Consider the following 67,397-nt stretch of genomic DNA (forward strand, 5'->3'; position numbering starts at 1 on the left):
CACTAATTACTGAGCTGATGGCATCCGCTGCCAGGGCACTGCAGGAAAGGGACAGTGACAGGGGAAGGTGGCAGCAGTGGCATTTCTCACCCAGAGATGCCAAACTGCATCAAGGGAGCGCTGGCAGGGAGCCAGGACCCGGGAGGAGCACAGGGGGAACACGTGGAATGGGAACCACGGGGAGAATCGCCCCAAAATCCTGCCCAGGCACAAGGGAATGAACCAGGAGAAGGGTTGGGATCCAGGCTGGCTCCTTTTAAACCTGCCCTTGGGCACCTGCACTCTGCCCCCAAACCTGCTGCTCCCAGCGTGGGCAGGGACCTGGTGCTCACCGCCGGGGTCAGAGACCAAACCCAGGGCTCTGAGGGTCCCCACCGGGGTTAAAACCAAACCCAGGTCTCTGATGTGCCAGAAAAGAGCTGAGGAGCTTGTCCCTAACCAGGCAAAAGTCCCTGAAGGGTTAAAGTCCCTCCAAGCCCCTCGAGTGCCAGTGCAGAGCAGAGCCTGCCCTGCAAACAGGGTCACCAAGAGCTCCTGTCACTAATTCCACGTTTAAAACACAGCTTCCCAGCCAAAGGCGTGTTATTCCCCACAAAGCAGCTTAAATTGTCCCTCAGATTTCAGCGCAGCCTGCTGTGTAAAACATCTTTGTTCTCCATTTCTGGTCGGGCTGAGAAGTGCTCCCCTCACACAGCCCTCAGCAGCACCCCGAGCTTCCCACAGCCCTGCAGCGCTTCCCTCTGGGAAGGAAAAGCCCCCAAAGGCACCTTTGTCGTTGTTCTTTTTTCTGGAGAGGGAGCCTGGGGAGCCCTGGGACCAGCACCCTGCCAATTCCAGCTGGGTGGGGGTGCCAGGCTTGGGGAAAGGGGTGGGAGAGGGGAAATTTGGCTTCTCCTGCAGCCCGAGGGAGAAATCCCCGTGCTGTGCCTGGTGTGAGCGGGCAGGAACTGAGCCCTGGCGAGGTCAGGCTTTCCCCAGGGATGCTCTCAGCACCAGTTTGATACTGGGAGGAACCAGTCCAGCCCCAGTTTCCCATCCCAGGCGTGGCACAGGAGCCTCAGATCCCCTCCCTGGGGCTCTGCCAGGGCTGTGGTGCTTATCCAGAACAAACGTGGGGCTCCTTCCCACAAGGGGCACAAAGTTCTGAGGAGGAGAATGGTTTGTGACTCTTCTCAAGAGGAATCAGAGGTAGAAATCAGACAAATTCTATCAATTTTTACAAGGAGAGCGGGATGGAAGCAGCGTTGCCTCGCTGTGAGTGTGCTGCTGTGGATTTGGGGGAAGCTGGGCCCTTTTGGCTGGTGCAGGTGAACTCCAGGGATGACAAATGAGGCTCCTCAGAGTTTTGTCTTCTCCATCTGCCACGTGAAGAGGACAAGACAAACGAGCTGGGGGAGAGCTCTGTGTGAAAGAGACATTCTGTGGTTAATTCGAGTTCAGGGGACAACTCTCAGGATGTTTCTGTCCGGCCACAGCTCCCTCCAGGTCAGGAGCAAGCCCCAAACCCCAAACCCCGGCAGATCCGGGCTAGAACTGGCTCCTGGTGTGGATAATCCATGAATCCAGGCTGGCTCTGGGCACAGCCAGCAGCCAGGAGCAGGGAGCAAAGGCTGCCCAGGCTGTCCCAAAGTGCTCCCTGCTGGCACAGCCACCCTGGGACCCGGGGCTGGGCTCCTCAGCAGCTGCTGGGCAGGAGGTGGGAGGGGTAGGAAACACCAAAATGCTTTTTAAACTCAAATAAAAGGAGGTGGTTTTTAAAAAAAAGACAAAATAACCCCCTGCCCCCCCAACCAAACAAACACAAACCTCGCCTTGTCACTGTTAAGAATTCCCTCAGAAGCACGGTGGGAAATGTGGTTTTTCTGCTGGGAAGTGCCAGAGCTCCCACCTTGCCCTCAGCTGCTGGACCCTGTTTTGGCCTGGAACAAACCCTCTCTAGCCCAGAAGAAGAACCAAGGTTCACTTTTGCCTTCAGTTTCCTGATTAAAATGCTTTTTCTCATTATTAACTCCATTTAAGTGCCTATTTTTCAAACACACAGCAGGCTGCAGCTTTCCTTGGGAGTCCAAGGGAGATTTTAAGGCCAGCCATGAATGCTGGAGTTGCCCCTCTCCAGGTTTGGGTGGCACAATTCCCTTTTTGCTTGGGGCTACAGCTGATTTTTCCTTTAGATTCACCAGCCCCATCCCTAAAACCACAATTGCCAGGGCAAGGCAGGCACCAAAAAGTCCATTAAAATAAAGGGGTTAAAAGGTCACCTTTGCCTGGCACCGATGACTGAAAGGGGCAGGCAGAACTCCAGGCATTTATTATTGGAGCTTTCCCCTGCTCTCCAATAATTTCAATTTTTGCATTCATTAACGCAGCATTACCAATTCCCAGCGTTCCTGCTCGCCTATTCCCTCTCCCGGACAGGATCTCGATTTATTCCAGCCAAATCCTCTGAGGCAGCTTCTGTGCCCCCTCTTTAATGTTCAGCTCTCCTCCCAAGGCTCAGGGGTCACCAGAGTGGCTGCCCTGGGCATCCCCAGCCCTGCACGGGGAAGGAACAGCCCCATTCCCAAATCCAATCCTGGATTTGCCTCCTGGACTGGCTCCACCTGCAGCCCCCTCTGCCCTCTCCCCCTGACTCAGGCACGAAGCTGTCACGAGGGGACACCAAGTTTGCCACAGCCCATTGTTTAATTTTTTTTTTTTTAAATTTATTTTTCCATTGTCTATTTCAAAAAAGAAGGGGAATTGTTTTGGGAACATCGAAAGCATCTTAAAACCGAGGTGACATTGTCACTGCTGGTGCTTCCATGGCAACCTGCGTTTGTTTCTCGGAGCTGTTCCATGATAATTAATAAAAACCTCCCCTGCACGTGGGCCCTGCTCCGAGCACTGGCACAGCTTCCCTGGGTCACGTGGAATTTTCACACTAAGGAACCAGAAAATGGAAGTTTTCCGGCCCGTTCTGGTCACTGGGACCAGGCAGGGCCACCTGATGATGCTCCGGGAAAATCCTTGGGCAGGGAATAACTCTCCCATCCCGGATTCCCTGCCTGCTGCAGGCTCTGGGGGGGTCAGGAATGGGGTCACCCAGCAGAGCAGAGCCTGCAGATGTGGGGACTCTGATCCTGCCAGAGTATTCCACACGGGAAGAAGAGCAGCCTCTCAGCATCTGGATAGGGATGGCCAAGGAAAATTCAGGTGCAGCAAGCCGTGCCTTGGGAATTCAGAGGGGTTTCTCCACAGTTTCAGCTCCAGCCAGAAGCCAGTGGGGGGGTTTGCTGCTCCAGCCTTTCAGGGGATCCATAAAACCAAGTGCTGGGACCCAATAGAGCCATCAAACATCCAGTGGCACTTCCCCAGGAGGAGGAGGAGGAGCAGGGCTGAGCCCCGGGGTCCTGGCTGAGCTCCAGCTGCGGTAATTCTGTTCTGCCAAGCTCCATTTCTCCCTGCAGCTCCAATTGGACACGGGGCTTGGAGGTTTTTTCTGTGAGATGCATTTCTGGCCCTTTTTCCTGCTGACCGGACTCTTCAAACAAAATAAAGAAAACCCCACAAAATCCCAATTTCTCCCACCTCCCTGCTAAGTCTGGGAGGAATCAGCCACCCCAGGCTCTGCCAGGTGAGCTCAGTGCCACTCCCTGTCCCCAGTGGGGAATACCCAGAGATCATCAAGGAGTGTGAATGAGGGCTCTGAAAGGGAGAGACCCCGGCTGGAGCTGTGCCCTGGTGGCATTCGAGGGGCTGGAGAGACTGAATGGTGGCTCTGGCAGGGCACAGCCACATCTGCGGGCAGGAACTGCCCCAGCCACGCACCCAGGGATGGCTGGAACGTTCCCACATCCCTGGGAATTCCCGTGAAAAGGGGGCTGCTGAGTCCCAGCTGGCTGAGCTCAGCTCAGGGTGGGTCTGTGGTGTCAGAGCCCATCAGGAGCTTTCCCTGTGGTTCCCCACCCTGGCAGCGCCTGCGGCTTGGACTGGGCTCAATCCCCTCTCACCAGCTCAGAGCTGCAAAGCCGGGAGCCAAAATCCCAGCAGCCAAAACCCCAGGGGCCAGAGCTGCTCCTCGGAGCCTGCCTGGGAGCATCAGAGGGCGATGAGGAGACCCCTAGGCTGCACCAATTGCCCACGGAGTGCCAGAGCTTCCCTGTGCCAAAGGGTCGGGATCATCCCGGTTCTCTCCCCGTGATGATCCCTCCCGAGCCTTCCTCCCCTGCCAGGGCTGCTGCTGCTGCTGGGGAGCAGAGCTGTCAGATCAGGCACTTGCAGAGCCTTTGTCAGCTCGGAGATGGAGCAGCAGCGTTTATCTCCGTGGCAGAGCCCCGCTCTGCTCCCTGCCAGGATCCCTCCACCGTGTGCCGGCTCTCCTCGGCTGCAGCCGCTTTTGGCTGCTCCCTCCTTTTCATTGCTGGTGTCACCTCATGCTTTTCCCTCTCTCCTGAAGAACACCCCAGTCTCATCCCCCTGATGAGGACAGAGCCCATGGAGTGTCTGCAGGGCCTTGCAGCGTTTATTGGAGCCCAGACCCAGTAAGGCCTGGCTCAAAGGGTTTTGTTTCAATCTGTGCAGTTCAACATCCGCTCCTCTAACACCTGCAGGGCGTGCCACATCTGGGACAGCGCCTTTCCTGCCGGGCTCTCGAGGCTTTTTCTCAAAGTCGTGGCTTACCATTCTCGTTTTGAAGGGGAAAAAAAAAAACCCCAACAACTTCAAAGCACAGACAGGTTAAATGTTCTGCCTGAAACCACAGCGAGGGTGAGCGGCGGGGCTGGGAGAGCTCAGGGTCTCTTCCCACCCTCAGTACAACCAATCATCCTCGCAGGAGGGTCACAACGTTAAGAGAGATTCCTGATGCCCTTCCCGATTACCTCTCAGCAGAGGGAAACGGTGAAAATGCAGGATTCAGCATGGAAAACACCCCCACAGGCTCTGGCTTGCCTGCAGTGAGCTTGTCCCTGCACAGCTGGGACAGGAAGGCTCAGCAGCATCCCTTGGGCCTGGAATGAGGAGGGAAACTCTTGCTGGGATGCCCAGGGAAGGTCCCTGTCCCTGCTGCTGCCATTCACCTGAGGATTGTCCCTGGGTGGGCACAGGCAGAGGATTTGGGGTGACACCTCCCAGCCCAGGCAGGGCGTTGCAGCACAGATTATTGTGAGGCATTTCTGCCATCATTTCAGCACAGACTGTGGGCATAAAGCAGCGTCCCCTGCTTCCCCCTGCACCTCTGGAATGTGATCGTTCAGCCTGTGACCTGTGGGCCTGCAGCTGTCCCGTGGCAGAGCAGTTCCTCCTCCAGCCTCCTCCAGGCTCCTCCGGGCTCTTTGGGATGCTCAGGAGAGAGCAGTGGGGAGCTCCAGGGCTGATCCTGAGGAGAAGTGAATGAATTGTGCCTTCAGCTGCTCTTACACGGCCAGGTTTCCCCCCCAGGCTTTGCAGATGACCTTCCCCAATCAAACATTAACTCTGCAGCAAACAATCATTAGGCAGCATTTGCTGCCTTTATTAATTAAGGCTTTTATTAATCCACTGGCTCCACTTCAAGCAACAGGTGTCTCCAGAATTAATTCTGTTGCCATTTAGGGGAGGAATAAATGAATACCATTGCAAGGCAGAGAGGGAGGAAGGTGCTCAGATTCCACTGCACCTTCTGAAGGCATTGGCTCTGCTGCTAGAACTGTAATTATGCAGATTATTAACTGCCAAACACATGGCTCAGTCATTTCCAGAGAGAGAGAGATTGTGTTCCTGGCAGCCCTGCAATCCAAAATGCAATCAAGACAGACTCTGAACTTGCAGCAGGCTGGAACTCCATCAGCTGCAAAACCAGGGGAGACGAGAGGTCCAGCCAGGTGAACAAACTCCTCTGGAATGAGGGAGAGGAGGGAGCTGCTGCTGCTTGGAGCTGAGCTGCACAGAGCCCACCTGGGAGGGAACAGCTCCCACCTGTCAGGCCGGATCGCTCAGCCCAGGGATGGTTTTGGCTTGGGGACTGTGCAGTTGTGCTCAGAGCCCCAGGAATTCAGAAAGAATTAAAAAACCCAGTGCCAGGGGGAGCCCAAAGCATTCTGCCAGGCAGGAGTGGCAATCCCTGGCCAGTTGCTCTTCTAAGAGCCGTGACAGAACAGATGAAGTCATTACAGAGTCACCCAGAGCGGCTCTTCCAGCTGGGATCAGCTCCGGGGAGTTTCTTCCCCGCTCTTTTTTCTGCTTCCTTGACTCCTCAGCTGGTTCAGGGCAGGGCAGGCACGGCCAAGGCAGCTGAAACACAGAAACTGCAAAGCAAACTCAGCTCAGGGCAGGGGGGATCGATAATGTTGGTTTATGTAACTGCTGGTAAACATCAATGCTGGAAAAAACGAGCAGGAAATGTTCCCGTTTCATCAGGAACCAATTATAAAGCCAAGGACCAGAAGATAGCAGACTATTTGATTTAAAATAGGCATCATTTAAGTCTTCCTTTTGTAGTTACTGAAATTTTGCTGCTGTGGGTAAGGTAAGACACAGGAGGAGGCCAAGTACTGCACAAAATATCTGCCAGAGAAATTCCTCCCCCTGAACCTGTCCTGGAAGCTGAGGCCCAGTGAAGTCCCCTCGGAATGACTGAATTTCCATAAGGCTCCAAACTTCTAAAGCAGAGGCAAACACGGAGGAAGCATTCAAATATTTCCCTGAGAAGGCAGGAAACAAAAATCCCATTTTCCAAGTGGGTGAGCCAGCAGGGAGAAGGGCAGTGCCCATCCCCAGGGAGGTGGCATTAAAGCCACAACTTCTGCTTTCAAAACTGGCCCCGACCCTCTGCAGCCCCACATCCAAAATTAAATTTTTGTAGCAAACCGGAGCAGATTCTGTGCCTCAAAAGCAGAGCACACAAGGCAGAGCTGCTGCCTGAGAAGGAATAAAGTTAATTTGTTGTTGTTTGTTTTAAAGAGGCTTTAACACAGTAATTGCACGAACAGCCTCACCTGCAGCATCCCCGGCATCTCCTGCTGGAAGCTGCTCCTGCAGCACCTGAGGGTGTCCCCTCCCTCCTCTGTCACCTCCCCCTGTCCCCAGGGGCTGCAGGAGCTTGAGTTCCCTCAGCATCACTGCTCTGCTGCCCGTTTTAATTGAAATATCAGACTGGATTAAAAGTGAAGCTGCAGCAGACAGACCAACAGCCAGACACTCACTGAAGCTTCCCTCTGTAGACCACATGAAAGAGAAGAGGCAAATACACTTCCAAACCTCAGCGACACAAAATTCAGAGTATCAGGCTTTAGCAATCCTCAGTAACAAAAATCTGCGAGGCACAGTTGCTGCCACTCCCATCTACACCTTAAGCCAGGTGAGTGAAACCCACCCAAATCCAGCAAATCCAAACCAGCCCCTGGGAAAAACCATCCCTGTGATGCTTTAAAGGGATGATTTTTGCCTGAAAATCCCAGCTGGGAAGAGCCCCGAGGTCTCATTTTGCTGCAAGTTATGCCAAAGCCATGGGAAAGTGCCCTCAGGAAAGGGCAGCTCCCTTTTCATCCCCGGATCCATGGAATCCCCGGAGCCTGGACACGAATCCAGCCGGGCTTTTGGGGTTTTATTCCTGGGGAAGCTCAAGGAGGGGAGGCAGAATTTGGGATCTGGGAACAGGGGAACGCTGCTGGGGGATGGGGCTCTCCCTCTCCGGGGCGAAAACTTGAGCACAAATCCAAGGATTTCTGAGCTCCCCGGGCTTCCCAGATAAATTCCCTGTTCCTTCACACAAGAAGACCACGAAGTGACGTTCAAATGTCACGGTTAGGGGAAAAAAAAGGAACTTTTCCCATCCTGTGGGGCTGGGGAAGGCTCAGGATTTGCTCTCCAGGCTCATCCAAGGCGTCCTGGGCCCTCTCGTGGCTGTTGGGGCCAGGGCACGGAGGAATTTCCCTTGGATTTTCTATCAGGCGCCCGTTCCGTGTTATTGGAAGGAGATTCTTGGGTTCTGGAGTGCAGAAAATCCATCTGCTGCGCCCAAATGTGCTCGATAATAAAATGTTTGGAGCAGCTCCTGGGCACGGGAGTGGCAGCAGCAGGAAATGCCGAAAGGAACCTTTTTTCGGCTTGTCTTGGAGTCAGTTTTTCCAAGGAGCAATTGCAGAGTGCAATTCCAGGGTGCTGGAGGCAAGGTGGGGGTAGGTAAACAACTTTCAAACGTGAGTTAAAAGGGAAAAAAGGGGGGAAAAACGGGGGGAAAAAGAAAAAAAAAATAAAAAAAGGAGGGGGAAAGGGGGGGGGAAAAAAGAAAAAAAGGAAAAAAAAGGGAAAACAAGTCCCGAGTTTGATCCGAGGTGAGAGGGCTTTGGAGGAGACAGCTCTGGAATGAATCCTCCGGCTGAAGGAGCTTTCTGTGAAATATTAAAAGCAGAACCACCACGGCTTTCTGCTCCACTTGCAGCGAGGAGAAACCCAGAGATACCGAATCCATCACGCACAAATCCTGCTGGAAAAACTTCTGGGTGCCTCGGTTTCCCTCTGGAGCTCTCCCCAGAGCGTTCATCCCGCAGCAACATCCCAGAACTGACTGGGCAACTCCCCAGAGCCCCGGGGCGACCCCGCTGCAGACCTGAACTCCCCCGCCAGGCAGAATTTCTGATGAGTCATTAAGAGATTTTCCATTCCAGACATTTAAATATTTCAGGATCCAGGGCTTGGCTGGGAGATTTGATGCTTGAATGAGCTCCTTCCACTTGTGCTGGTGCCTGCACGGATTCCCACCTTTCCTGAAGGAGTAATTCCATTGGACCTGGGTGGGAGATGCAAGGGGATGTGTAAAAAAATTCCGAATTTATCCAGGATGAGGTTTGATTGGCAATAATCTGTGTGTGAGTACCTCACAGTGGTGGTGGCATAATAATAAAAAATAGTAAAAAATAAAATAATAATATAAAATAAATACTAAAAAAATTTTAAAACTAAAAATAAATTGAAAATAAAAATAATTTTAGTAATAGAATAATTTAATAATAATAATAATTCTTCCTCAGGGAAGCCCTGGCAGTGCCTCCAGCAGGATCCTGGGTAGAGGAGGTTGGAATTTCCTGGTTCCTGAAGGATTTTACCTGGAGGCCAAATGCAGCCCAGGAGCCAAAGCCAGGAGGGAAAATCCAGGTCATTCACCCCACATCCAACTGCAGGATTGCCAGGAAAAGATTTTACAACACAGAGAACCAGGGAGAAGCTGCTCCTTCTTTGTCTGGAAAGGGACAGTGCTTTTGCAGGAAGAACGGAAAGGGCAGAGGCCAAACTTACAGAGTTCTGCAGTTCTCAAGGAATTTAAATTTACCTGTTTTCCTCTTCTTTTAGAGCCCACAGACAGGGGAAGTTGCTAATTTTATAAAGGAACCCAAAAAGCAGCTGCTCTTCCTCCTGTTTCGTTGCTGCAAAAGGAAAAACTTACCTGGAGTAACAACCCAAACGTGGCCTTGGTGCTTCTAAGGCAGGGCAGTTAAAAAGGAAAAAAAAAAAAAAATTAAAATGATTTCTTTTTATCTGCAAGAAAATGTTTATTCTTTGTAAACCCCACAGGGAAAAAAAGGATTTGCAGCCAAGACCAAGTCGTGAACGGAAACGGTGCCCGAGGGGCAGCAAAACAGGGGAACCTCAACACAAAACCCAGGGACAACATTCCATGTTCTGCACAAGGATGGGAACCCCCGACACTTGAGAGCAACACTTCCATGGTGACAATTACCCAGGGTGATTCCAAAATGCACATGACAGCAACACCTGGGCCCCAGGGGAAGCTCTGGGACTGAAAGGATTGGAATTTTTCTACTGAAAAAAGGAGTCTCCTACTCCTTTGTTGTTGGTGTTGTTCCATGAGGCAATGTGCCAATTAACACCATCATTAAAAAAGAAAAAAGAAATTATTTTCTTTTCAGAACTGCCAGAGTCTGCTGCATCTTTGCAAAATCCTAAAGCTGGGGTTGGATTTTCTCTTGGCTTCCCAGCCCTCCCAAATCCCCTCCCGAACTCTGACCCCCTGCAGAAGCTGCCAGTGCAAAGCCCCTTTTTTCCATGGATGTAAATTCACATTTCTAACTTTGTGCAATTTGTGAGTTTCCTTGAAAACTCATTAATAAACCCCCAAACTCCTTGGCAGCGGGGCTGGAAACCATTCAGACAGAAGGGGAGATAAAGTGTGAATCACAGCTGAATAAAATAAAAAAACCCCAGAACTGCAGCTTTTATTAGCCAGCTTTACAGTCTCTCGTGTACAGAACATTGCACAGCTCCACCTTCACTCTCCTGGAGGGATCTGGTGCCTTCCAGTGCAGAACCACCGAGTTACAGAACACTGCTGAGTTTGGACCAAAATAAACAGAAGATGGAAGCCTGGTTCCCGCTGAACACCCAAATTCCCAAGTGCAGGTTGCAGTAGGCTCTGTAATGAGCTTTGATACAGAAGCTGGATGACAGTGAAGGGGGAAAAAAAATAGTTTAAACCATCAAGTTTCCTCTTGAAATGTCTTTTCCCAAGGCACTGTGAACAAGACTGTTGAGCAATTCTCAGTGACTAAAAAACACCAATGGGGATATAAATATTTCACACAACAACCACCATCACGTCATCAGCTATTCTTTATTCCTTCCCTTAAACAACGCCCCTGGAATTTGTTTGGTCCTTTGAGGGGGGGGAAATCAAATTATCTTCTGCAACATCCACGTGTTTGTATTTAATACATCTATAAATCAAAGCTTTGTTGGATTGTTTAACCCTTTCACTGGGAAAACTGAAGGGTTTCCCTCACTGTTTCTGGATGAAATCTGCAAATCCAATTTGAGCATTAAATAAAAAACCAAGGAGAAAGGGTTCAAAATCAAGCAAAGCCCTGTGTTTTTGTTTTTTTTTTCAAGAGGAAACCATGCAAGAGTACATAAAAAGGCAAAATTGGCTACTTGAAAACCAAGAATTGTTTTTTAATGCGTTGGCCAAGGAAAATAAATCGCAAAGTTCTGTGAGGTTTTCTAAAAATTTACAAGAAAAACTGATGGGCAGTTCTAGTCAATGCAGATGCTCTTTTCTCCTGTTGGAAATGACAACAAACACAGTCCCACACAAAACAATTTCATCTTGACCTCAAGAGACTCCCGGGGGGGGGGGGCTCCTGCAGCCCCCAGGGCACAGAGAACCTTGGCATTCATTTCTTCAGGGGCTGATAGACAGAGGCATTGGGGTCGAGTCCAGAGGGGCTGGGCTCCACAAATTTGGAAGAGTAATGTGGGGAAACAGGACTCAGAGTGCTGGTGGCTGCAGTGTACGTGATGCTGGGCATGACTGCCATCACCTCTGCAATCTTCTGTTTGAGGTCCTTGATTTCCTGATCTTTCTGGATGATTTGCCCTGCAAACAGCAAATCACAGCACTCAGAACCAGTGGGTTTTGCACCCTCCACCAGCTCTCCAGGAGCTCAAATCCTTCCCTTCTCCAGCCTGACAGCCCTGAAATCACCACCTGTGCCACTCCTGTTCTGTGCTCAGAGCTCTGTTTAATTATCTCTAATTACCACAGAACAAAGCTGAACACTCCCATTTTAATTTTGCATCATTTGGATTCACAGCTGCACCTCCCCCAAAGATTATTTCTATTTAATCTCATTTTTCTGCCATTTTTTCTGCCTTTTTCCATTCCCCTTCTCCAAACTCCTCATAAAAGCACAAGTGTTTGTTTATAAAGCCTGTTAATTTTCCAAACTGTCCCATTCCCATCATTTTTCTCTGTGCTTTCACAACCCCACTACAGCAATTCCTGAAACCAGGTGAAGAAAAAACCCACTGCTGAAACAAAACAAAACAATTTCTCCCTCTAATTAAATTTTCCTGCAGTCAAACAGCCTTCTGCAGGGAAATTAAACTGGTGTTAAATGCAAAGGTTATTTAATTTTGCTCCATGGTTTGCACAGCTGCACAAAGGCTGGGCTGGGTTTTATGTTGGTTTTCTGCTCCCTCTGGTGGCATCACCAGCAGTGCTCACACTCCCCTCACCTGCTGAGGGTTTAAAACAGGTTGGGCTCTTCCCAAATTCAGGTTTTATTTACTTGAGGAGTAATAAAATATTTTTTTTTAGGATGAAAGGACAGCAACTTAATTTAATTAATTAATCTCTTTTAAAGAAAGAGTTTTTTCAGAGCTTTAAAAGATCTCCAGCTCCTTATAATGATTTATAAAATGCAGAAAATAATAATTCATTCACTTAAACCCCCATTTTTAATGTTTGTTGTCAGTTTGATGGGCTGGAGAGGTGAGCTCAGATGGTTTAGGCTCCACATTCCCCAAGCTGGGAATGCCAAACGCCCTCTGAGGGCTGAAATGCTGCGTGGGGGGGGCCACAAAATTCCATGATTTTCCCCCCAGTCTGTGTGGGATGAAAACCCTGTTACCTTGGGCAATCTCGAGCTGCCTTTTTGCATCTCCCAGAGCAGAGAACAGGTCCAGCTTGATCCTGGTCTCTGCACTCAGGCTGTTCTCCAGGTGCTGGGTCTTGTCCTGCATGGCTGAGAGCGCTGACATCAACACCTCCGTGTCCTTCTCGTTCTCCTTGTACTTCCTCAGCTCCTGCAGCGAAAAATCGGGACAAGAAGGCCAAAAATGTCACCCTTGGGGCCACAAATGCCATCCTGGGGGGCCACAAATGCCATCCTGGGGGGCTTTACACAGCAGAGAGGCTCAGGAGTCTTTCCTCTTCCCCACATTGGGCCTGGTGTTAGTGCTGGCAAATTAAAATGCTGGTTAATTAAGGCCTCCAGTATCACCTCCAGTAATTACATGGGGCCACCCTACAAGTGATGAAAGCCCTCATTACAGCACCATTTGCTCTGGGCCTCAGCCCTCCACCCAAAAAGCCCCAAAATTCCCTTCCAAGAGGGGCCACAAAGCACCCTCAGCCAGGCTGGAATCACCCAACTGTTCATGTTGGGAGAGGCCTTTGAGAGCATCAAATCCACCATTAAAATACATCCCCAAGTGCCACACCCATGTTGGTTTTGGACACTTCCAGGGATGTGGATTCCACCACTGGGCAGCCCCTTCCAATGCTTTCCACCCCTTTCCATGGAAAAACTTCCCTAAAATCCAATCTAAGATGTTTTAAATGGATAATTAAAGGGATTATTTTTATCTCATGTTAAACCTCACTGTGCTGCAAAGCCAGAAATTAAGGAAAGTGAAAAACAGGGAGCAATTATCCTGGATATAAAAGCCAGGCAACCTGTGGCTGGGGAAAAAAATAAATACACAAAAATATTCTGTACCTTCAAGTGGAGGAACAATAGTGCAAAGGGGAAAATATTAATGCCTGCAACAAAAAGCTTCTCTAACAGTTTGAAGATGCTCATAAAATTAGAAAGCTTAATTAGAGCTGGGTTTAATTATTTGAAAGCCATGCTCAAACACTCCATGGATAAACCACACTTGTTGTCAAGGGTCTGGTAAATCCAGGGACAACAAGGCTGCACACAGGACTGGGAAAAAAGTCCACAGCAGCACCAGGTGGGTTTTGAAGAGGCATTAAAAATCCATCTTCATGCAGATTGTCAGGCTGAGCACATCTTTAGGACAGGAATAAGGGCACACATCTGAGCTCTTTAGCTGTAACAAGCCCCAACACTGTTTGCTGCACATCTACCACCCAGTATTTTAAAAAAAAGCCTGGCCACTGCTCCAGAGTGCCCTTAATCAGCAGCCTCTAGTGACATTTATAATGATTTATTCTAATGAGACTGGCCACAGGCTCCTTGCATGAGGTGAAAAATGCTGTTGAGGGGATTCTACCCTCAGCCTACACAGACCACTGGGTTTGGGGGAAAAAAATCCCCATTTAAGCAATGGAAAGGAGTGGATTAGTGCAGCTCTGGACCCTCCTTTCAGCAATGGAAAGGAGTGGATTGGTGCAGCTCTGGACCCTCCTTTCAGCAATGCAAAGGAGTGGATTAATGCACCTCTGGAGCCTCCTCCTGCCCACACCCTGCCCAGCCTGGGGCAGGATGTGCAGGAGGCACCTGAGGAGCTGCACTCCCGAACGTGGGGATGGCTCTTTTGCTGTCTGGGGAGGCTGAGAGCTCTCCCTGGGATGCTGCCCCGAGCCCCTGGTGCTCTGGCATTACCTGAACTTTCATTTCCAGCTCTCTGATCTGATCCTCTTTCAGCTTGATGTCGATTGTTAACTTCTTGCACTCTGTCTCCAGCTCCCGGATGCGGTTCCGTAAGGTTTCGGTACATTCCCCTCTGCAGGGAAACAGCACAGGAGAAGGAGATGAAATAACAATGAGGCTGTCATTCCTCAGCTGCTTGCAACATGGAAATTAAAATAAAAACTGAAGCATGACAAGAGGAAGCCAAATTTGGTCTTCTCAGCAAAATAATTCCCCTCATGGCAACAGCGCAGAAAGTTACTCAATGTTACACCTCAAGTATTGGGAAATTTGGAATATTGATGAAATGTGGAGAGCAGAAAAGCAGGAAAAATTCTTTTTAGACACTTGGAGAGCTGCAGGTGAAAGTGCCCCCACTTGTGCTGTGCTCCTGTGACTGCAGCAACCCCCCTGTGCTGAGCACTGGGAGCCACTGCCCAGAGCAGGGAAATTCCAGCATTGTGGCCAATGTCACTGCACAAATCCTTGACTCCCAGTGCCCACACGAAAGGAGATGCTCCTTTGAGCAGGACACAGCATCTCTGAGAGCACAGTCCAGGAACAGCAGGTAATTTAGAGCACAGTCATCCTTTACATGTGTAAATGTCATGTAGGCACTGAGGCTCAGCTTCGGGGGAAGACATCTCCCAGTCCTCCCTTGTTTTAACTCAAATAAGCCTCTCAACACAAATAAAGCTTTTTGTTTTTTAAATAAAAGACCAAACACAGGCTCCTCCTTCCTGCCCAAAGCCTCCCCGAGGGCAGAGCACCTCGTAGCAGCAGCAAAGGCGACAGCTCGTGCAGCAGTTGCTTCTTCCAACTTCTTCCTTTTCTTTTCTTCCATTAATTGCTTTTCTACAAAGGTTCGTGCCTCCTGCTCTGCCTTTAGCTTCTTCTCCAGCTGGCTGATCATTTGTTTGTCTTTTTGTTTCATCTGTACAGCGTTGTGCAATCTGCAGGGGGACAGGGATGGGAGTGAGCGCAGGGTCTGATTAATTAAAATTAAACTGCCGCCAACGGTGCCCAGCGACTCTGGGTGTGGATTTGCCTCACATTTGAGGAGGTTTCAATGGAATCATCCCCCTTTGCAGCCCCCAGCCCTGCCCAGGTGGCCCAGGCAGTGGCCCCAGGGTAAGTGGCACGTACTTGTTCTGCAGCAGCTCGTTCTCCTGGCGGAGCTGGCCCATCTCGGCGCGGGTGCCGCGCTCGGCGGAGCTCAGCGAGCTGACCTGGCTGCGCAGCTCCTGCTCCACCTGCCTGCTGGCCTGCAGGTCGGCCTTTAGCTTCTTGATGTCCTGTTCCAACCTAGCAAAGACAATTTCAAAGGACAATTTCAGCTTCCTGGCCCCCTCAGCCAAAGGTTCAAGCGTGTTCTATAAACACAGCAGAACAAACCTCGCACCATCTGCCCAACCCTCAAACCTTCAGCCTGCAAACAATCAACTCTCACAATTCTGTGACTGGGTCCTTGCTAAATAATCAGCTTTTACATAACTCTGCATATAGAGCTCCATACACCTCACAGCCTCCCACAGGAATTCGCTTCCATGCACTGTAAAGTTGAAAAACAAATCCGATGGAATTACATTTTCTCTGAATTCGGAGAAGTTCTAAACCAGGACAGAGCCCCACACGAACAAATTCCACTTCTGTCTACAAACGCTGAGTTTGATTTATTACCCAGAGCCGAGCTGTGGGCCAGGCTGCTGAATTGTCACCTCAACATGTTGGTATTTTCTTGCAGCACATGATGTGCATGCTGAGTAACGAGGATGTGTTAAGTCATCCCCAGTTCAGGAGTCAGTAAATTTAGTTTTAATTGCTCTTGAACAGAGACCATCTGCTCTACACTTGAAACTGTAGCTTTGGAAAGTTCTTGAAGATTCATGTAATCTTATTAATTAAAATATTTTCAACAAAACCCAGTGAAATAAAACACATGTTTCTGAAGAGAGGCACTCAGCTCACTTGGATTTTTCCCCCACAAATAAGGTTACTGATTCTTAGAATAAAAACACATCACAGGTGAATAATCAACCTTTTTGAACTCTGTTAACACACTTATTTAAAGCAAATACACCCCAGCCATTCTCACATAATCCTCCTCTGCTCTGCCAGGTATTGATTTGACAGTTTTTAAGTGTCCATAAAGAAGATGAAGGTGGTTGCATTTCCTAGGGTTCCATTCTGAATTAGAGGCAGTGAGACATTAAGATGAGGAGAAAATCACAAAAGCCAGAAAGAGCTGCCCTTGGTGACACTCAGCAGTGCAGATGAATGGCTGGAGCTTTTTGCCTCCCTAATGAAACATTTTTGGGCTTCAGTGCAGGGAAATCTCAGCCTTAAAGGCACTGGGAGACGAGCAGTGAGAGCATCCTGTGCCAGTGAATCCAGAGGGTCAGCGTGGAATCATCAAAGCTACAGAAATCCATAAAAGTGGGTTTGTAACAGCTAAAACAGCCCCAAAGAGATGAGAGGGTGAATGAAGAGCTGGGAGCAGCCTCTAAGGGAGCATGGCTGGGCTGGGCCACCTCAGACCAGTCAGATCTCAGCCCCCTCCTGCTCCCAGCTGCACTCAGCTGCCTCTCCAGTTCTATGGAAGTGCCCTCGTGGGAAGATGGATTCCTTCAGTGAAGAATAAATGGTCAAAAGCACCCTTAAACAGAGAAAAAAGATCAACATACAGGCAAATAGTAACGGCACAAAGCAAACACCCACCTCAAAGGGAAGGGCACAAATCATGTCCACACCTGGTGCTCTGCTGTGTGAGGGGAATAATCTGCACACCTGACCAAATATTCCAAGCACAGCCCTCAGCCCCAAAATGGACACACCAGCAGCTGGTGAGTGTTGCCACCCTGCTCAGTGTTAAATGATGGACTGGGCAGTTGCTGGGCAAAGAACTCTGAGCTTCATTTCATCTGCCAACAAGCAGCAGCCCAGTGTTTTAGAGAGAGCAAATGGTTTAATTAAAGACAGTAAGAAGCTGTAGGAACCACTACCAGACTGGTGTGTGCCAACAGCTGATTGGTTTTCATCCAGGTTTTTCTAAGTAGGTGGAAAAATGCTTGGTAGGACAACGTAGAGGAACACACCTAAATCCCACTTTACACTGAGCCATAAATAATTGCAATACCCATGCCTACAATGAAGTGATAACAGAAGATAAGAGCTGTAAATAGCTTTTACCTATAGCTCAGGCTATGCCAAACTAAGATACCCCAGGATTTATTTCGGGTATTGAGTATTCCAGGAAAAGAAGCCCTGAGCAGATAAAGCCTGAACAGCTCTGAGGTGCTGGCACAGGACAGGCTGAATTTGTATTTCTGGCAACAGAGAACTGCTGTGAGCTCAGGATTGTGGAGCCATCTGGTTGGTGGCATTCCTGCACCTGAGTGTTCCCAGGGCTGCTCCAGGCTGTGCTGGAAAAAACCAGCAGGATCCATGGGGAGCAGACAGGAGCCAGCCCTCCAGACCTGGAGCAGAGATGAGGCCACAGCTCTTCCTTCTGTGTGTACAGAATTTGGGGGACGGGGGTTCAGGGAGGGTGGTACCACCAGACATCACTCCAAAGGGCCAGAAGAGAATTAACACACAAAATTCCTCTCCTTCCAGTCAATACCAGCCAAAACCATTGGAAATGGCTTTATCAATGGGCTTGTTTAGAATGAGGTTTTACAGTTAAGATTTTAGCAGGCTTTAATTACCCCTTTTCATTACACTGAAGGTTTTGCTCCAGCTTTAAATATCAGAGCAGAGAATATCTGTTTTCTGCCAATTACAGAGCAAAATGCAGGCTCCTCTCTCCCTAAAACGAGTGAGGAAGATCATAATCCATCATCATGCAAACGTTCCCTGGGTGGTTTCTCTCCCAGTCCTGCCCCAATTAGGCAGAGGCACAACTTCATTAAGAGTGAAAAGACGTGCAGGGAGTTACCCCTCAGCCCCACTCATGCTCCTTGCACTGTCACAGAGGTCACCTCTCCCACAAGGACATTAAACCCACTCTAAAATAAAAGCACATCAATACAAAGCCATAAAAATTCTCCACTGCTGCAAGCAGGGAGCAGTGCAGGGAGCTGTCCCTCCTCCCCTCTGGAACGGGCTGCACTGCTGTAACAACGATGAATGACCCACTAAACCAGCATTTTTCAAATGATTGTTATTCTTACTCTGATTTCATTTGCTGCTTAAATCTCTTATTTCTAGGCTTATTGGAGAAAATTATTTACAGGGGAGGGGGAAGCAAAGAAAACCTGAGTTCTGGAAGATGCTTTTCTCTGCTGCTGTACACAGCACCAGTCATTCTGACACACAACTGCTTTTTAAATGAGGCTTTAGTTGCAGATTATGTTGTGCTGTTTATAAAAGCAAGGTCAATTCCTTCAGTTTGTCATTCCTCTAACTGCAGATTTACCCATTTCCTTTGCTGAGCACCACCTCGGATCATTCCTGGCGAGGAGAATTAATCAGGCATCACCTCAGAGAGTATTTTTCCAAATGCCTCGGGGAGGATTGATGGATGAACTTAAAGACAACTCAATTCAGCTTTAATGCTCCCCACTATTGATGTCTGGTGCATAACCCACACTGGGTGCTCGGTTTACTCCATCCCATAATCACCTGGCAATGGCACATGAATGAAACACGGTTTATATAAAAAATACCATTTTAAAGGACCCAGAACGCACTGAGATGCTCTCCAAAAGCCCCAGTTCTGCCTTTGTTCTGCTCTGGCACAAGCAGCCCCTGCAGTGAAGCTGCTCCTTTGAAGGGTCCACTGAGCTCCTGCAGCACTGAGCTGCTCCTGCTGGAACTAACAGGCTCTCCCTGCAGCTCTGAGGAGCAGTTCTCATTCCCAAAAATCCAGGAATCACAGGAAGCCACAGGGAGAAGGCCAGGATCCTCCTTTCCCTGCTGCACAGCGCTGCTCCAAGCAGCTGCCATTTCCAAAGGCTGCTCTGTTTCCGAGCAGGCCGAGCACTCTGCTGCCTTGGGAAGGGTCTGCAGGAGGGATTGGCTCCCACATTCCTCATTTCCATTCCCAATCCTTCTGATTTTCTGTTCTGTGCTTGCCTTCCTACGGCAGGAAACCCTGGCCATCACCTCCCCCCCCCCCCCCCCCTGCAGCTGACAACAGGAAACCTTCTGGTGCTTTAATGCCACTCCAGGCAGGGGGGTGAGCAAGAGGCACCAAGCCCTCTTTGCCCACCAGTGATGCCATCAAATTTTACAATAATTAGCACCAAATGGTCATAAGTTTCCATTAAAACCTTCCAGTCTGCCTCTGCAGGTAACACAGTCTTAGGAAAGTGAAATAAGCTGTGCAAGAGCAGCTTTTGCTTCAGCAATAATTTTCCTCGTCCAACTGCCAGAAGATGTCCTCGTTATCTGTGGGAATAATTAGTACATGAGACAGCTTGTTCATCACCTCGTGTGCCAAAGGCAGGACCTCTATGGATACACACGGTTCTGCCAAGCTGCACTGCCTGGTTTTTGTGTGGTTTTAGTGCAGGGATTTTTAAGGGCGCTAAAAGGCAGGGGCAGGTCATGGGTTTTGCTGTGTAATGTGCAATAAACAACAACAACAAAAAATTCTGCAGCAATTACAGCTTGGACTGGTTCCCCATATTGAGGCTCTAAATCTGTTTCAGCTCAGAAATGACAGTGGAATGGTAAAAGAGATGAATTTGCTCTGTACCTCCTGACAAACAGCAGTAAAGTGCAAAGGGACACCAGGTTGATCCCGAATGGATCCCTCCACTGGCCCCATTACCAGAGAGCTGGGAAAGAAGCACTCAGATCAGAGATTCAGTGATGAAGGGCTTGACAAGCACCAGCAGATTTCAGCACCCTCAGGAGATGTCTCAGGAAAACCCAGAGGTTCCTGCAGGGCTGAGCCTCTGGGATCCCTCAGCTCTGGCTGTCGAGAACAGACCAATTCCCAGGGATGGGCATCAGCAAGTTCCTCTCCACAAAAGCCCTCAGGCCCTGACAATCCAGCAGACACAGCAAAAATAAAAGCTTAGCTTCAAATAAGAGCAGTATTGTATATATATATATAAAAAATATATAAATTTTAACTAGCAGGACCCTTCCAGATAGATCACATCAAGTGTTTCAAAGTTAAAAACTCTGTTCTCCAAAACCTCCTGATCCTGTCTCCAGCCCTGTTAACCCCAAGTCCCCAGCAGCAGAAGGAATATTTTACATTTGTTCCCAGTTACTCAGCTCAGGGCCATCATCTGTGGACACAAAAGGAAAGCAGCTTGGGTCTGCCATCCTGCTGCGAGGCTGCTGGACACCGAGTTATAAAAAGCAGCTTTATTTGGAAGCTGAGCAGATCTGATCTGAGCCTAAACAAATGCAGGACTTCACTCAGCCCTCTTCAGGCTCCAGCAGCAATGCAGACTGAAAGTTTAATAACAGGAATGAGTAACACTCCTGGAAGTGGAAGAGGTGATGAACAAATGCCTGGCACTCCAGGGACGGGATAATTGACAAGGTTAAAATAAAAAAGCACCATGAATTTTTAAATTTAAGTGCATCCATCCCATCCAATTTGTCAGGTGAGTTTATGCTCCTGCTGGTGTGGGAGTTACACAGCCAGGCTGAGCAGAAACAAGATTTCATGAATGATTTCAGCCACCAGCTGGAGCAGGATGCTGGTGTTTGGTGTTCCCTGTGCTCCTGGGCTGCCTGCACAGGGACACCATGGACAAGAAACAGCTCCAGGGATTTGTAGCACAACTCCACACCCACACATCCCATTTGTCTGAAGAAGTTAAATTCCCTTCCAGGGCAGAGTAAGGCACTTTCAGAGTACAGCTGTGTTCTCTGTCCTTCCCCAGTGAATTCCAGGAGCTGGAACTCCCTGAGGACACGATCTGGTTTGTTGTAGACTCATTTCTGTGTTAGAAAATCCACTCTGGGCAATTAGCAATTACCTGCTCTAAGCTTCCACGGCAGCACATAAAAGATTTCAACATGACATTTAAAGTTTAAACACACCAGGTTTAAATCTCAGTCCCTGTCACAGACACACAATTCTCAGTCTGGCCTAAAAAAATTCCCTTCTCTCTTCTCAAGACTTAGGAATGATGTTTGGAACTGCAGCACACTGAGCTGACCCTTGTCTCCCTCAGGGAACAAACAAACCTTATAAAGAGTGCAGAGCTGCCAGTTGGAAATGGGAGCACCCAACCAGGCCTGAACAGGGGGCTGGTGCAGCTCTGCTCATGGCAGAGCCATGTGCATCCCATCAATCCTGCCTGGATTTGATTCACAGATCAGATTGATTAGCTGGGTTCTGATTTGCCTCACACAAGTTCTCGACAGACGTTAGGTATCAATTAGTCCGGCTGTTTAATTGGCAGGGGCACGTCAGTCAGGGGCAGAGTGATTATCAGAGGAGAAAATAATATTTCCATTGAAGTAATTGTGTTCCCACAGCACAAATCCTCAGAGACAAAAGTCCAATTATCAAAAGGTACCTGCAGGGAAAACAAACCTGATCTGCCAATTAAGTTGGCCAACACTGATTTGGTGGAATAAGGAATGAGAGAGACACGAGCCAGGCGGAAAATGGAGAAGGGCAGAATTGTGGAACCGTTTTTGTTCCAGACATCTCTCCATGCACAGTCACACCACTCTCCTTGCTGGTGCTTTTTCTGGCAGCACATGACAACACCATCTGTCTCAGGGTGAGACTCTGCACCTCACAAATACATCTTCCTCCAAACTTCCCAGGAGCAGATGTAAAGCTGTGACTTTTCCATGCTGACAGGTTCCCAGGCAGCCAAACGAATCCCTGTGACCTGTGCCTGCAGCAGGGCTGGGAGCAGAGCCTCAACTCAGCACTGGCTCTTTGCACCCTCTGCCTCCACACTTGGACTTAAAAGATTAAAGCCAAAGCCAAACATTTCAAAGGAAAAACAAAACAAAACACCTGTTCAAGCACCAAGAAACCCCACTGAACTCCCTGGAGAGGCAAAGGTCACTCCACAGAAGAGCTGCCAAGGACAGATGAGTTGATTTTCTCCACATGTTTCTCCTGCCTTCTACCAGAGTATTTCTGGTGCCCCACAACAGCCCTGTGAGGCAGGGGAGCAGCAGATTCTGAGCTAGGAACGAAGCAATCTGCTCCAGGCTGCATATCAAACAAAACCCAGCAACACCACTCCACACGTCTCCTGGAGATCTTATCCCACCACTACACAATTCTGTCTTCTCCACGTGATCATAAATGACATTTTTCTCAGAAAAACCAAATGAAAGCCCTGATGTACCAAGGGATGATAAGACAAGGCTCAGGCCCAACTTACCTTACCAGTGCATCTGGTTTGCTTAGCTGGTTATTAGGAATACAGTTTTCCATTAAGTCCTTATGTGTGCTCGGGCTCTTGCTGGCACATTTCTGTTTTTTCTCATTTTTAGAGGATGAGGAGGGGATGCTCCCGTTGGTTGCACTGTGGCTGCGAGGTGAGGAGTTCACAACCCCACTGACATTTTTGTAATTTTTGGATGAGGCAGTGCATGAGTCCTCTTTTAAGAGGTTTTCTGTACTTCCTACAAGATCGTTATTTAATCTTTTACTATTGATATGGTTTTCCATATATTCAATTTCTTGTATTTTAGAGTCTACAGGTTGCAAAATGTTGTTGTTTATTCCAAGGTTGTGTTTCTTCGCATCCTTGTCCTTTTCTTTCCCTTTTTCTCGATATTCCAGCTCTGGCAACGTTGCAGAGATTTTTTTATTGGCCGGAATGCCTCCATTGTGCTGCAGGAGTATTGAGGAATCCATATCAGATAATCCTTTGGCTGCTGCAACACCAAAGTGAAAAAAAACCCAACTTAGTTCATTAAATCCATCAATACCATGCCACAGAAAGAAAAATCATTATGGACACATCCCTCATTCCTGCAGGAATGAATCAGTATTGGAGACTCTCTAGAAAAGAGAATCCAAAGTCACCTATTTTGAGGCTTTTCATCTCATTACAGGCAGGAAACAGCGATTTAATATAAATACTGGTGCTTCACAAACACTGACTGACCAGATTTGATGTACCTGCTAATGAAGCACTGAGCAGAGGGGCCATAATTCACTTTTTCTGTCACATTAACCACTCTGAAATGATTTCATTTCTGCCCCTCTGGGCTCACCACATTCCCACCAAACCAACCCGGGCTGAAGCAGCTCCTCCCCAGCACGTTTGGGGTTCCTTTTTCCTTGGAACAGCAGAGAACAGAGAACACATGAAGGAATAACTTGCCTTCCTCTGCCTCCCTCTCTTGCCTTTGCAGCATCTGCTGCTCTGGGGGCAGTGCCTGCTGCAGGAGCTGCATGTAGAACTCGTTCTCCTTCTGCACCTCTTTCTGCTTTCTCAAACGCATCTTGTAGCTGACATAACTTTTAAAGCCAAAGCCCAAAGTCACAACAGGGTAGCCAATGCTAAGGGGAAAAAAAAAAAGCATTATTATTAATCAAACTGTAGCCATGATAGCAAATTAATAAGTTATAAACATCTGAGCGACAGCTTTCCATAGAAAATAATCTATAAAGTGGTTTCTGCTGTTCCACAGCTCAAAATGCAGGCATGGCTTTATCAGCAGCACAACTTTGGGATCAGTTTCTTTTGCCTGCCAACTTCATTACCAAGAGTCTGAGCTCTTGTGACAAGTGCACCAGCACAGAACACAGACAAACCAGGCAGTGTGTTTATTGATGGGTGCTCCACCCACGAGCAAACAGCCCTGTGCAAAGGGAATCTGTCTTGGACAAGAATTTTAAGCACTGGAGGTGTCCTAGAGCAGGGGAACACTGATGCAGATGAGTGTTAACCACTCAGATGTTCTCATTCCTTGGTCAGAGGGCAAACTGTGTTTCTGAGGGAGCTGCCAGCACCATTTGCATGTGCATCTGGCATGATTTCTGCCAAAGCCTCTTTTGTAGTGCCCTGCAGAGGCAGCTGTGGCTGCAGCTCCCAAACCCTGGGGACAAACTCCAATGTTTGCACCCACGCAGCAGCAAAGACCTTCCTTCCTTCTGCACAGCTCCTGAAGTGCTTCTGTGGCCTATCACAGAGTTTAATTGGTGTTTAAGGGCTTTGTTGCACCATGTGGACAATATAAATTCAAATGACAGATGTCTGCTTTACTGGAGGCTGCACCCAAAGACTGCAGGAAAACCAGCCCGTATTTTAAATGCAGATCAATGAATGCTACACTAAAAACCTGTGGAATAAAAGTGAATTTCCTCCAGATCTGGGTACTCTGCACGTCAGGCTCTGGCCTGGAGTCACTCTCCTCATTTCCAGTGAAGCAGTGTTTGTTATTTCATTTTCTGCAATGATTCTCAGCCTGAAGCCTATTCATTGCTTCTGGTGAATTATTAAATCAGACACTCATGAGAACCTTTCTGGGGGAAGAAGGGGAGCCCTCTGTCCCAGAAAACTATTTCCATAATAATTTCATAAATTATTAGGGAAACCTATTTCTTTTTTTGTTACTTTTATCACGTGTTCACTATGTGAATACAAAATTTGTGAAGCAATGGCAGGAGCTTTCAAGAAATGCTTGGAATATCCACACTACAAATTCCTCACAACACAGAGGTGGCACTGGGTCCTTGTTTGCACACATTTCTCATGGAATATTTCATGGCAGAAGTGTGAGGGGAAAACTGAACAGCCAAGCCCTGAATCCAAATAAAAAGGCTTGATTATTCATTTTCCTGGTGAAATAAAGGAGAACAGAGAACCACTTACCAGTGTGCTGCAAATGGACGACAAAGGTCCACATGGAAGTTTTTTAAATCTTTAAATCTAATGGCTGCTTCAATATAAACAAAAAGTATCCACAGTGATACTGTTGGTAAGCACACACCTCTTTCTGCGGGGAGAAGGGAAACAGAGGCACCTCAGGGACAGAGTACAGGCAGCAAGGATTTTAAAGTTATTTTTAAAACATTTCAAGACACAGAGGAAACAGACCTTAAAGATTTCACCTAAAAAGATCATAATTTAAAAAAGAAAAAAAAAAAAAAAAAAAAAGGCAAAAAAGCAAGTTCCCATCAACTTGTATGAGCACTGAAAATGAGTAATTCCTGAGGTTGCCATGAATTAAAATATTCAATCAGCTCAATAGCTACAGCTAAAACTGGCCCATCAGGTTCTTCCTTCTAAGCATCAAACCCGAACAACTTCAGATAAGGTTTTAACATATTAATACAACTCTAAAAATAACCCCAGATTCTGCAGGTATTTGAAATTGGGCAGCAAGTGGTTCCCAGCATCTGCCATCAGCTCCCACACTGCCATCATCAGCAATGACTAAGTTGTCACAGAGCTGAGTGAGGGATGATCCACAGCACCCTGCAAACCCCTGGGATCGAGTCTAACACAAAACATTACACAAACCCCAAATCCCAAGAACTTGGGGAGTGGAAAGTTGCCCCTAAAAAAAAAATTTAAATCAAATTTTGTTCCTAAAATGTTTTGATTGAGGGAAGGATGTGTGGAATCCACATGTCAGTGCCCCTGAAAACTCAGCCACCTCCCCCCAGCTCCATTGCTTCATCCAAACCCAGGGATTTATGAGAACAAACCCAAATAACTCGGGGAAAAAAGGGCAGCAGAGGGGCAGAAGAATCCTCCATGTAAGTCTCAAACTGTCAGGGCAGCCTCTGCTATCACCAGCTCAGCTGACACAAAGCTTTGCTAAAACAGAATTGAACTGTGATCACTGAAATAACTGATATTTGAATATTAATAACTAAATTAACAGCACACCAACTGAGTGTGGAGGAATAGGACACTTTCACAAACTTTTCCTGTGTGCTCTGTATTTGCTCAATCACTGCAGGAGAGTTTTGAAGTCAGGAATTTAGGTTTTTTTAACTGCTCTGGAATTCCTGTTTATACCCCTCCAGTTCCTGCTTACTGGAGATGCACCCAAAGTGCAAACCAAAAAACCAAAACATTTTTAACTCTAAAAAAAACTGCATTAAATGAGGTAACAGCAGAGAGGGTTTGTTCCTAAAAGCTGTAAGAGATCTATTGAGATCAGGAAATTGTAAATAAGGAAGAGTTGTAAATAAAAAATGAGTCAGGAAGTTGTAAATAAAGAATAATGACCCACCTGTGTGCCACACATACTGTACCCACACATAGGTGCTGGCAGCAAAGAACAGCCACTGGATTGGGATGAAGAGCAGACAGATGATGTTGGAGGTAAATGCTACACACACAAAAAATACTGAGAAGGCCTGAAAGAAAGAAAGGGAGGGGGAAAGAGAAGAGGGTTTGGTTATTCCAGGAAAAAAAACCAATATAGTTTTTTAGATATATTAAAATACATATGACACATTTTATATAGAATGTATAATGGCTACAATCTTGTGACATGGCAATATTTCTAATATTACATATTTATTTAATTTTAATATAGGTTAACATTTTTTTAAATTTTTATAAGTCTCTAAACCCCCTATATATATATAGCCCTATATATAAATAGGCAGCACATGTGTGTATATACACATATATACACACAGATACATATATAAACATAAAACCTCCTATATAACAAGGTTTTCTTAAAAATAAAGCAGAAACTCTTGCCTGTTTACAAATATATAAGGTTATATATAATCCTGACTAATTCAAACCCAGCTCAGGAATTCAAACAGTATTTTCCTGTGGTGAAATTTTGATAAATCTTTATTTCGTTTCCACTTGCCATAGATAAAATATCCATCAGAGAGAAGGGATAAATCAGAGAAACCCCTCCTCCTGTGAGGAGGACCTCACTCATCTCATGAGTGCCATCCAGGCAGCTGTGTAATATGGAATACTCCCTGGAGTGCAGGATTTCCCTGGAAAGTGCCACTCACCAAGCCCTGGTATCGGAAGGAATCGTAAACACTCCTGATGAAGAGCCAGAACGGCCACAGGTACTCAAACCTGAACTCCAGCACAAAATCTGCCAGCAGCACCAGGGCCCACACCACCAGGAACTTCAGGTACAGGAAAGTGCTGGGGAAAGAAAGAAAAAGGGAATTTCAGGTCAGGATTTCCAACCGACAAACTAAATTTTTGTTTAAATTAAAAGATTCAGAATTAAAACTGGACTCAAAATGGACAACTGTAATACACAGAAGGAAATGTCAGCCAAAATAATGTTATAAAATAAGTTTAGGGTTTTTTTATTATTCCATTACAGCAGGCTGGGTCTAATGAAGTTAATACTCAACTGCATTTATTTTTCCTAATGAACAGCAGGGTCACTGCTCTCACAAGAGATCAGCACCCATCTCCCTTTGCATTTTCAAACGTTCCTTTTCCAGTCCTCTCCTGCACTTGGAGCTCAGGAATTTCTGTTCCCTCTCCTTAGAGCAGATGTTCCCTCACTTACCACAGCCTACAACACCAATAAACTGAGATGTATTCTAAGCCTACAGCAATATTAAGATTGTTTTGATACTGAGTTATCAGTGTTAGATTTGAAAACATTTCTATGAAGGTGAATGGATCCCTTAAAAACAAACAAACAAACCCCCAGAAAAACAGAGGCACATGAGGCTTGAGACCAGCCTAACTTCTATTTTCTAATTATTTCTGAGCCACATTCCCATGTTCTGAGTCCTGCATTTCGAACCACTGATGATCCTTCTTGGCAACAGAGCTTAAAAACATTTTGAGCTCATACCCAAGTAACACTTGATCCCTTGATCAGCCCAATCTACTCTTCCAAAAAAGAAGCAGCAAAACCCCTTTTTCCCCCCAAACCCATCACCCCCAGATGTGTCACTCCAGCTCCCCAATACCTCGTTGCACTCTACTGGGTTATAACAAAAATGGGGGGGTTAAAAATATATTTTTCTCTTTTCAATCAAATGCAGATTTTCCTTTTAGCAACTTAATTCTCCCTCCTCTCCCACCCTGCCAACACAGCCAGCAGAACTTTGCCCTGGAATGTTTACTGGGGAGGTGCCAAGGGTTTGCACCCAGTGCCAGGTAAGGTCGAGTTCCTGCCCTGCTCAGGGCCACGGGGCTTTTTTAGGAACTTGTTCAGAGCTTTGGGGAAGAGAGAAAACACGAAACTTCCAGGGAAAGAGCTGGGTACCAGCAAAGGCTTGGAAAGAGCTGAACTTGTGCAATTCGCACCCACTTGTCACACAAGGTCGGGTCCAAACCACAGGGCTGGGAAAACACTCGGATTTCTTGGGAATCAAGAGATGAATGGCATGTGCCTGAGAGTGCCCTTATCAACAGAATGGGGTGGGAAAAAAATAAAGCAAAAGGCACCAGGAAGCACTGTAATGGAAAGGAAACAAAATTAATGGCTAACACTTGGAAAAGTGAAGGAACTGCTGTTTTCAGTTCTGATGGAACCAGCCCCACTCACTCAGTCACTAATTACTCTTTGAGAAGAATGAAACTACAATATAAGTATTTTAAAAAAACCCCTCAAACCCAACAAAATATCCCACACCAAAACCCAGCCAACCAAAGCCCACCAAAAAGCCTTAAATGGTCACGTTGTCTGTCCTGAAGGATTATGATTCCACAGGCTGCCTTTCCCCGCTTAGAACTTAATTTTAGAATTTAAAGTTTAGATCTTCACCAGAAATCTGTAAAAAGCAGCTGCATTCAGAAAATATTTGACACTAACGAAAATATTTGACATTTGGGCCCAGACTGTGGAATTGTACCCGTGCAACTCCTCAGATTTGAGGAATTCTCTAAAATCATCACAGCCAGGAATTCCTTGCTCTGTTCAGTTGTGTTGTGGAGCCTTTTCCTGGGTTACACTCATGGCTATTGTTTATTTCCCTGCCACTGGAATCCACGAAGAGACCCCATTTTTCCCAGCAAATGAGGGTGGTCAGAACTAATGCTGCTCAACTGTGAAGTGCCACTCCAAGTGAAAGCATTTGCTGAACAGGAGTTCTGTAACACAGCCATTAAAGTGATTTCTGATATTAAATTCCTATCAATCCAAGGGCCCTGGTGATACTTAGCACCTTCTAAAGTGGAATTGGAACAATGCAACACTTGTAAGGAGGTTTTGCCAACAATATTAAAGAGCCTATTTCTCATTGTCTGAAGGGCTCCAAAGCCATTCAGAATTCCAGGAGTACAGGAAAGTTTAAAAGCCTCAATCCTTGTGTTGGCCCCAGCATGGAATGAGCTCCTGGGGAGCAGGGAAGGAGCCCAAATCTCAGATCCTGCTCCCCCTGAGGTGCTGCACACCCAGGTTTGTGTTCAGGCAAGCCCCCAGCCCAGCAGGGTGAGCTGACAGCTCTGCAGTGAGCCAGGGAGAGCTGAAATCATCCCCCAAAAAATCTGGGAAAGGACCTCGTTTGACAGGCTGAGCACTGCTGCTGCTCTGCTTCCCCCTGCACCACCCAGCCAAAACAACTCACAGAACTCAGCACCAGCCCTCCTCCCTTCCCTGCTGTGTGCCAGCCACTTTTCCCTCATCCTTGCTCTGGGATCCCTTGATTCCTTCTAGCTCTTCCCTTCAGTGCATTCCTGTTGTCATCCCTCTGTCCCTTCCCTCCCACACATCCTCCAGGATCCAGCTCCAGCCCTTTGGGAAGCTCTGGCAGTCACTGATCTCCCTGGGCCTCTCTCACACAACACTCACCAGGCTCAAGGGCTTCCTAACCTCTGGAAAACCTTTTTATTGCAGAGGCTCAAATACATTCCACAAAGCCAGTTGGAATTCTGAGGTGGATCCCAATACAGGGGAAGATTCTTGCAGATAAGTACCTAAAATCTGGGTTATCCAATTTCCTGACACATGTCAAAAAATCTGCCCTCAGTGACCTGGTAGAGGTTTAAGGCCGGGGCTTTCCCTAGAAACCAGCATATGGCATCTAATCCTGGAGGGTAATGAAGGAAAAGGGGAAGGATGGACACATCCATGCGAGGAGCAGGGAGGAGCAGTGATTACAGTGCTGCAATTTCTCTGAAAGGTCAGTTGATGGCTAATGTACACTGAATAGAAAGATTTATTCATAGCCCCACAGTGGCTGTGCTCCCCCTTTGAATTTGCAAACAAATAATTTTCCTCCTTATTCTTCCTCCCCCTGCAAGTGCCAGATGCCATTTCCTTCTCTCCCCCCCCCCCCCCTTTTTTTTTTCCTCTCTTGTTCTTTGTTCTCCTTTCACTGCCCCGCAGAAGCAGATCCTGTGCTGGCTGCAAGGTAAAAATACTGCAAAAAATCCCTAGAAAAAGACCTAATTCTGCACCCCAAACCCAAACTGGGGATCGATTAAGCCTTCATTCTATCCCACTATTATCAGCAAGGCCCAAAGGCTGGAAAGGGAATCCTGGCAGGACTGCTGGCATGTTCCATTTGGCAGCCTGACTCATCCAAGACAATGGAGTGGGAAGCATCCCGAGCCTGGCAGGGTGCCAAGGGCACAGGTGAGCTTTAAAAAGGTCAATTTGAGCATTTGGGTGAAATCACCAAATAATCAACAACCCCCAGCTTGAGGTTACACAGCAGCCACAACACTGGGGAGGCTGAGTGCAGATTTGCAAATGTAACAGCTTTTTATATATAAGCATACAAAGAGATATCTAAGATTATTATTAGTGGGCAGAAGAAGCAGAACAGAGCGAGCACCGCAAGTCTGAAAGGCAGAAAAACATCGCTGCTGGGACTGGTCATGTGAAACACTTGCCAGCTACAGATCTGAAAAGGAAAACAAATGCAAAGAATCCCAGGAAAGCTCCCTGACTCCTGATGCCATGTCTTGTCATGGCACAGAATGTACCCATCCCTGAGCTGGGGCAGGGTAAGGAGAGGGAGACAAAAGGGAAAACCCTTGCAGTGACTGTGGAAGCCCAGGCACGGGCAGACAATCAGCACTCAGCGCTGTGGGGCTGGCACAGGAGGCTCTGGCAGCTTGGGGAATTCAGCTGCAAACACCAAAATCCAGCCACAGGAGCCCCTTCAGCTGCAGGCAGTGAGAGCCAGGGCAGAGGGACTGATATTCCATGTGCCACCGGGGCTGACACAGTAGGACACATTAAATGTAGGCTAAATCACACTGCAGCCCCACACTGGAGTTCAAGTTGTAAAAGGCAGCTCTGCTGCTTTGTTGCAGACCTCCGGGGCTGCTCCACAAGAAAATGCTTTACCCTCTATAGGAAGCTTGTAAAAAAAGTGCCAGAATAAATTAGCAGCGGGAATCATTATGGATTTTTAAGAAAAGCCTAAAAAAGGCCACATTCCTGGAGGTAGCGCTGATGTTTTCCTTCCAGTTTATTTGGCTGTCCAAAATCCAGTCCCTGGAATTCAGCCCTGTCAGGATTTGGGTGGCAGAGGAAACCAGGAGTATTTTAGGGGTTGTGACACCCAGAAATCCTGTCCTGTGCCACCAGGGCCACTTGGAGATGAGACACCCTCCCCTGCCAGGCACCCACTTGGCTGCCAGCCCACGGAGTGCCTGGGATAAAGGACAATTTACATCCCAAGCTAAAATAATCGTGGCTCTGAAGGAACATGGAGTATTTAAGGACTACTGTCAGGGAATCCATGAGACAGCATCCATCAGCTGATGTGACAGCACAAGTTAAAGCAGGGATGTGTGGAATTCATCTTGAAACTTCCCCAGCTACAAAACTGGGACCCAGCAGAGCCAAAACAAGCAATATCAGCAACACAGCTGAAGGATTTTAACCAGATCAAAGATGAGGACTGGGAAGACTGAGGAACAAGCAGGAACAAGTAAACCTTAATTGCTTAACTAATGACAAGCTGCAATGAATACTTTAATTAAAAAGTAAGGGTTTAATGCATGCACACTGCCAAAGGTAGGAGATGTTAAATCACTTCAGCATTTTTAAACTGTTGCCATTGTTTTACAAGGGAAAAGGCAAAGTTTGGAATATAAGCTGTGGAAATAAGAGATCCCACAATTCCTACCATGAGCGTGGTGGGTTTGCAGATCTGTTGAAAGCAGTTATTTTAAATTACATTAAAGTTCTTTCCACAGATCCTGCAATACTTCTAAACAGCACAAGTCACTGCAAAAATCAACATTCAGAGAGACAAATCATCCACATCTTTCAGTGCAGCCCAGGATTTTATATTTCTAACTCTGTTCTGGTTTTTGTTATGAATTCTTATAATCTGCTTCAGTTTTACACATGCAGTGAACTCTGCCACCAGAGCTTCCCTGCAGGACAATTCCTTCCTTGCTCCACCTGCTCCAAAACTCATTTTCCCAGCTCTCAACCAACCCTACGGGTCTCAGTGACAGCTGTGCCTCGCTCACACTCCGAGGCTGAAGAGGGAACAAGGATGGGAAGATCAGGTTTAATTTAAAAAGCAAACAAAACAAAGAGTTGAGTATCCCAATCCTGCTGTTTGCTCAGCCTGGCTGCTTCGCCTATAAACCCTGTTTCCTCCTGATAACTGCATTTACTGGGTCTGTGTAAGCTGATGGGGACAATTAAGATAAGCTGAGTAAATAACGACAGTAATTACAAGAATTTAGACAAGTGTAGTTCTGAGAGAAGTTACCTGTGACTTCTTTGAGTTATGGGGGCCAGAGAGAAAAAAAAAAAATTAAAAAGAAGAAAAAGAGGCCCAATCCACGTGGAAGGACCTCCCTCTGCTTAGATTTCCATAGAGAAAGCCTTCCCACTATTTCTCTTTCCTTTCTGTGGAACAACACTCTGAGGACACTGACTGTTTCTGTTTACCAACACGCCAAAAGGCTAAAAATCCCATTCCTGAACCAGAGCATCCCAGGGGAAGTGAAGCCAGAGGTGTCTCTGAGCTGCTCACAGGACTCCAGGAGCTCTTCCTGCCGCACGCACTCAGCTCCGGGAGCTCCTCTGAGCTTTCCTGATTTTCCCTCCTTCTCCCACCGCACCTTCCCTACCAGTCACCTCAAAGGCACAGCATTTTGAATGACTTTTGGAAGCCAATTATAAGCAATTCCTTAGATATTTGAATTATTCTTCACCTTGAATATTAGTTTCTACACAGGAGATGTTTTTCTTTACCGTTCCAGGCAGTGTTTTCCCAAAACCCGAAAAGTCTAAAGCAAAACACTCTCTGCTCTCATGTAGAGATTCACTACAAGTGGGATAAGCAGCACACTGGGACAATTTTATTCCTGTCACAGCTCCCCAGCAGCTGCTTCCCTCATGCAAAGTTAACATCTGAATTGTATGAGCTCGCTCAGGTTTCCAGGCACTGCATTCATCAACCCCACTGAACTAGAAACAGAAATGGGACAGCACATTTACTACAGCTCCCACAAGCTTCAAAGCCTCTCCTGACCCAAACTCCTGCTTATTGAGAAATACAGAATTATGGCATTCCATATAAAATTCGGCAAACTCGGGAAAACAGAGCTCTACGATACCCTTTAAAGCAGGCTCACAACGTGTTGGAACACAAATCAGCATTTTGGTATGTTCTGCCTGTAAACACCTGGAAAACACATCCTGATTCCCAGGATGAGGCACATGCCACGTGGATCTCACTTCACCACTGTTTGTTTCCTCATTCCCCAGGTCAGAGGTGAGTCGGGCACCTGCTGTATTCCCACCACACCGGGCCATCCATCCCCGCTCCGGGAATTCCCAAACAAGCTCCTGCTGCCGTGGCTCTCACAGCTCCCACCGCAGCCCCACGGCACAGGTACCTCCACCAGCACGGGAAAAAACAACTTTCTGAACCCCTGCATGAGGAGCCGAGCCAGCAGCCCAGCTGTTCCGCTGCTGAACCTCTGGGAATGCCCAGCCGGGACACCCCGCCGGGAGAACCCTCCCGGGGAGACACAGCGAGGCCGCAGCAGGAGCTCGGAGCTCCGGCATCTCTGGGAACGTCCAGCTGCGAGACCCCGCCGGGAAAAGCTCCCCGGCTGAGGCTGCAGCGTGCGGCTCGGAGCTTTGGCACCTCTGGGAACCCCCAGCCGTGAGAACCCCCCCCCCCCCGGGAAAAACTCCCCGGGGAGACACAGGTGAGGCTCGGAGCTTTGGCACCTCCGGGAGCCACCAGAGCCCGCAGCGGAGCCCCTCGGGGGTGACACAGGGCGAAGGCCCCAGCGCTGGCTGCGCACCCCAAGGGCGGCTCTGGCCGCTCCCTCCCGGCAACGCCGGCAGCACCTTGGCCAGCAGCTCCCCCCGGCCCCGCGGAGCCCCGGGGGCCGCGGAGGGCCCGGGGCGGGGCAGCGCCTGAGGGGCGCCGGGGCGCCATGACGGTGACAGGGCCGAGGGGGCGGCCGGGGGGCCCGGGGCCGCGAACCGCCCGCTCCCGGCGCCGCGGCGGCCGCTCGGTACCTGCCGTAGATGCCCTCGGTGATGCGGTTCCGCTTGAGCGGCCGCCGCAGTTTGCTGCAGTCCGCGCTCCGCCGCTTCATCCCGCCGGCCCGGCCCGGCCCAGCCCGCCCCGCTCACGGCAGCACCATCCGCCCCCGCGGGGGGTTCCCGAGCGCGGGGCCTTTTTTTTTGGTTTATTTTTCTTTTTTTCCCTTTTTTTTTTTTCTTTTTTTCCCCGGGAAACAAAGAAATAAAAATAATTCCTGGTCCGTCCCTCCCCGCCGTGTCCCCCCGCGCAGCCGCCGCGCAGCGCCCCGCCTCCCCGCCTCTGACCAATCAAACGGTTAACCCCACCTGAGTGACAGCATGTCCGACCAATCGGCAGCGAGTAAAGGCAGAGGGACGGGGGAGTCGACCAATCGCGGCACAAGAAAGTTGGTCCCGCCTCGTGCCGCTGCGAGGCACGCCTACTGACTTGATTGATAGCCTAATGATCCAATCAGAGAGGGGTATTTGTGATTGATGGGCTGTCAACCAATTACGATGCAGACTTTGGCCTCCTCCCGCCTGCTGTCCTGCAGGCTGGTTCCCGCCCCGTACGGTGACCGACAACGAAATTGTCCAATAGAAGAGGAACAGAAAAATAAAAGGACAGCTCAGCCATCCACTCGGAAACGGAAGAAGGAGGGCTCAATTTCCTCTGTCACCGTAGCACTGAGGCACCACCTCTCACGTTTGATTGACAGCCTCTCTGGCAAATCGGCAGCCGGGGAAGAGGACACTCTGTCTCAGGTGCAAAGACAGGCAGTGACAGTTTGTGACGCCCGACACCGCCTCCACAGCGCGGCCTGCGCCGCCCGCTCACCGGAGGGCAAAATAACCCCCGGCCTGACTGACGGCCCGCGCCAGCCAATAAATAATGCGCATTGTTGAGTGACAAGCGGTAGAGCCAATCGTAGCGCAGAACGCGCAGCCCGAAAACGGCCGGTGCTGGGGATAGGCCAATCAGGGGCCAGGAGGAGCCTGCGCTCGGCCAATGGGAGGGCAGTCCCTAAGGGCGGCCTGTGGGGAGGGGGCGGGCATTCAGCGAAGGGCGGAGCCGGGCGGGTCCCGTCGCTGCCGCCGCCACCTGGGGCTGCCGAGTCACGGCCGGGCACCGGCACCGGGCCCCGGCTCCGCGCCTCCACTCCCCGGAGCCGCCCGGCAGAGCCCCCGCCCCTGGGCCCGCGCCTGGAGCCTCTGCGGAGCCCCCTCCCCGGGCCCCGCGGCCCCTGTGGTCTTTGGGAGCCTTGAAGGAACAATGGCGGCGCCGCGCCTGAGGGAGGCCCAAGCGGGGCCTGGGCCCCGCCGGGCCTTGGCTGGCTGGAGGGTGGCGGTGCCACCTCGCCCGGCGCTGGGCTGGGTGCCACGGGCCTGCCAGGGGATGATGGATCTCCCAGAACAAGGGTCGGGCAGTGATGGGCTCGATGTGAGGAGTGCGGGTCCCAAAACGGCGTTGAAACTGGCCCAGGAGGGTGCTGCGCCCTTGGCTGTATCATGGGGGTGTTTTCTTAGTAGTGGAGCTCTAATTTAGCATCGGAGCATCACGGATTGGTTTGATTTGGAAGGGACCTTGGAGATCATCCCATCCCACCCCTGCCATGGTCAGGGACACCTTCCACTGTCCCAGGCTGCTCCAAGCCCTGTCCAGCCTGGCCTTGGATACTTCAGGAATGGGGCAGCCACAGCTTCTCTGGGCACCCTGTGCCAGGGCCTCGCCATCCTCGTGGGGAAGAACTTTTACCTAGCATTAAAGTTACTTTGTGCTTCGTCCTGTCAGAGATCACCAACTTTTGGTCTCTGTTCGGACGCTTAAGCTGTGAATCTGAGTATCAGCTTTACGATGTGTCATGCTGAGGGAAAACAGGTGAATTCCTCGCCTTTTGGGGTGTTTTCCCTGGATAACACTGATGGGATTTAGTAAGAGGTAGCAAAAGGGCTCATTGTGTTAGCTAAATTAATTCTTAAATTGCTGCTTGAGCTATTACCCTGTCTAGAGAAAGCTCACTAGGTGTTCTGGTTCTGTCTGAATTGCCCACGGGGTCACAGAAAAAGGACCTGAATGTGGATCTTTCTGCATCAGGGTTGTCTGAAGCCAGGGCAGTGCTTTGCATGCCTGGGAAAGGGGTTTTTTTGGATGTTGTTTAGGAGTTTCTGAAATGGGTGTCGGGATATTCAACTTTATTAGGCCTAAATAAAAGCTGGGAAAGGGCTTTGATGTTAAAGCAGTTTGATGTTAAAGCAGTTTGATATTGGATGTGAGGAAGGTTCAAGCTATGCCACAAATCCAAACCTTTCACAGGTGGCTTGAAAACTATTATTGTGCCCTGTAGCCTGGGTTGGCAGGAGGAATGTCCTAAAATTTAAGTGAACTGGGAGTTCTCTGCATGTATTTTGCATGATAAATGTTCCTGTCACCAGCAGGTGGCTTTATCCCTATTTCTGAGCACATTTCTCCCCATTTCTGGGCACTCCTCAGGCTGTGCTGTGCCAGCTCAGCACTTGGTTTGTAACAGCCTCAGAGCAGAGAGGCTGAGGTGTAATTACAGTGCTTTAATCTGAACTGCCTGAACAAAGAGGGCTCAGTTCACAAAGCACCGTGAATGCTGAGAACGGACTAATGTTCCTCCAGTGCCCAAAGGGGGCTTATAAAAGGGAGGGAGAGGGATTTTATATGGCAGGACAAGGGGGAATGGCTTTAAACTGCCAGAGGGCAGGCTTGGAGTGGATATTAAGAAGAAATTCTTTATTCAGAGGTGGGTGAGGGCCTGGCACAGGGTACCCAGAGCAGCTGTAGCTGCCCCTGGATCCCAAAAGTGTCCAGAGCCAGGCTGGATGGGGCTTGGAGCAGCCTGGGATAGCAGAAGGTGTCCCTGCACCATGGCAGGGGTGGCACTGGGTGGGCTGTAAGGTCCCTTCCCACCCAAACCATTCCATGATTCATGCTATGGATTCATGAGGTGTCCTGGAGCAGTTTCCATGGCCGTATGTGAACAGCAGGCTGGTCCTACAGTGGCAGAGGAAATGCCTCAGGTGCCTGATTCCCTGGTGTTGGGTTGGATCCATCCTGTAGAAGAAGCTTTGTTGTGGGATGTGGCTGCAGAGCTGTGATGTCAACAGTTACTGGTTCTGCATAGTCTTCCACATCCCGCTTTTCAGAGTCCATGTTCTGCTTTGCTGCCCTTTAGCCGAGCTGCCAGGCCCCCAGCAGCTGGAATGCCCCAAGGGAGGTGTCCTGGAGCGGGGCAGTGCTGGCAGTTGGATGTGTCTGTGTCCCTGGGCACTCTCTGAGCTCAGCCCGTGTGAGCTGGGGTGAGTGTGGGCTCCTGACACTCCACAGATAAGGAGCCGTTCCCTGCTCACGCCTCTTGGGCTTTTTATCGCTGCTGAGTTCTCATTCCTGGCCCCCCACACCTCCTTTGCTATTGGTGTGAGGGCACTGGGACATTTTTATAGGGAGAAGGAATCATTGATGTGTTGGTGCTTCATGTACCGAGTGCACGATGCCTTCCCGCTACCTCAACTTCCGCTGCAGCGTGCCCTGGCTGATCCTTTTCCTGGAAACTCTGTTCCTCATCCGCTTTTTGTTTTGCTTCCCAGATGTTGGTAACATCTACTCACCATCCACCTTCTACCCAGGTGAGCCTGGCACCCTGCTGGGAAAGGAGGGACAATCCCTGCTCCTGTTGTGCCCTGCAGCGGGGGTGGGACTCAGCGGGCTCTGTTGGTGAGAAGTAGAAAATGGTTTTATTGCTCTTTCAGCACCAGGAGGGGTGGGAATTTATTTATGTCAGAGGTATGATGGGGATCCAAGACTGAATTGCATTTTTGGTCAGTTTTCTGTTGGGTTTTTCGACCTCTCAACCCCCATCTTATGGCATCTATTCAGATCACTCTGTAAGAATAAATTCAGGGTTAAGGATATTGTTTCTCTGATTACTTATGGATTGGAAAGAAAACTCTGGAATTCTTTCCAAGTACTAAACAAAAGTGGCACTTAAATTTTTATCTGAAGGCTTTTTAGTTAATTGTGATTTTTAATTGATTTTTTTTTTAACCAGAAATCCAGTCTGCATTAATAATGTCACTGCTGTCTTGGTTTTTTCTGTCCTGCAGAATTTCAAGATGTCAACCACATGGTGATTTTTGGATTTGGCTTTTTCCTGATGGTTCTCAGAAGATATGGCTTTAGCAGCACCGGACTCAACTTCCTGCTCATTGTTCTTGGTGTCCAGTGCTCTGTGCTGGTAGAAGATTTATTAGTTTTCCTCAGGGTACAGGAAAGTGAAGGTGGTATGAAAAGGTAATGAGCTGGACTAATCCAGAACTGCTGATTGCTCCTCGTGGAGGTGAATGCCTCCTTATAGGGCCTGTTTGGGAACGAGCAGAGTCACGTTTGGAGGCATTTCAGAGGGCTTTTGGTTTTTAAGTTCATTGTTCTGTGTCGTTCCTTCTTTATTGCCCTGGTGTCACCCTGATTCTGAGTTGTTTTCCTTTCCTTCTTGCAGCCTAGCAAAGGCTGTGGTGAGCATGACTGCTGTGGCCATCTCCACTGGAGCTGTCCTGGGCAAGGCCAATCCTGTGCAGTTAATTGTGATGAGCCTGGTGGAATTAATCATCTTCTATGTGAGCAGATGCATCAACAGGACATTCCTGCAGGTACCCTGGTGGGGTTTTCAGATACATGGGGGAAAATGTCACTGGAACTTTGGAACAACTCTGTCAGGAGCTGCAGCAAAGGCTTTGTGTGGCCTGAATTAGCCCACAAATGGTGAATATTCTGTTGGTACAGGTCGAAGACAGCCTCACCCTGATGCACGTGCACCTCTTTGGAGCCTACTTTGGTGTGGCAGTCACCTCCCGTTTCCCTGAGCCGCCCCCAGGGCTGGACAAGAACAGAAGCACCCCAAAGTCAGACCTGTTCTCAATGCTGGGTGAGTCCTTGGCTTTAATGCCTCAGCTGGAAGAAGGGATTGCAGGGAGGCCATAGGGAGGGTTGAGGGTTTTGAGTGCAAAATGCAGCTCTGCATGCAGCCAAGCACAGAAACTGCTGCTCTGCTTCCTACTTTGTGACAATGGCTGTTTTCCTACCTGGCCCAGAGGCCACTCCTGCCAAAGCTGGGGCTCAGTTTGCTTTTGTCACCTCAGCATAAAGGCTACTCCAGGTTAACTGCTCCTTCTCCAGGTTCAGCACTCCCTTTCCTGGCCAAGCTGTCCCCCTGGGCTTGTCCAGGCCTGCTGCTGAGGGACTGTGTCCAAAGCTGAGCTCACAACTTGTACTTCAGCAGAGCTCCCAGGTCCCAGCTCAGGCTGTTTGGCCAGGTGGTGCACAGAGATATAAAGAGGCAGTCCCTGCTGGTAACATAAATAAAAAGATAAAGCCTGGTGAAGGGTGGGGAGTGTGATATAGGCAGGCCCACGAGAGAGGAGCTGGGGGAGGACAGGCTGAGTGTCTGGGACTTCCATTCCTTTTCTTATGGAAGCAATTTGGTGTCTTTATTATCACAACTTCTGTAGTGCAACTGCCACCAGCTGAACTCCGAGCTTCCTGCAGGGGTCCACAGAGTCTCATTCTCAGTCAGTGTTTGCCCAGTTTAGGGAATACAACATTTAAATGCTGCTCTTTCGTGTCCCTGGAGTTCTTGTTTGCTGTTTATTTCCAGAGCTGAGCAGATCCTCATAAGAATGCCTCAGTAGATTTTATAGATATCTGTATTTATGACTGACTAACTGCCTCATCAATGGGAATAGGATGAATCATCTCACTAGTCCTCAGTGCCACCATAAGTTTAGAGTTGCTGAAATGGCCTCTCCAGTCTGAGGCAGGGTTATCTCTGCCTTGGTGCACTGAAATCATGGATATTAGCAATGGAAATTGGATTTCAAGGAGCCCAGACAAGCTGGTACAAAATCAGTACCTGCCAGGGCTGCTGGAAACTGGATTTGTGCCTCATAGTGACAGTGCCTGTGTCACTTGTTAGTGGTCTTGGACAAGAACACATCAGATGTCACTGTCAGGTGGATTGCACAAGGGTCTGATACCTCTGTGGGGTGGGGAACACAACATCAGTGGGTGAAAACAAAATACAACAAGTGGACAATGCCAAAGGAGCTGCTGGTTGGTTGTGTTGGTGTCTGTGCACAGCCCAGGGGCACGGGCCCGTGTGGGATCAACGTGAGGTGCTTTGAGGCCACCGACCTCCCTCTGCTGGCTGGCATTTGCTCTGTGCACGTGCATCCCTAGGCATGCATGGAAAAATGCATCCTGCCAGGCAGGGCACTTGCTCCGTGGAGCCTGGGGTTCCCAAGTGCTGACAATTAGGGGCACAGAAGCAGAAGAACCTGTTTTCATTCCTGTTAGAGAAGCCTGTGTGGTCATGGAAGGGTGACACTGACAGTTCCTCGCTGGGATTGGTCTTAGGGGTGGCTCTGCTTTGGGAAATGTTAGGGAATTACAGCACGCTGCTGGAGACAGGCAGTGATGGGTTCCCTGTGGTTCAGAGGGTTTCTTGTCCTTGTCCCCAAGGCACTGTGTTTGTCTGGGTGCTCTGGCCAAGCTTCAATTCTATCCTGGCTGACTCCAAGAAGGAAGCAGTGCTCAACACCTACTTCGCCCTCGCAGTGAGTGCTGTGACTGCCTTCATGTTGTCTGCTCTGACCTCCAAGGATGGCAAATTCAGGATGGTAAGGATGAGGGAAAACACTGCATGAGTTTTTTCTGTTAAAAGAGATTTCCTGTTACCCTCAGTATACACTAAAATACAAGAACTGTTAACTGAAGCCAAGTCCGGGATTTCAGCCTGACAGTCACAGACTCACAGAGTGGTTTGGGTGGGAAGGGACATTAAAGATCACCTCGTTCCACCCCCTGCCATGGGCAGGGACACCTTCCACTACCCCAGGTTGCTCCAAACCTCATCCAGCCTGGCCTTGGGCACTTCCAGGGATCCAGGGGCAGCCACAGCCTCCTCACCCTCCCAGGGAACAATTCCTTCCTAATATTTAATCTACACCTTCCCTCTTTCAGTTTAAAGCCATTGTTTTATCACTACAAACCCTTGTAAAAAGTCCCTTAACTCCCTGTTCCTGTTTTCTTGTACAGACTCACATCCACAGTGCAGTCCTGGCTGGAGGGGTCACTATCAGCTACACAGCACACAGCATCCAGCACCCTTGGATTGCCATGATTTTGGGGCTGCTTGGCGGTGTCATCACCATCTTAGGATCTCACTGTTTACAGGTAATGCTCAAACCCTGAAATGGTTCTTGTATAAGCTGTATAAACTTCTTTTCCAATGCAGGACACTCCAAGGGAAACCTCTTTCCCAAACTGGGAAAGCTGAGGTGTTCTGAGCAGAGTGCAGGATTGCAACTTTCATCCTCTAGGTCTGCAACAGCTGATCTGCAATTACCAACTTGTGTTTCTGGGTATCAATTTAACCTTTTTGTCTTCCCAGAGGTGTTTTAATCCTGCTTTCAAGCTTCAGGACACTTCTGGAGTTCATTTCACTTTTGGTTTGCCTGCTGTGCTTGGAGCTGTGGCTGCTGTTGTTCTCTGTGTCGTAGAAAAAGGGATTTCTACACAATGGAATAATTTATCCAGGTACATAAATTCTTGTATTAAATAGTAAAGATAAATAATCATTACTGCAGTGTGCCCTGAGAAGAGTTCTCAGTCATCCAGAGAGCCTGAATGTCATCACAGATACATTGTTTTATATCAGGTAACCCAAGATAATCCCTGAAGTACAAAAAAAAAGTCAGCAATGAGGAATTTGAGAATTGAGCAAACTTTGGGTCAGAACTTTGACATCAGCTTTGGGTCCTGTTTTCTGTCTCTCTGTTTGTTTGATATTAAATACAGCAGACACAGGAGATGAAGGCTGGGCATGTGCCTTCTTCCAAGGCTCATTTTAGGGTTTGGGGAGCTTAGGAGGGAGGCAGAAATCAGAATGCAGCATGAAGGCCTGACGCTTCTCATCATGTTCTTAATGGAACAAAGTTAATGAAGTTTTAATACCAAAAGATGGACAAAATATATCCTCCGAAGTCTGTATTAGGCTTCTGGTGTGCTCCTAAAACATCTCCCTGCAGCTGCACAGGTTTGAGAATTACAGTTTCTGTGAGAGGTTTTGATGTGAAATGCTCTGTAGCTACAGATTCATTCATGGTCTCAATGCTGAATTCAGCAACTGTAAAAGGTGAAACACTTTTCTTGCTTTTCAGTCTGGGTTATTTGGTCTTTGTTGACGTTGGTGCCTTCTGCCAGACCATCAGCACTGCCTTGATAACAGGTCTGATTACAGGTCAGTACTGAAAGCATTCCAGGGATTTCTTTATTTCCTTGGAGCAAGTTTCTGTGGGTAAATTACTTGTGGAATCAATGGAAACGTGAATGCCAGGGACTCTTCCCAGCCAGGCTTTTGAAGGAGAAGAGCTGTTTTGCACAGAAATAACCCAGCAGCACCATTCTTTCAGTGCTGAAGTTTTATTTTAACCAAGGTTTAACAGCTGCCTTCAAACTGCAGACAGGAGAGGTGTGAAGATGAAAATACTTCCACATTTGGGTATTGTCTTAGTGACAGAAGATGCCCCAATCTGGGGCTTGGTGCTTTTTAGGCCATTTGGTGCAAATGTGCAAAGTTTCAATAACATCAGGAGCTGCCTCAGCCCAGCTGCAGCCCTTTGATCAGGAGATTTTGAGATTTTGGGGACTTTTTGCTGCTTTGGGAGCAGCAGCACTCAGGTGGCTCCTGTGGGATGCTCTGGTTTGTGGCAGCTGCTGCTTTTCCACAGCCCCTAATTCTGTCTGGAGTAGCAGGGAAATGGCCAATGAAAATTGTTGGGCAATACACCCTACATTGATTTTTTGGGTGTGTTTTAATTTATTTAAACCTTTGCATTACTTTAAATGTAATGAAAAATGAACAGATTTTTAGAAAACATCCATCTGAAAGAACCAGACGTTCAGTGTTTAACCAATTGTTTAAAAATCCAGAGATTCCCATCAGAGATCCCAAACCAGCAGTGCTGATAAACCAGATTATTTTAAATACACAGGCACTTCTCATGCAAGAAATTCATCATTTTGATGTATTTTTATAATCTAGCAGCTGTTAAATGGGGTTTTACCTAAAGTAATTCATTTTTAATATCCCACGCCTTGATCCTGGCAAGCCTCTTTTTGTATTTAAGGCCAGCTTGAGCCAGGGGGCTCTGCTGAAGGATTTAGGTCTGAATTTGTGTTTTGATCTGTTACATTTAGATAAATGTTACCAAAAAACCCCTCCTGTTCCACACAATCCTCCCCTTTCCCTGCTGTTTATGTTTATTTTGGGTCTTTCTCTTTTTACCAACAGGTTTAATCTTAAACATCAAATTGCTTAAGACCGTGCATGTCTCAAAGTACTTTGATGACCAATTTTATTGGGAGGTGAGTTTCAAAATCATGTCAGATTCCCTGGGGGGAGGGGTGTTCATTTAGCACCTTGATGAAGAACTCCAGGTATTTGAATTAAAAGTAAGGAAAAAAAAGGGTTATTCCTTTTCCCAGCACATTTTGATGCACAAACACAGGCCTTTTGGTGCTGCTGTGAGGTTGTATCTGAATTACAGAAATAATGGGTGAAAATAAGCTTCTAATCAGATTTTCCATTGGTTTAGGGGTTTTTTTCTGTGATGATTTGATATGTTCTGATAGAAGAATGTTTGTCTTCACAGTTTCCCCACTTGTCTGTTGGATTTTGAATGGAGGATCCCAGATGACAGATAAGACCAAGATAAGATTTTCCTCTGTCACCAGAAAAACTGAACAGCTATGATGGGTTCGAAGAGCACTGAAATATCAATTCTCAGGCCCACAAAAGCCACTCCCATGGACACTCAAAAAACTAAACTGTTCTAGTTATTCTTGAAAGATGCAGAGTGTGAATTCACAGATGCAAACTTAAAATGCATTCAGCTTTTCTGCTTTGTTGGCCTTGCCTGAATATTTTTTGTAAGATATGTACAAAAAAGTTGGCTGCATTCATGGTTTATCAATCCAAATGCTTGGAAACATTAAACTATTTTTAGCTCCCGAGTTTACAAGCCAAAATGATGGATTTTAAAGTGTCATTTTTCCAGGAGCACTTCTTATCTAGCAAAGCACTCAAGTTTTTAAGCTGAGATGATTCTGCTGAAGGCCTTGACGAGCCAGGATTTGATGAGTGAGCTGGAGCAGAGCCAGAACTCTGCATCCTGCCAGACTGAACTCCTGGAAAAATCTGGCATTACATGGCTGGGGTTGGATGTTGGGAGGTTCTGATGGCAAGAAATTCAGTTGTGGATGGTGCTCCTGCAGTCCCTGGGGTTTGCTGCCAAATGTAAAACACAAACAGAGCTCAGGGCAGTGTCTGGGAGGGGACAGCCTGGAGCAGCACAGGGGCACTGGGGGAAGGGGCCTCCGTGCTGCCTGCACCCAATTTTGGAAGTGCAGGGACTTTGGGGACAGATGATTCTCTGAACCCTCATTTTTAAGTGAATTGTGATCCTGGTGTTTCCTACTTTCAAAAATAGTTGACATAGAAAATCTTCCAGAAGTGCTTACCTAATAAAGGAGTGAAAATGTGGCTGGTTTTCTTTCTTCAGCACCCTTGTGAGGAACGAATGAGGGAACTCGTGACAAGGCTGAGTCCTTTGATGAGCCTCACTGACCTCATTCATTCACTGGGATGAGCAGATCCCTTCCCTTACAAAGGGAGGCAGCTTCCAAGGAATGCAGACTTGCAGAGGAAGGGCCAGTTTTCCTTGTTCCCAGCTCCCAAAAGAGCCAGCAGGAGTTCAGCAGCTGCCCACACCTTCTACACACAGCTGTGAGTTGTTACTTCCCAAAAACTTCCTCTTTATCACCACAGGATAAAAGAAATATTCAGGGATGGGGGAAAAAAAAAATTCCCAAACTACCAGAGTTCTGTATTACACAAGAAAAGTCACACACCAGCAAGCTTTGAAATTGGAGACATGGTTATATTGTCCAGATATAGGAAATATTTAATAAACATCTGTTAAAAGGTTGTTTTAAAGCATTTTTAGTAAGTTTTGGATTGTAAGTAACATCATAGAAACAGCTGGTTAAACACATCCATATTCCACTCTCCTTTTATTTGTAACAAACATCATTTTAGAAAAGTGACTCCACTGTTGTTTGTAGCAATTTTACATTTCTCAAAAACACCACAAAACTGAAGTGGACATACAAGAGTAAAAAAAAAATAAACAGAATAGAGCTGGGTTTAGTGCTTTCAGCTTTCCTTGATTCTCTTTAGACACAATGGAAGGTTTACAAAATGCTTTTACAAAACTTTGGGGGGTGCAGTCAAACCCCAGGGCACTCCAGGGGTGTTCACTGCCACAAATCCTCTGTGCGACCAAACTTGAAGACCAGGCCCCTGTGTGAACACAACCAAGGGACACCACAAATCAAATTCCTCTTGTTTTAAACATGGGATTTCAAGGAGCAAATCGGGGTATTTGTTAATCCAGTTCCTGAGTGAAACCTGTGCAGACAGATCCCAGTTTCTTCACACAGGTCTGGTTACAAAACAGGACTTCAGGACCAACCAGATCACAGCAAGTTTCAGTTTTTTATCATTAAAAGCCAATTAAATAGGAAACAAATAAAAGAGGACAGTCTTACCCAAAAAAGATGAATGCATTCTGGAAAAACACAGCTATTCCTGGGTACACCACTGGTTTTTCTAAGAGAAAAAAATCCCCATAACTTTTTTCTGAAGTCATTTTCAAGCATATCCCATTCCTGACGTCATTTTCCCTTGTGCTAATTTAGCAGAGAGGCTTTAGGAGCAATGTGCAGGAACTCAGTAATTTGTATTCTGGGAATAAGTGTTCACCCAGGGAATTATTCCCTTAAAACTGCAGCAGTTTAATTATATCCATGGAGTTCCCAGTTGGGCAAGAGCTGGGTTTGTAGAGGAACTTTGTACTTAGATCAAATCTATCCCAATAGTAATAATATGGGATAGTGGTGTGTAGGGTTAAGAAAATATTCAAACTGGGCCTGCCCAGAAACCATCTAACTACCAGTTCTAAAATTCAGGAGTCATTTAAAACACCTTAAACTTTCAAAAATAGGGTCAAGTCTTACCTTTAACCACGTAGCCCCCAAAAAGGATCCACATAGAAGCAATGAGGGACCCAAAAGCCATCATGAAACCGATGAAGAGCCAGATCCGAGCCCCTGGAACGGGATGGGGGATATTCTGTGCCTGTGGGACACCCCAGCCCCACAAACCCCCCCTGGCACAGCTCCTGAGGCTCGGTGTCCCCATGGCTGTGCCCCCCAGCCCAGGTACCTGTCTGGCCCAGGCAGCCCTCGCTGTAACTGTCCCCCCGCACCTGCCCGTTGGACACCGCGTTGATCCTGGGAAAACAGGACAAAAATGGGACTGAGCCTCTCCTTTAAAAGCACAAATTAACTGCTGGGAGCGTGGTGGATCCTTACATCAGGAATGCAATGGTGGCTATGACCCCACAGGCATGGTAGGAATGGTTGAAGTCTTCCACTTGAGGGTATTTCACAGCGGCATCGATGATGATCCACCAGCCTGTGAAAAACTGGGGGAAAGAAGGGAGAACACAACGGCTTAAAAACGACATCGATGTTTAAAATCACCCTTATAGTCTCCAACCCAGACCAAACTGGTAACACCATTAGTTTTGCTGTCAGTCTAGGATCCAGCTGACTGCCAAGTCAGGGATTTACCCACTCCAACAGTTCATTCCTAGGTAGAACCGTGAAATTTGAACAAAAAAATGGATGGAGGAAACCAGGCCAGATTTTGTCAGTAACTCTGCTGCTACACACAGGGACAATGTATCCCTGTTCTTCCTTTCCCTGGAATTGCTACGGTTGGAGCGGCCCTTTAAAATCATCAATTCCAAACCACCACGGTCACCACTAAACCGTGTCCCCAGCTGCCACATCCACGGTTTTTTTAAACACTCCCAGGGACAGTGACTCCACCACTGCCTGACCACCCTTTCAGTGGAAAAATTTCCCCTTTTATCCAACCTAAACCTCCACTGGCACAACTTGAGGCAGTTTCCTCACATCCTTCCAAAGTAATGCGGGAGAAGAGACTCCCAAACTGCTCCTAGTTTTTATCTTACGACAGAAAAGCCACAAGAAGCCAAAGTCCCGAGCACGGTGGGGCCGTACCAGCACCCCCGCGGCCACGGAGGCGATGGTGTTGCGCTTCTCGCCCCAATCAACGCACTCGGAGCACCGCAGGCTCTCCAGGAACCCGGACATGTTTCAGCACTGCCAACAACTGCGGGAGGAAGAGGGAGGTTCGCTCTCACAGGAAACCGGCGGCAGCGGAGCGCAGCTCTGCGCGGGGGCACAGCCGAGGGCCGGCCGCAGCTCCTGCCCGAGCCGGGGCCGCGCCGTGCCCGCCGCACCGGGCACCTCCACCGGCGGCTCCCGCCGGGACGCACCCGCGCACCCCGCACCGCACCCCGCGCAGTCACGGGGCGCGCACCGCGCATCCCCACGCACCTCCCTTCGCACCGGCACCCCCCGCACCCTGCGCAGCCCCGTCCGCGCATCCCCCGCGCATCCCCCGCGCATCCCCGCACCGTGCGCGCCCCCGCGCATCCCCCGCGCATCCCCCGCGCATCCCCGCACCGTGCGCGCCCCCGCGCATCCCCCGCGCATCCCCCGCGCATCCCCGCACCGTGCGCGCCCCCGCGCATCCCCCGCGCACCGTCACGGGACGCGGCGGCGGCGGCCGCGCGCAGGCGCAGCGCGCGCGCGCAGGAGCGGGGGGCGCGTCCCCAGCGCCGGGGCGGGAGCGGCGTTCGGGGGTGGGGCGCGCGTGCGCCGTGAGCGCGCGGGTGACGCAACGGGAGGGACGTTCTGGAAGGTTCTGCGCCGGCCCTCAGTCGCTGCCGGGCGGCGGGAGCGGGCGGAGGCGCGTTCGGGTTGTGACTCTGTCGCGGTTCTGTCCTGCTTCTATCGCGGCTCTGTCGCCTGTCGCGGCTGGCGCAGCGGGCCCGGCGCTATGGGAGTGACTCACGAAGCGGGGCTCTCCCCTCAGGACCCGTGCGGGGGCAGCCCGGCCGGCTGGAGCCGGTGAGACGGCGGAGCGGCGCGGGCCGGGGGGCAGCTGGCGGGGAAGGGAGGCGGGAGAGGCCGGTCGCGGTGGCCGCTGCGGGGTGAGGGCCGTGAATCGCTTACGGGTGGGTTTTTATGGGTTTTTGTTTATTTTATTCCAGGAGCGCCCAGGTGCCTCAGGGGAACCAGCGCGGGGCGTGCCCGGCGGCGCCCAGCGGTGAGTGAGGGACGCCTGAGGGCTCGGCGGGGGCGGGGGTCCGGTAGCCGCGATGGGCCCCCCCCATGGACGGGGCTGGCCACGGGCCGGGAGGGGGTTGGCGATGCCGGGCGGCGCTTCGGGATTTCTCTTCTTACCGTTCCAGCCGTATGACCTTGGCCCTTGCTAGAGGTGACGGAGTGAAACTTTAACTGGAGTAGTAGCGAGAGAAGGGCGTCTGACGGCTCTCACGGAACATAAATTACAGATTTCAGTGGGGGGGTTGGATTTATTGCCTAACGTCGCTTTGCACTGAGCACTAAATAGAAATGCCGTGTTAAAGCAAGCTTCCCTAAACTGTAAACTGGTTACGTAAGTCAGGGCTTAAGTCTGGTGATAAGATCCTTACCCCGAGTAACCTTTGTAGCTATAAAATGGCTGCCACTCCAGGGACAGCCATTTTAATTATTAATATAGAGCCATAATGAGCGCTGCGTCCCGTACGAGTCACGGCCACGGAATCATCGCCCGGGTTTTGCACTGTTTGAGTGGAATGTTTTTAACAGCAGCTTGTTGCACGCACTGGGATGCATGGAGCTGTGTGCCAGGAGTTTTATGCCATGATGTAGGCAAGATCTTAGCTGCTTTATACTTAGAGTAGGTACTTTCATTTTCCCTTGTTGGAGTAAAAACCTCTACAGAGCTGTAGGAGAAGACTCTGATCTGGAAGGCAAATGGTTTTTTCGTGTTGTAGATGCAAGGGGCTGCATTTAGGATAGATGGAAAATAAAATGCTTTGAAAATTCTTTTCAAGAATGTCAAGGTATTCCTCCTTTTTGGGCAAAAAAATGTATTGCAAAAGGAATTACACTTAAAACCCACACAAACTTACCTCTCTCCAAAATTCCACACAGAACTATTCATGGTTTAAACTGAAGCATTTTTTCATACAACCTCGTATCTCAGTTTTATGCCTGACTGCAGCAGAGGGAGTTGCAGAACTCAGTTGTTACTGGAAGATGCCTGGGGGTTGTTGGGGTGTTTAATTACCCCTGCCCTCGCTGCCCGTGTGTCACCGTGTTTGTTGTTGCTGAGGAAACGCCGCGGTGCCCATAAATGCTGACCTTCCCCTGCTCCCCCCACAGGAACAGAGACTGGGCACTGCAGAACAGCAGCCAAACCCGAACCAGCCGCTGAGAGCGTGCAGAAGACAAACGCTGGCAGAACGGCCGACATGACGGATTTCATGGATGACCTGAGCCTCAGCTCGCCCAAGAAGAGGGGCTCGTCGGTGAGCTCCAAGCGGAGCTGCGCCAGCTCCTCCAGCCGCTCCTCCAGCCGCTCCTCGTGCAGCTCCCGCTCCAGCAGCTCCTCCTCGGCCTCCTCGCGCAGCTGGAGCCGCTCGCGCTCCCGGCACAACGGCTCCCGGCGCTCCCGGCGCTGCTCCCGCTCCTACTCCCGGAGCCGCTCCCGCTCCCGCGGCTACCGGCGCTACCGGAGCCGCTACCCGCCCCGGCACTACCGGCACCGCTACCCCCGGCACCGCTCCCGCAGCCGCTCCTGGTCCCGCGGCAGGGCCTACTACAGGCGGTCCTACTCCAGGAGCAGGTCCCGCTCCAGGGGCAGGAGGTACTACGGCTTTGGGAGAACCATCTACCCCGAGGCCTACAGGAGCTGGCGGAGCAGGTCCCGGACACGGTCTCGGAGTAGGTCACCTCTGCACCTCAGTGAAAAAGGTACTTTGGGGGTTTTTTTAAGATTTCCTTTGTGTGAGAGCCTAAAACCAGGTTTTGTTTGAAGCAAGCGAATTCTCCTTTGCTTGGTTGGTTTGTGAAGCCCAAGTGAAGGAAAACCTTGGTGTGGTTGGACAAATGTATTTAACAAAACTTGTTCTTCAGAACATTATTGGCACTGGGGACAGGCTGTGACGAAATCAACCCCAGATGATGCTTGCATAGATGCAAAACCTGCAGATTTTAGGCTTGTTTGAGTAGCTACATGTGGATTTTAGCATGACACAAAGCACTTTTTTTTTATTCCTTTCTCTTCTAGACAAGAGGGAACTCCTGGAAATAGCAAAAGCCAATGCTGCCAAAGCCCTGGGAACAGATAACATTGTCCTGCCAGCAAGCCTGAAGATCTCTGCTCCTGCCAAAGAGATCAAAACCGAGAAGCGGGAGCGTGAGGAAGCCATGGAGTCAGCTGAGGTAAGTATGGAGTGTTCTCCCTGAAAAGGTAAACAGCTCTTAGACTTGTCTGCATGGCTGTGTTGTAGCTTAACTGTGGAGGTTGTGCTTACAAGTTCAAACTCTTGGACAAAAACTTCTCCAGAAACCTCGAGGCTTTGCCTTAAGCTGGAAGCACAAAGGCCCAGTCAGAGGTGGTTGATCCCCTGAGTGTCCAGTAGGGACAGGTGGGGAAGGAGAGGAGACTTGTTCCTTTGACTTGTTCTCCTAATGGGATATTTCCCATTAATTCCACTAGTTCATGCCTTTCTGACCTAAAACCAGGAGTCTCCTTGCCAAACCTAGTGAATAGTTTGGGTTGGTTTTTTTTTTTTCCTTTTTTTTTAAGGTTAAATCTCTCTGCCTTTTTTAACTGTTAAAAGTTTTTCATGTGCAACAAAACTGTTTCCCAGAAATTCCATGCCCAAGCACACAATGCATTTTACATACTTTATTTCTGTCTTATAGAAATCATGACTATGGTTCCAGACATGAGGAAGAAAATCTGGTGGTAATTAAGGGACTTTGTGGGCTGTAGCTGCTGTGAATTGAAGGGAGGGAGAAACTGGAGCAGCTTAAAGTGCATTTTAGTTTGGTTCTGTCATGGTGTGTTACCCTGAGCACAGTAAATACAAACCTGCAGTAACTGCAGATGCTGCTGTTGGAAGTGAATTTGCTGAGGGTTTGACACAAATGGTACAGGCATCCCTTTCATAAATGTATGCAATATATTCCAGATGTTGAGAGAGTACAGAAGAAGAGGCCTGCATCACTTGCAGATAAGTTTATTGTCGTTCTCCAAAGCTCTGCAGGATGGTTGTGCAGCACCTGCTGCCACTCGCTGTGGCACTGCTCTGCTGTGGCAGCTCGTGCTGTGACTTTGAGTCCTTTCTGAGCCGTAACTGGGGCGTGGAATTGCCTCCATTCCCACGGGAATTGGCCCAGCTGCCTTGGTCAGATGCTGACTGCACTCAGTGGGGCTCAGCACTGCTCTGTTGTAGCTTTACAGCTACTTTAGATTAAATACCTGAAACGCTCCACAGAAAGTTCTGCTGTGTAGTGACTGCCTGCCCTTCCCTGGGTGAGGGATCCCCACTTAAGCTGTGTGTGCTCTTCTTTAGCAACCTGGGAGTGCAGCTGAGGACGTGGCCAAGGGTGGCATGGAGAGAGCAGCCATACAGAGGAGCATTTCCTTCAGCCCTAATGTAAGTGGAATTCCAGCGCTTCAGCCCTCCTGGCTCAGGCTTTTCCCAAATAAAGATCTTAACAGTGGTGACAGAAGGAATTTAATGTTTGATAATGAGTTCTTTGGAGGAGGTGGTAGAGCACTGTGAATACACCTCAGCAGTGTGTTTGAAATAGGTTTTTACCCTCAACCTGAACAATTTAAAACTAGAACTAGTTTAAAACACACCTTATTTCAAGTTCCACATTTTAGTAATGCAAGCTCAGGATTCAGGGATTTCTCCCATGTCAGATACATGCACGTGATTGATTCCCAGTATAAGCATCACCAATTCCAAAACCTGGAGAGAAACCATCTACACGATTTATATGATCAGTACATGCAAACCCTTTGCAAAGTGACAGATTTTAGCACCTTTTCTTACAGGAAATGTCTTTTTTTTTCTTCCAGAACACAATGGCCAAGCCTGCCCTGCAGAAGCCAGTGAGCCATGTTGTTGTTAAGGAGCCAGTCGTTTCTCCACCCAGAGAGGATGACAGGAAGGGGAGCCCCTATGGGCAGTGGGTTCCTGTCAAGAAGGAGGAGAAGAAAACATTCCTGAACTTCTCACCCAAAAGCTCCCTGTTCCGGGCACGCTGATGGGAGTCACTGTCAGACTGCAGCACTTCACACCCCTCAGTAGAGAGCTGGAGGTTGCTGATGGGCTTGAAGATTTGTTAATACTGAGTATTTATTTTGAGGTCTTAATTTTTGGAATCTTAGGTTTCTCTTTCAGATAGAGAGCACACAGATCCAGAAGCCACAGATGGGAGTCTTGTGTATATTTGTAAATATTTTGTAATGCTTTATTGGACTAGAACTTGCAGGTGGGTAACTTTTTCTAAACCATAGTTGAGTAGCTGTTCTTTGAACACCTGGATTTACATTGTGTAACTGTTTACTTCAAGTGAATAAAGTTTAGTTTTGCACTGGCTGAGTGTGTGAGGTGTTAGACCTGTGCTCTACGTGGTTCTTTCTGGGTTTAGCTTGTACTTGCCCAGCTCCTCTCACGAGGTGCAACACAGCAGAGCTGTTGGGTCATTCCAAAAGTGGATCCTGCCTCCTTCAGGGCCTCTTCCTTCCCTGGGTACCCCTCTGGAAGTGAAAATTTCTGTAGGATTTTACCCGCTGCCACAGAATCCATGGCCCTTCCCACTGTCACATTGTCCCTTCTGCTCCTTCTGATGCCAAACTTGAGTTACTACAGGATTGTATTTATTTGGTTTGCTTCAAAAGCAGCCTCCAAAGGCCCCCTGTGAGGGAGGAAGGAAAAGGTGCAGGGGGGCCAGGAGCGTTCCAGACCTCTGCTCCAGGAGAAAGGAGTTCAGGAAGCCAAGGGGCTGCTGCATGGACTGGCAGTAACTGGTTAAACCCGGGTTTTGTATAAATAAATTAGTAAAATAAACTGAATTTGAGTACTGGTGTCTGGAAGCTGCTTTAAGAAAGGCTTGAGTGGTTGGGTTGGGAGGATCCAATGTTTATCCTGTCCCCGCACTGCCAGGGGGGAGGGAATTCCACCCTGGGGCTGGGAGGGACTGGGGAAATGTCCCACTGCTCTTCATCCTGCCGGCAAACAACCCTGAGGAGCAACCACCACCTCCCAAATCAGTCCAAAGGGCCTTTATTTAGAGCACCAACGGCACCAGCTGCAGTAAAAGCTATTTACAGCTGAATTATGCAAATTACCTCCAGCACACTGAACAGCACTGATCTGAGAAAGCAACAGCTGCAAGCTTCTGATACAAGTTAAAATCGGGTAAGAACTGGGCCGGGCGGGCTCACACGGCCGTGCCCCTCTCCAGGTTCTGTTTGATCTCGGCCGTGTATTTCCCGTAGAACCTCTCGGCCTTCTGGTTGAACTTGGCGTTCCTCTCGTTGATGTAGTCGATGTCGGCATCGTCGTTGTAGGGCCGCCTCCGGCTGTACTTCTCCCTCTTCTCGATCCTGGAAGGCAGCAGGGGCTGAGCCCCGGGGGCTGCGGCACCGCCAGCCCCTGGCCCACCCCTCTCCCCCCCCCCCGTTACTCACTGTTTCTCCAGGTCTGCCACCATCCTATCCACCCCTTCCTTGGAGGGCACGTGGGTCCCGTGCAGGAGGCTGTCTGAGGTGGGGTACAGGGCTTCCCCGCTGGAGGAGAGCAAGGGGACAGCAGTGACACACCTGGGGAGTGCTTTGGGGTTTCTGAGAATCCCAGAAGGGTTTGGGTTGGGAGGGACTTTAAAAGATCAGCCAGTCCCACCCCTACACCTTCCCCTATCCCAGGCTGCTCCAAGCCCCGTCCAGCCTGGCCTCGGACGCTTCCAGGGATCCAGGGGCAGCCACAGCTGCTCTGGGCACCCTGTGCCAAGGCCTGCCCACCCTCCCAGGGAAGAGTTTCTTTCATATATCAAGCCTAAATTTCCCCTCTTTCACTTTGAAGCCCTCAGCCCTTGTCCCATCCCTCCGTGCCCTCGTGGTTTTGCTGCTTTTGCTGAGTTCCACTGTCACACTTCGCTCAGCTATGGGAATCCCAGATTCGAGTGAGAAAACGTCAACATCGAATCCAAGCTCAATTATTTTGAGGGGGAGGGACCATCAGGTGCCTCTGAAAGATACAGGAACCCCCTGAAATGCTAAATCTGTCTGAATGCAAACTGGGCAAATCACTCAGGCCTTAAACCAAGTTGGGCTGCCTAAAAAACCCAAACCCTGCTGCAGGAAGTGACTGATTACACACTGAAACGTGACCTAATTGACCAAATATTTCTTCCAACTCAGCAGTCCCAAATTTGAAGAAATGAACCTCATTAATTACCCCACCACCCCTCCTGAAGCAGGGCCAGCTGAGGTTAAAGAACATCCCAGTGTCCAGGAGAACAGGCATGTGCTGGAAGGATTTCAGAGTTCAGTGTTTGCTGATCCCTCAGAAATCCCACAGATGGTAGCAGAGGATGGAAATGAGGACTCACTACTGCTCCTTGAGCTTCTCATACTGCTCCAGGTCAGGTTTGATCTGCCGGGTCAGCCTCTGGTACTGGCGCAGCTGCGCCGCCGCGTAATCTGGGGACAGAATTGGGGTCAGAATTGGTGAAGGGTTTGATCTCACTGTTCCCTTTTCACCCAAAATACCAACACAGGTGTTCATTATGAACACAGCTGTGGAGTTGAGCCGTTACCTGAGAATCCCAGATCGGGATTTTTCCTCTTCTTCTTCCTCTCCCACCTCTCGGCGTCCTCGGCGCTGATCTCCAGCAGCTTCACCCGCTCGTAGTCCTCCCCCCTGGCTGCACATTCCTGCACAGCACAAAGAGCACCCCACTCCCAGCAAAAACCCAGGCACCCAACCCAGTAACAACCCCCCAGCTCAGCCCAGCCAACCCCCAGTGCAGGACAGTGATTTAAACAACCAGGAGGCAAACAGGACACAGATCTGGGGGGTGACACCTGTGCAAGCTCCAAGGCTGTCAGGATGTCCCTGCAGGCCCCTGGGCTGTGAGGGAGTTCTTTACCTTCTTCTTCTCCTGCACCTGCAGCTCCCACTCCAGCCGAGCTTTTTTAGCTTCCCAGTTTGGTGGCAGTTTCAGTCTTTTGTCCTCCTCCACCACCTCCTGGCTGTTCAGCTTGCAGGCCTCGTACTGGAAGGAAACACGGCACTGCTCGAGCACAAAGAACAAACCCAACCCCCACATAAAACAATCCCAGAATACTGAGCGTTGGAGGGACCTCTGGAGATCTCCCAGCCCAGCCCCCTGCCCAGGCAGGGTCACCCGGAGCAGGGGACACAGGGACACCTCCAGATGGGTTTGGGATGTCCCCACAGAGGGAGACTCCAGCCCTCCCTGGGCAGCTGTTCCAGGGCTCTGCCATCGTCACGGCGTGTTTTAGTTCATGTTCATTGCTCCTGGCACCATTCCGTGACACCCCCGGGGGATATTTGTGTGGATTGACGGGATCCATTCTCAACCTTCTCCAGACTGACCAGGAAACCCCCTGACTGCTCCACGAAACCCCAGAACCACCGAATCCCATCCCCCAGCGCCAGCCAGCCACTGCCCGGTCCCGCTCCTGTCCCCCGTACCCGCTTCATGTGGAGCTCCCGGAACCGGCGCAGCCGCTCCTCCCGCCTCTGCTCCGCCGCCGCCTCCGCGGCCGGGCCGGGGCCCGCCTCCTCCTCCTCTTCCTCCGAGCTCTGAAACGACCCGCACTCAGCCAGCGGCCCCGGGAGGGAGTCGGGACCCCCGCCCCGCCCGATCGCGTCCCCTCCTCACCCCGACATCGGCCTCGGGCACCCCCAAACTGCTGAGGGCCGACACCGCCGCCGCCATCGCGCCCCGCCCGCGCTTCCGGCTTCCGGCGCTTCCGGCTTCCGGCGCTTCCGGCGCTCCCGGCGCTTCCGGCTTCCGGCGCGTCCTGCCGGGCGCCCCCCAGCGTGCGGGAGGTGCTGCCGCCGCCCTGCGCCGCCTCCCGCTGGGTCCTGGAATTATCCCGAAATCCACAAAATCCCCGTCCCGGAACCACAGTCACAGAATCGCTGAGGCTGGAAAAGGCCGTCAGGATGCAGGGCAATGCCTGGTGTAGGATGATAAACCACCAGCAGCTTCTCTTGGCCTCTCCAGGAATTTTTGCGGTGTCCAGAACAGGGGCAAAGTTACGGCTTTCACAAAATAAAAAAGGTTTTGCTGCAACTTCTGAGCGAAGAAAGTCAACATTTCCATGGCATTGCTGCAGTGGCTGGGATCTCCCAGCCTTAAATGGAGATTTATTATAAATTGATCCCTGTACTGATATAAACGCATCTTTGCCTGAAGTCTCTCTGCGTGCACAGGAGAGCCAGAAAGGCTCCGGATTTTTTGGTTTCCTTTGAAGAAAAGCTCCCAAAGCCCTGTGGATGAGAGAAACTGCGAGGCTGAGCCGGTTTTTCTCTCGAGCTGTGGCCCGTGAGCTCCCAGCAGAGGGAATCGCAGCCCCAGCCGTGAGGGGCCGGCCGGGCAGGCAGCCCTGGCAAACCCCACTGTCTCTGTTCCCTTTTAACTTCACTTTCTTCTGCTGCCAAGCCCCGGTGCCTGCTGAGGGATTAAAAATATCAAACCCAGCGTTCCCCAGCGAGGAGGGAACGGGACCCCGGAACGCAGGGGCTGGGGAGAGGAAGAAATGTCTTTATATGGCCCTGCTGAGGGGAAGGAGAGGATTGTCCCGCTGGGGTTTGGGGTTTGGGGGGTCTCCCCTCAGCTGCCCTCTCCACAGCCCCCACTCTAGGCTGGGATTTGTTGAATTTCCGTGCACGTGGAGCAAAGTGCAGCCGGGATGGGGATGGGGGAGTTCTGAGGGAAGCTGCAAGCGCAGGGGTTGGTGGTGTTAAAGCAGAAATTGGGGCAGTGCTGTCCAAATCCCTGTTTGGGACACGGCATTCCCCACATCCCCCTGCTCCTCCTGGCCCCACTGCCCTGAGGCTGTGGCCACACTGGGCTTGGAGGAGGTTGGGGAGCAGGGACAGTGCTGGACTGGCTCTGCAGGGAGCTTGGAGCCTCCAGGCCGTGTCCTGGGACGTTCCCACATTCGCTGTCTCCCCCGAACACGAGCAGGGAGGGCAGGAGGAGCTCAGGGCTGCCCCAAGGCTTTGCTCTGTGTCCCCACCAGCCTTTTACTCAGTCAGGGGAGCAGGATGGGGTTTAGGGTTTGTCAGCGCAGCCCCTTCTCCCCTGTCCCAGCTGGAAGATGACCCCGAGAGGTTTCCCTGCTCTGTGGGTTTGCCCCTGGATCCAGCAGCAGCTCGGGGAGCTGCAGGTGCCCAGTGTCCCCCCAGCCCCGTGGCATGGCTGCACATCCCAGCCTGGCCTGGCAGAGCAGGGAATTCTCCCAAATCCCGGTGCCGAGGAGCAGGGCCCGGCCCTGCAGGGCTGGCAGTGAGGACAGGCAGAGCTGCTCTCGCTGTCACTTACAGTTAATTTTATTTTTAGGTTTAGAAATGTTTGTGTTTCTCAGGCACACAGAGCTGGCTCTGCTTCCCCTGGGCTGGAGCTGCCTCCATTGTCTTCTCCAGCTCTGCCTCCCCTGCGGTGCCGACATGAGAAATTCCAGTTCCATGTAGAACAGGGGCTGGAGCTCGGAGGAACTGACTCATCTCGGGTAAATTTGGCCCTTTCGAAGGGGAACATCCTGGCCAGGGCTGGGGGTTGGGGAGCAGCAGCCCTTATCTGCCACCCCAAGCTCTTATCAGGGATCTGCAGGGAGCACCCAGGGCCCCTCAGGGCGCAGCTCCTGGGGCTGGGGCGCAGGAGAAAAGGAGAGGGTTGGGATGTTCCCAGGAAAAGAATGGTGACAGCGTGACAGAGGCCACCGAGCTTGGCCAGGACACCCTGAGACCCTGCAGGTGGTGACCCCCAGCCCTGGGGACATGTCCCAGCATGAGGGATAGGGAGGGCTTGGGAGTGCAGTGCCGTGATTTGGGTGTGCAGTGCCGTGATTTGGGTGTGCAGTGCCATGATTTGGGTGTGCAACGCTGTGTTTTGGGTGTGCAATGCCGTGTTTTGGGTGTGCAACGCTGTGTTTTGGGTGTGCAATGCCGTGTTTTGGGTGTGCAATGCTGTGTTTTAGGTGTGCAATGCCGTGTTTTGGGTGTGCAGTGCCGTGATTTGGGTGTGCAGTGCCACAATCCAGACCTACAGTGCCACAACTTGGACCTGCACCACGGAGGGTCACACCTGTGTCCCTGTGTGTCCCTGAGCTGCAGTGGTCACTCCTGTGTCCCCCCAGGTGTGTGATGGTCACTGCTGTGTCCCCCCAGGTTCCTCCCTGTTCAGGTGCCCCTGGCAGGGGCAGGATGGCCCAGCCCAGCCCAGCCCTTCCTCCCGCTGACCCCTCCGAGGCCTGTCCCTCCCGGTGTCCCTCCCGGTGTCCCTCCCGGTGTCCCTCGGTGCCACCAGCGCTCCCCTCCACGTGTCCCTCGCGTGTCAGGCTGGGAGTTCAGCTCTGCTGCCCCGGCCCAGCAGCTGCAGGAGCTGCTTCCACTTCCTGCCCGCTCCGAGCTGTTCCCCAGCTGCCTCCCCATCCTGCTGCGTGCTGAAAGGTGCTTGGGGAGCGGAAGGGAGCCCTGGCGAGCAGGAGCGAGGCGCAGGCAGGGCTGCAGGCAGGGCAGGCTGTGCTCAGCCCGCTCCCAGCCCTGGGATGAGGGACAAGGGGGGGACGGGTGTCCCCAGGTAGGCAGGGGTGTGGGGACCCTTCCCCTCCTGGGATACAGGGGGGAGCTCAGGGGTGGGCGTGGGTGGCCCTTGCGGGGCTGGTCTGGTTTGCTGCTGCTGGGCTGGCTCCCTGCAGGAGAATGGCACCGAAGGGGTAGGGAATCCTGGAATGGTTTGGGCTGGAAGGACCTTAAATCCTGTCCCATCCCACCCTGCCACGGGCAGGGACACCTTCCACTATCCCAGAGTGCTCCAAGCGCCGTCCAGCCTGGCCTTGGACACTGCCAGGGATGAGGGAACTTATGCCAGGGCCTCCCAACCCCCACAGGGAAGGATTTCTCCCTTATATCCAACCTAAATCTCTTCTAGTTTAAAACTCTCCCCTTTTGGAACCCCCATTTCCCCCACCTGGGGGTCTCAGACCTGGGGATAAATCTCCTTTGTCCTGGGGAGGAAAAGAGGCGGTGCCAGGGATTCCCACATGGGACTGGGTCCAGTGGGATACTGGGATCAACCTCCCTGGGAAGCTCTTTGCAGGCACCAGCACTGATCTGAGTCAAGGAGAAGAAAACTGGGCCTAAAACTTGCACAGGAGCCAAACTCGCAATGACAACAGCAGTGCAGCAGGACAGGGCAGAGTCTGGTCTGCAGGGAGATGAATCAGGGTGAATTTACTGGTTGTGCGTGGTCATCAGCCACGGGGAGATTCGGAGGGAGGGGAAACGTGGGGAGGGTTTGGTTTTTAGGTGGAAGAGGAGCTGGTTCTGTGTCAGGCCGGTTCCTCTCCATCACAGGCTCCTGTTTGTGTCCTCTTGGGTTGCAATTTCAATCTTTCAGATCAGACACAAAATCATTGGGCTCGAGAGCCAAAAGTACCTGGCTAATGGGATTAACAGAAATTAACCTGGTTATGGGGGGACTCCATTGAAAATGAGAAAGTGCTGATGGCCAGAATCAATTCCTCCCCAGCCAAATGACTGCAGGCCTGGCTTAGGGTTTCAGTTTAATGCTCAGCCCTCCAACAATGAGCAGGATGGGATTGAATTAGGTCCTGATGGTGGAGTTCAAATGATGGCAGTGGTTTGTCTTTAATGCCAGCAGCGAGCCAGGGGGAAAAATGGGAAATCCACCCTGTTTTCCTGTAGGATTGCACAGAGGGACTGCTGGGTGTCCCTGCCATGGGCAAAGTGGGAAACCCTCCCTGTTTGCCCTCTGGAATCACATGGAGGCCCCTGCTGGGTGTCCCTGGTGCCCTCATGGGGGGGCTGCCTTGCCCAAGCCTTCCCTGCCTGTGTTCCAGCCCCAGATCAGAGCTGGAATTGGGACACTGGGCTGGGGGCTGTGGGGTGGGAGGGTCTGGGATCCACAATGGGCTGGGGGCAGTGAGGTGGGAGGGTCTGGGATCCACAATGGGCTGGGGGCAGTGAGGTGGGAGGGTCTGGGATCCACAGCCCCAAGGGCTGATAAATCCCAGCCTTCCCAGGCAGGGCTGCTGCTCCTTTTGGAGCCTTTCGGTGCCTGCAGAGGGGGGCAGCTCCCGGCAGCTCCCGCCCGGTCTCATCTTTTCCCTTAAAAGCCGGAACCTCGCGGAGTTTCCTGGATGAGAGCAGCTCGGTCGTTACCGTGCATTGGAAATGAAGCAGATTTACGGTGTCTGAGCGCACCAACTCCGGCACCGGGGCACCTCCTGCGCCTTTGGCCCCTCCCTGGGCCTTTGTCCCCTCGGGGACAGCCCGGCCGATGTCCCCTCCCGGAGCAGCACCCCTGCGGAGGTGCCAGCCCGGCTGTCCCTCACCCCCGCTGGGATGGGGATGTCGTGGAGCTCCCCAAAGCCAGCAGGGATGGAGAGCCGGGCGTGGCCGCTGTCCCGGGGGAATGCGACAAGTGGCGGTGCAGTAATGTCCCTAACGGGGCGAGACCGGACCTGGGGTCCTGCTGGAGGGAGGAGGAGGCTGGAGGCGTGGAAGGGACAATCCCGGTGGCCCTGGCTGGAGTCACAGAGCCACGGGAGACCCGGGAGGCCGCCCTGGGCGCTCAGGATTTGCTCCTCTCCCTGCTCTGGGACACCCCAGCGGGCGCATCCCAAGGATGTGCCGGGCTGGAGCCATCCCTGGAGGGCAGCGGCCTCTCGAGGGGCACGGGGAGGGAGGATAACGTCACGTTTCCCCCGGATCAATGAGGATTTGGGCTCGGGAGTTATTAGCCCGGTGTCATAAACTATCTGAAAACCACAAAAGTAAAATGATAAATCTCCTTGTTTGCCTCCTGCACGGGGTTTTTAAGTACCCGGGTCCCTCCAGGCAGCGGTTCGATATCGCAGCGGACACAAATCACCGAGACAGAGCCGGATTTTGGGGAATATCGGTCAGGCTTTGCTGTTTTCCAGCACTCGGCCGTGTGCAGGGAAGCTCCCCCGGGCAGGGCTGGGGGGCACTGGGGGAGGGGGCGCCGAGGCGGCTCCCGGGGATGTGTCCCTGTCCCACAGCGGGGAAATTTGGGGTGTTCCTTGCACGGGAAACACATTTGAGGCACCATTAAATTATTAAAACGAAGCTGGTGCTGGTGAAGCAGCAGGACCGCAGCCCCAAGCTGGGGTTCAGGGCACAGGGAACAGCTGCCCCCAGTGCTCCCAGTGGTGGCACCTCACTCCTGAGCTGGGGGTCACCAGCAGGAATGGGGGGACAAGGGACAACTCCTCCCAGTGTCCCCAGTACTCCTCCAGCGGGTGCCCTGCTGGGGATTCCGGGGGTCCACGGCGTGTCCGTGCCAGCAGCAGGGCTGTCCCCGGAGCCCTGCGGTGTCCCGGTGTCCCCTGACCCCCCCCCAGCCGCAGGTTTTCTTTTTAAAGCTCTTTCTGGTGGCATTTCCCGATGTTTTTGTCTGCGGGCCGTGGCTGCCGCATCCTCCCTGGTCATTTCCAGCCCGCCTCGGGCTGCTCCGTGGTTTGCCCCCGTCCCAGCGGGCTCCCCCTCGAAACCCACCAGAAGAAACCTCTCAAAGGGAAAAGCAACACCCAGGAAAGCCCTTCCGGGCAGGGCCGGCGCGTTCCCTCTGCAGCACCGGCAGCCGGAGCCGGGGAAAACTTCCAGCGGCAAAGGGAGACGTGCCTGGGAGGGAAAACGGGTTGGGAAGGATCAGGGATCAGAGAGCCCGGCTGCGCTCCGGGTGTGAGGCAATTAGCGCCGCGCGTTAATGACGGGAGCTCAAAGGGGAGAGGGACGGGGTCGCGCTGCCCTTTCCCAGGGGGATGGTGGAGGATCCATGGGGCCCATCCCGGCCCCGGGAAGGCTCCGGGGACCAGGCCGATCCCTCGGGACACCCCCAGCCCGCCCCACACGCGGCCCTTCTCTCTTGGCAGGGCTGGGATCGGCGCTTCCCGTCCGGACACCTGGAATCGCGGAACCCCCACGCCGTTCAAAGGGCCGGAGCCTCTTCCCTGTCCGCGGGGAGCCGGAGCGGGGTCCTGCTCCCTCCGCGCCCCCGAGCCACCCCCCAGCTGGGCGGGATCGGGGTTCGCAGGCTGGGAAAGCACAAGGAGCCTCCTGGGAGCGCAGATCCCGCTCGCCATGCGCTCCGCAGCCGCCGGGGCAGGATGCTCCCCCCGGGTTCGTGCCTCGCACACCATTTCACAGCACGGGGAGGGCTCTTTGTGGCTGTGGAGACGGGATGGAAACAGGTGCAGCTTCCTGGGTTTGTGCTGAGGCCTGATTTTGGCCCCTAAAGTGTTAAGTGAGTGCTAAGCCCTATAAAATTACCCTTTCAGCTACTATTTCTGCACAAAAGGCTCTCTGCGACGAGATACGCCAAAGCATCTGATGAAGTAATATGTCTATTCTCATTTGTGACATTTATTATTAACAGGGAAAAGAAAAAATAAAACAAATCCCAGTCAGAAAGAACTCTTAATTGAAGCACTATTGTGCCGTGGTAACTGCTATTAAATTAATCTGCTGCATTCCTTTCCACCCACACACTTTAAAACTTCCTGGTTATAATTAGAACCATTTAAAACCAATTTGACACTCCTCGGATGATGCAGTTCAGCTGCTTAATATGGTGAGACTTTGCTGAAAGGAGCGGAGAAGGGCTGGGAGCAAGCTGGGCTCTCGGGGAGGATCAGAGCCGGGAGCGGCTGCTCCTGCACGGGGATGCTCAACTCCAGAGGGGGAATTCGCCTTTAGCTCTGCACTGAGCCGTGCCCCATCTCGGTTGTCCCGTGGGAGATGCTCCTGCCCAAAGTATCCCTCACCCAGAGGCCCCCCAGGTGCTGGGGTGCAGGGGATTTTGGGATGCTCCTGTTTTGTTTTGGGAGCCCCCCGAGCTCTCCCCTCCTTTGTGCCAGCTGGGAAAGGCACCAAAGATGGTAATTCCCCGGTGGAAAAGCGCTTGGGTGTTTCAGTGTGGGGAAAAGGCACCTGAGCGCAGGGCTCAGATGTGATTTTTTTTGGGAATGGGGGAATTTAGGGGTGTGGGGATGCCACCCACTCCTGCAGCAACGCTCTGCCTGCTTCTGGGTTAGGAAATCCTTGGGGGATGCTCACCCAGGGCTGGGGTTGGGGAAGATTCTCTGGGAGCTGAGGTGTAGCTGTTCCCTGGGAGAGTAAACAGAGAAACCACCGGGCCTGGCCGAGAGCTGGCGCGGAGCCGCCGCGGGTGTCACTTCTGCAAACGTGTTCCTGCTCGCCGCCTTTATCTGTCATCCTCGGAACCACCTGGGTGGCATTTGATGCTATCAGGGGGCCACGCCGAGCTCCCAGCACATCCCCGGCCGCCTCACGGCACGGCCAGTTCCTCTGCAGCCCTGGAAGATCCCGTTAGTCACGGTATCTCCACTGTCACCTTCTGCTTCCTTCTGCATTTGGCTTTCGCTCTGGGGCCATGTGTTAACCAGGGCTCTGCGCCGACCCCGCAGCTTCCTCAGCCTCCGCCGGGGCCGTTTCCTCCCGGCGCCCACCTTGGGCTGTCCCCGGGGCTGGGATGGCTCCAGGGAACGCGGTGGTTTGGGCTCCATCCCCTGCATCCCTCAGGTCCGGCCCTTCGGGGAAGGGCTGCGCTGCAAACCTCGAGCGCCGGTCCCGGTTCCCTCTGCTGCGGCTCCTCGGGGCCGCGGCTTTTGGGATGTGAGATACGCAGAAATTCGGGCTGCTGCGAGCCCAGGGCCTCCTGGAGGTGTTTATTCACCCCTCAGCAGGGGCTGGGGCAGCTCCTGGTGCTCCTCGGGGCTGTCACCAGCTCCCAGCACGTCTTGAGCCGTTGGAGCCATTCTGACCGGGCCATTTGCCCCTTTCAGGGCCAGCCCCGCTCTTCCCGTGCCATCACCTCCCTTTTCCTTGCCCTCCCTGCTCCCCCCTCTTTTCCATCTCTCCCAGATGCCGTTGCCCACCCTGAGCTCATCCCCATCTCCCTCCCTGTCTCAGTGCCCGAGGTGGGGACGCGCTCTCGTCGCAGCAGTACCAAGGAGAAGGAAATTGTGGATTTTCCCCCAAACTGTGAGACAGGACCCCCAGCTGGGGCTGGGGCTGGGAGCTGCAGCCGCCGGGTCTCTCTGCAGGGCCAGGCTGGCGTCACTGCCTGGGCAGATTTTCGTTGTTTGGGTTGGGTTTTTTGAATACACAAACTCCAATTTTTTACATTTTGAATGTTTTCCCTTCTTCCTCCCTTGAGCACGATCAGCCCCCCCCAGAGCCCAGAGGTTATTTATGCTTTCGTCTAATCTCTGTTGCTTGGCTTTGGCTTGGGCGCTTCTTTATTTTATTTTATTTTATTTCATTTCATTTTATTTCATTTTATTTTATTTTATTTTCCCCCCTCCTCTTGCTACTTCGTAATTTTTTCCCAACTTTGGAAGCGCAACTTTGGAGTGGCCAAAGGCGAAAAACAAAACAAGGATATTTCTGCTCCCCTGTAACTTTGCAAAAATGCTGCGTGCCTGGAGCGCGGCGGGGGGGTAACGAGAACCAGGGGCTGCGAGCTCCGGCCAGACCGGGTAAAATTAGCCCGGGGGGCGGAGAGGGGGAAGCGGCTCCATCCCGGGAGCCTCCGGAGCCCAGATGGGGTTGGATGCAGCGAGCGGGATGCTCTGCGCTCATCCCCTGCAGTGGGAGCTGGGATTTACCCCTCTGCATGTTCAGCCCGGCTCCCTTCGCCTCCTCCCTTCCAAACCCAGCCCTGGGATTTGTCCTTTGCTCCCCCCTGCCCCGAGCGGGGACATTTCCCTGGCTGCTCCCCCCAAGAAGGGTGGCTCTGTCCCATCCTGGGTGTCACAGAGGAAGGAGCCGCCTCTCCCGGTGCCCCATCCCGCTGGGACACCGCGTCCTCCCCGGGGCACTTATTCCAGAGTTATTCCAGAGTTATTCCAGAGTTGTTCCAGAGTTATTCCAGTTGTTTCCAGGCGTGCCCCGGCAGGGAGGCGTCAGCTCGGCTCGGTGGCTCTGCCAGCGTTTGTCACCGTGGCCGCAGGCACCCAGCCTCTGCCTCTGTCGCCGCAGGCACCCAGCAGCCCCGGGGTGGCAGGAGAGCCGGGCTTTGTCACCTGTAAAATGGGCTGGATTTGCGGCTCCAGGGATAAAAATGGGATTAAAACCGGCCCATGGGGTGGATTTTTAGTGTCCCTGATGTCCCTGCGGGGGTTCTGTTTTCTGGATGTGGCACTTGCTGGGGGGGTTTGGGTATTTCTGAGAAATGCCTCGGGCTGCGCTGTCATTTACCCCCGTAAATGTCCATTAAATAAAGGCAGAGACCGGGACGTGAACAAATGGGATCCGGGCATCGCTGCTGGGTCGGGATTGAGAACTCTGCTGGAGCTCGTTTGGGCATTACAGAAGGTAACTGAAGAGGGTAATTAGCGGGACAATTTGCATTAATTAACTCCAGGACGGAGCGTGGCTGAGCGGGATGGGAGAGGAGGAGGATGGGGATGGGAGGGATGCAGCTCTGGAGGTGCCGGACCTGGCCGTGAGGCATGGAGGGTTTGCTGTTCCTGCTGCTGGGGGAACAAAAAAACAGGGAAAAAGATAAAAGAGCAACGAGTGGCGATGGAAGCACGAAGGAGCTGTGGAAGGGCTGGCCCTGCTCCCGGGCTGCTGCCAAACACCAGGGCGGGGAAGCTGCTGCTGCTGCGATGCTGAAATATCTCAAATGCACTCAAGGTCCTCGTGTGCTGGAGCCCTGGGGAAGGCGGAGCAGCAAAAAGGGGAAATTTGGGGCGCTGGGGAGCGGAGCAGGATCAGAGGATCCGCTGGATCTCTGGCCCAGCAGCTTTTGGGGTCTCTGCACAGTCTGGGATCAATGACCAGCAGCTGAGCTCGCCTCTGGCTCCTGGGAGCTCCTGCACAGCTTCTGAGCCACGTGAGAGGAAAAGCTGCACGTCGGGTTTCTCTTGGACTGGCTGGAGGTTTCTGGGCCAGGCTACTGAGGAGCATTTCTAACCCAAAATTAAAGCCTTTTCCACCAGAAAGTGGGAATGCTCTGTTCCAAAACGCTGCCCAAGGGGGTTTGGCTTTTGGAACAGGAGTTCAGCAAAAGGAGAGGAACCTGCAGAGCCTTTGGGTGTCCCTGTGCAGCTCCCGGCATGTTCTGAGCCCCGAGACGAGCAGGGGGAATTTCAGGGAACCATTTCTTTGTTCGATCAGGGCTCTGCTGTGGGAGCAGCCCCAGGGGGGGGCTTGGCCTGGAGAAACTTTGCCCCTCCAAACTTGGCTGGTCCCAGAGGCTGTCACCCAGCGCGGTGACACCGGAGCACTTAGCGGTCCCCAGATGGATTCGTTCTCCTGACTTTTCTTGAGTCGGATTCTCTCCATTTGCTCTATTGATTTGAATTTTAAAGCGAGGGGGATAATGTTGGGTTTAATGCTGGTTTTATTGTCCGAGTGGGGAGCTGGAGGGGCGTGGGCACTGCGGAATAAATGGAATTGTTGCTGTGCTTTGGGGAACCTGAAGCTGCTGCGGCGAGGGGTGAAGGTGATTTGGGGGTTCCCTCCTGGCACTTCGGGGTGGTGGGATGAGCTTGT

At 50.8% G+C, this 67,397-nt stretch overlaps 5 protein-coding genes across 11 annotated transcripts; 2 read left to right on the forward strand and 3 right to left on the reverse strand.

The window, feature by feature from the left end:
• Positions 1 to 10,061: 10,061 nt before the first annotated feature.
• On the reverse strand, positions 10,062 to 34,886 carry MACO1 (macoilin 1). Of its 2 annotated transcripts, none has more exons than XM_082296426.1 (11): positions 34,785 to 34,886; positions 27,028 to 27,169; positions 26,274 to 26,400; positions 24,902 to 25,025; positions 23,408 to 23,586; positions 22,457 to 22,955; positions 15,279 to 15,437; positions 14,903 to 15,085; positions 14,106 to 14,226; positions 12,384 to 12,558; positions 10,062 to 11,347 (listed from the first exon to the last, which is right to left on the reverse strand). In XM_082296426.1, the coding sequence occupies exons 1-11, from the start codon at positions 34,796 to 34,798 to the stop codon at positions 11,145 to 11,147; spliced, it is 1,926 nt and encodes a 641-aa protein (XP_082152552.1). In that variant the 5' UTR covers positions 34,799 to 34,886; the 3' UTR covers positions 10,062 to 11,144. The 2 variants fall into 2 exon arrangements, with proteins under 2 accessions (XP_082152552.1, XP_082152551.1); XM_082296425.1 differs by lacking the exon at positions 34,785 to 34,886 and adding an exon at positions 34,452 to 34,684 and having other exon boundaries at positions 10,063 to 11,347.
• Positions 34,887 to 35,578: 692 nt separating this feature from the next.
• On the forward strand, positions 35,579 to 45,063 carry RHCE (Rh blood group CcEe antigens; the record flags this gene model as incomplete). 4 transcript variants are annotated; one of them, XM_082296741.1, is made up of 11 exons in its annotated part: positions 35,579 to 35,876; positions 38,070 to 38,108; positions 38,586 to 38,772; positions 38,978 to 39,128; positions 39,262 to 39,403; positions 40,996 to 41,153; positions 41,572 to 41,709; positions 41,927 to 42,072; positions 42,696 to 42,775; positions 43,829 to 43,902; positions 44,190 to 45,063. In XM_082296741.1, the coding sequence occupies exons 3-11, from the start codon at positions 38,606 to 38,608 to the stop codon at positions 44,214 to 44,216; spliced, it is 1,083 nt and encodes a 360-aa protein (XP_082152867.1). In that variant the 5' UTR covers positions 35,579 to 35,876; positions 38,070 to 38,108; positions 38,586 to 38,605. The 4 variants fall into 4 exon arrangements, with proteins under 4 accessions (XP_082152867.1, XP_082152866.1, XP_082152865.1 ...); XM_082296740.1 differs by having other exon boundaries at positions 35,579 to 38,196; XM_082296739.1 differs by having other exon boundaries at positions 35,579 to 38,108.
• Positions 45,064 to 45,461: 398 nt separating this feature from the next.
• Positions 45,462 to 48,311, reverse strand: TMEM50A (transmembrane protein 50A). 3 transcript variants are annotated; one of them, XM_082296513.1, is made up of 7 exons: positions 48,236 to 48,311; positions 47,689 to 47,800; positions 46,972 to 47,084; positions 46,823 to 46,890; positions 46,615 to 46,707; positions 46,147 to 46,207; positions 45,462 to 45,898 (listed from the first exon to the last, which is right to left on the reverse strand). In XM_082296513.1, exons 2-7 carry the CDS (start codon positions 47,779 to 47,781, stop codon positions 45,853 to 45,855), a joined length of 474 nt encoding a protein of 157 aa, XP_082152639.1. In that variant the 5' UTR covers positions 47,782 to 47,800; positions 48,236 to 48,311; the 3' UTR covers positions 45,462 to 45,852. The 3 variants fall into 3 exon arrangements, with proteins under 3 accessions (XP_082152639.1, XP_082152641.1, XP_082152640.1); XM_082296515.1 differs by having other exon boundaries at positions 48,206 to 48,256; XM_082296514.1 differs by lacking the exon at positions 48,236 to 48,311 and adding an exon at positions 48,108 to 48,133.
• Positions 48,312 to 48,379: 68 nt separating this feature from the next.
• Positions 48,380 to 53,165, forward strand: RSRP1 (arginine and serine rich protein 1). The gene is made up of 6 exons (XM_082296556.1): positions 48,380 to 48,603; positions 48,747 to 48,802; positions 49,927 to 50,517; positions 50,834 to 50,988; positions 52,128 to 52,211; positions 52,643 to 53,165. The coding sequence occupies exons 1-6, from the start codon at positions 48,533 to 48,535 to the stop codon at positions 52,829 to 52,831; spliced, it is 1,146 nt and encodes a 381-aa protein (XP_082152682.1). The 5' UTR covers positions 48,380 to 48,532; the 3' UTR covers positions 52,832 to 53,165.
• Positions 53,166 to 53,836: 671 nt separating this feature from the next.
• Positions 53,837 to 56,556, reverse strand: SYF2 (SYF2 pre-mRNA splicing factor). The gene is made up of 7 exons (XM_082296557.1): positions 56,479 to 56,556; positions 56,289 to 56,399; positions 55,720 to 55,845; positions 55,387 to 55,504; positions 55,180 to 55,270; positions 54,260 to 54,358; positions 53,837 to 54,175 (listed from the first exon to the last, which is right to left on the reverse strand). The coding sequence occupies exons 1-7, from the start codon at positions 56,533 to 56,535 to the stop codon at positions 54,010 to 54,012; spliced, it is 768 nt and encodes a 255-aa protein (XP_082152683.1). The 5' UTR covers positions 56,536 to 56,556; the 3' UTR covers positions 53,837 to 54,009.
• Between the last annotated feature and the right edge of the window lie 10,841 nt (positions 56,557 to 67,397).

This window comes from Coloeus monedula (assembly GCF_965178545.1).
Source record: "Coloeus monedula genome assembly, chromosome: 24".
Classification (NCBI taxonomy): domain Eukaryota; kingdom Metazoa; phylum Chordata; class Aves; order Passeriformes; family Corvidae; genus Coloeus; species Coloeus monedula.

Excerpts from the sequence above, each read along its gene's own strand:
- MACO1 (XM_082296425.1), bottom strand. The coding sequence starts at position 34,531 with ATGAAGCGGCGGAGCGCGGACTGCAGCAAACTGCGGCGGCCGCTCAAG. Across the intron at positions 15,438-22,456 it reads AAACCAGATGCACTGGTAAG|GTTGGAACAGGACATCAAGA; the intron begins GTAAGTTGGGCC and ends TGTCTTTGCTAG. Across the intron at positions 15,086-15,278 it reads AACGAGCTGCTGCAGAACAA|ATTGCACAACGCTGTACAGA; the intron begins GTACGTGCCACT and ends GTCCCCCTGCAG.
- TMEM50A (XM_082296513.1), bottom strand. The coding sequence starts at position 47,781 with ATGTCCGGGTTCCTGGAGAGCCTGCGGTGCTCCGAGTGCGTTGATTGG. Across the intron at positions 47,085-47,688 it reads CCGTGGCCGCGGGGGTGCTG|TTTTTCACAGGCTGGTGGAT; the intron begins GTACGGCCCCAC and ends TCTTTCCCCCAG. Across the intron at positions 45,899-46,146 it reads AATGCATTCATCTTTTTTGG|GGGCCTGGTCTTCAAGTTTG; the intron begins GTAAGACTGTCC and ends GTGTTCACACAG.
- RSRP1 (XM_082296556.1), top strand. The coding sequence starts at position 48,533 with ATGGGAGTGACTCACGAAGCGGGGCTCTCCCCTCAGGACCCGTGCGGG. Across the intron at positions 48,803-49,926 it reads GTGCCCGGCGGCGCCCAGCG|GAACAGAGACTGGGCACTGC; the intron begins GTGAGTGAGGGA and ends CTCCCCCCACAG. Across the intron at positions 50,518-50,833 it reads TCTGCACCTCAGTGAAAAAG|ACAAGAGGGAACTCCTGGAA; the intron begins GTACTTTGGGGG and ends TTTCTCTTCTAG.
- SYF2 (XM_082296557.1), bottom strand. The coding sequence starts at position 56,535 with ATGGCGGCGGCGGTGTCGGCCCTCAGCAGTTTGGGGGTGCCCGAGGCC. Across the intron at positions 56,400-56,478 it reads TGCCCGAGGCCGATGTCGGG|AGCTCGGAGGAAGAGGAGGA; the intron begins GTGAGGAGGGGA and ends GGGTCGTTTCAG. Across the intron at positions 54,359-55,179 it reads GAGAAGCTCAAGGAGCAGTA|CGGGGAAGCCCTGTACCCCA; the intron begins GTGAGTCCTCAT and ends GCTCTCCTCCAG.